Here is a 72,089-nt window from a genome sequence, read left to right on the forward strand (position 1 = left end):
TCATTTCATGCATTTTTTGTACTGGCCCCCCGTGGGAATCGAACCCACAACCCTGGCGTTGCACACACCATGCTGGCGTTGCAAACACCATGCTCTACCAACTGAGCCACAGGGATATGGTTACAAGTAAATGATAGGGGAGGTTCCCTAGTGGGCTAAGCTGATATGATGGCTTGGTGGTCAAAGGGAAGTGAGTGTGGACTGAGAAGGGCGGGAAAGACAAAAAGAGTCACTACACAGTTGATAATTATATTAATTGAAATGCTAATCCTTTGCACATGAACGCTCACTCATCTGGGAATAATTGCAATCAATATATATTTACGCCCAGTCTGTCGTTGTGATCTCTGTTGGAATCGTCTGTCTTTCTGTTGGAAAGTTCATCCGAGCGTCTCTCTGCTTCCCTGAAGTCTTTTGTGGTGAGAATGTACACTTCAGAGTACCATTCAGAAATATGCTTATAGAATAGATGTTTCGGCGGTTGTCGGTCTTCTCATCCCAGGTTGACATCATTTCTAGCTGCAGACAGATTTGCTCTTATTCTGTCAGGATCGATAGTCTCAGAGTTGAACCATTTCCCGCCGTCTAGCCAATGCTCCACGTGGTATGGTTAGGAATTCAACAACCATTACAACCTTAGCTTATACTGAGGTTTTTGTGGTCTGAACTCAACCTGTGCCCCCTCGGTGTCCATCGAGATACGCGTGGTCTGAAGAGGATTTCTTCAGGAGGGGGTTTTATTCGTAACAGTAGAAAAGGGCTGTTCCATGATGCCAGATCATGTCTGTGCTCATGGGGGCGGGCCAATGACTTAGTTAAACTTTAAAGGGAATATAATTCTCTCACATTAACGGTTTAACAACACATTACACCATTTCACAAATAGTTTCAACTTTACTCATTCATTTTATACAACAATTAGACGCAAACCTCATAACGGAGGCACCTGTATAAACAGAGGTCTGGTAATGTGGCTGTATTGTCTTTCATGGGGTCACAAACACGAAACGGACCGGGTCGTAGCTGGCTTCTTCGCTGACCGTTTACACATTCTCCAAAACATGGATATTGTTCAGTTCTCAAGTTCTGTGATGTAGAATAAGTTCCTTTGTTCTACTGTGAAACTCTCTCTCTATACTGCATGGCCAGGAGGAGAGAGTCTCCTCCAGGAATTTACGACCTGAGATAACAGAATCTGGGTTTAGGAGAGCGAGAGGGGGAAGCCACTAGCTATACCCAAAGAGGGCCACGCCATGACAATATGATGTCATGGTCTACTTCTCTGCCATGTAAATCTGAATTCAGATCAGCAATAGCTTGTACCAATCAATAGGTAGAGCTGTTTTAGTAACTACATAAGATGGCGCCGTACTGGATGGCTGTCGTTTTGCAAGCTCCAACCCAACTTTGTTATTTTGTAATTATTTTGGTGTTTTTTTACTTTATTTTCACAAAATGTCTCCGCTATCATTTCTTACAACCAACAAGAACTTTTGAACATCAGATCGGTAGTTACTTATCTCATTTCCGGCTTCAACTTCGGCTCATCTGCCCTGGGATCTTTCTGTAATTCCAAGACAATGGCGTCAGAGAAATCGAGAGGGGGAGGGGTTTCCCTCTTCATCAACAACAATTGGTGTGCTGACTCAAGCGGTGGAAGTGTCAACCCATTATTCACCAGTCTTGGAATACCTGATGGTCAAATGTCAACCCTTCTACCTCCTAAGGGAGTTTTCAGCTGGTATTGTAACTGTTGTATACATTCCACCTCAGGACAAGAAAAATAACAAGCTAGCACTTAACAATCTGTACAAACCAGCAGGAAAATGTACATCCAGAGGCTGCTTTTCTAGTTGCCGGCTATTTTAATTCCGCATCATTAAGGCACTTGATGCCCAACTTCCATCAGCACATCTCCTTTGCGACTTGATGCGATAAAGTCCTAGACAACTGTTATTCTATCCACAAGCAAGCATACAAGGCCGTCCCTCGTCCGCCATTCGGCAAATCAGATCATGACTCCGTACTCCTGCTTCCTGTTTAAAAGCAGAAGCTCAAACAGGAAGTATCCGTGACTCGTCCCGTTGAGAAATGGTCACCAGAATAAGAGATTATGCTACAGAACTGCTTTTGTAGCACTAATTGGAATATGTGTTGAGACTCTGCCGATAACACTGTCACTGGCTTCATTAGGAATTGCACCGCAACGTTGTCCCCACAGTGAAGGTTTGCTGCTTTCCCAATCAAAAACCCTGGATTAACACAGAGGTTGGCCCTAAACTAAAGGACAGTGCTACCGCACACAGGGCTATCTCAAACAACCCTGAGGCAACGGCTGAGGACAGGAACAAGTACAAGAAGTTCTACTATTATCTCTGCAGAGTCATCAAACGAGCAAAAGGACAATTTAGGAATGATGTGGAATGACATTACACAGGCTCCGACGTCCGCAGCATGTGGTAGGGGCTACAGTCCATTACGGATTACAAAGGAAGACCCAACCGTGATCTGCCCAACGATGCCTCTCTACCAGACGAACTCAATGCAATTTATTCACGCTTCGACAATAATAACATTGTGCCGGGTGTAAGGGCCATCACCAACCCAGAGGAGTGGGTGATCTCACTCTCCGAGGCCGACGTGAGAGAGGTCTTTAATCAGGTCAACACCCGCAAAGCCGCGGGCCCGACTGTATTCCAGAACGTGTTCTCAGAGCGCAGAACAGAGCGCAGGCATATTCACAGTCATTTCAACCTCTCCTTTCCTAGGCATCCTCATGTTTTTTTATTTTCTTTATTTTTATTTAACTAGGAAAGTCAGTTAAGAACAAATTCTTATTTAAAATGACGGCCTACCCCGGACGACGCTGGGCCAATTGTGTGCCGCCCTATGGGACTCCCAATCACGGCCAGATGTGATACAGCCTGGATTTGAACCAGGGACTGTAGCGATGCTTCTTGCACTGTTACATGTTACGTTTTTCTTGTTCCCCATTTTCCCCTGTCAGTGTGTTTGTGTCTTGGGCATTACAGGTGTACCGAGTTGCGCCTAACGATGGTGGGCGTGGCTGTAGCTGATTACAGAGAGGACATTGTTTAGAGAGAGAGAGAGAGAGAAAGAGAGAGAGATGTTTTGTTTGGTTATTTGTTTTAATTTATCTTTGTTTTTTATCTGGCCTGCTGAGGTACTCCACCCTACCTAGGTCCTGGAGAAGGGAAAAGGTAGATCTGCCCATGGGTGTACATTCCCACGTAGATAACCCATTGTTTTATACACTAGGTTAGCCAGGCGGGTGTCACCCTTGTATTTTCTTGGAACCAGGTAGGACAGTGGGTTAGGGTTTAGAGTGTGTTAGGAAGGATTAGGAACCAGGTAGGACAGTGGGTTAGGGTTTAGAGTGTGTTAGGAAGGATTAGGAACCAGGTAGGACAGTGGGTTAGGGTTTAGAGTGTGTTAGGAAGGATTAGGTGTGTAGAAGAGGAGGGACCTTTTGTTTATTTTCATTACTTGGACCCCGATCCCAAACATTCCCTTCTCTTACCTTCCCTTGTTGTGGTTGTTAGTTTTATTACTGATTCTTTATGGGTGTTTTTATATTGTTTATTTAATTACTTTACTAAACATCCCCTGAGGGCTAAAAATTAGTTCTGGTTGTGGTCTGATTTATTTTTGCTCATTACACCCCACATTTCTTCCCCTTTCATCTGGTTTACCTGGTGTGTTTAGGCCCAGGCATTTACGTCTCCTCCTCAGACGAGCTACACCCGAGGGGAGAACGTAATATGCACTGAGATGCAGTGCCTTAGACCGCTGTGCCACTCTGGAGCCCGGTCATTTTAAAATGACCACCATCATTCCTGTTCCCAAGAACTCTAAGGCGTCATGCCACAATGACTACCGCCCTGTAGCACTCACATCTGTAATCATTAAGTGCTTTGAGAGGCTGGTTATGGCACACATCAACTCCATCATCCCAGACACCCTAGACCCACTCCAATTTGCATACCACCCCAGCAGAGCCATAGACAGCACAATCTCAATTGCTCTCCACACTGCCCTCAACCACCTAGATAAGAGGAATACCTATGTGAGAATGCTGTTCATTGACTACAGCTCAGCATTCAACACCATTGTCCCCTCCAAGCTCATCACCAAACTTAGGACCCTGAGACAGAACACCTCCCTCTGCAACTGGATCCTGGACTTTGTGATGGCCGTCCCCAGATGGTGAGGGTAGGCAACATCACCTCCACTACACTGACCCTTATCACGAGGCCCCACACAGGTGTGTGCTTAGTCTTCTCTTGTACTCCTTGTTCACCCACAACTGCGTAGGCATGCACGACTCCAACACCAAGTTTGCTTACGACACAATGGTGGTAGGCCTGATCACCGGCGACGATGAGATAGCCTACAGGGAAGAGGTCAGTGACCTGGCAGTCTGGTGCCAGAACAACAACCTCTCCCAACAACCTCTTACTCAACGTCAGTAAGACCAAGGAAACGGGGGCCGATGCACAGTAGCGGTGCATCTGGCACCAACAGGCTCCTGAACAGATTCTATCCCCAAGCCATAAGACTGCTAAATAGCTATTTAGCTAACAAAATGGGTACACAGACTGAGTTGACCCTTATTTTTATTTCTGCACTGTCTCTATGCACGCTCACAGGGCCCTACAAACACATTAACACTGACACTCCAACACACACACAAACACTCATTTCATAATTTGCTCCTACACACATAATATGAACATACATTTATATTAACTCTACACACGGCCACTCACAAACAATCATAATATACGTTGCTGCTACTCTGTTTATCGTATATCCTGATGCCTAGTCACCTTATCCCTATACATATCTACCTCTATCACTCCAGTATCCCTGCACATTGTAATTATGTAACTGGAGCTGACTGACATTGTATATACAGTTGAAGTCGGAAGTTTACATACACCTTAGCCAAATACATTTTAACTCAGTTTCACAATTCCTGACATTTAATCCTAGTAAAAACTCCCTGTCCTAGGTCAGTTAAGATCACCACTTTATTTTAAGAATGTGAAATGTCAGAATAATAGTAGAGAGAATTATTTATTTCAGCTTTAATTTCTTTCATCACATTCCCAGTGGGTCAGAAGTTTACATACACTCAATTAGTATTTGGTAGCATTGCCTTGAAATTGTTTAACTTGGGTCAAACATTTCAGGTAGCCTTCCACAAGCTGCCCACAATAAATTGGGTGAATTTTGGCCCATTCCCCCTGACAGAGCTGGTGTAACTGAGTCAGGTTTGTAGGCCTCCTTGGTCGCACATGCTTTTTCAGTTCTGCCCACAAATGTTCTATAGAATTGAGGTCAGGGCTTTGTGATGGCCACTCCAATACCTTGACTTTGTTGTCCTTAAGCCATTTTGCCACAACTTTGGGAAGTATGCTTGCGGTCATTGTCCATTTGGAAGACCCATTTGCGACCAAGCATTAACTCCCTGACTGATGTCTTGAGATGTTGCTTCAATATATCCACATCATTTTCCTTCCTCATGATGCCATCTATTTTGTGAAGTGCACCAGTCCCTCCTGCAGCAAAGCACCCCCACAACAGGACGCTGCCACTCCCGTGCTTCACGGTTGGGATGGTGTTCTTCGGCTTGCCAGCCTCCCCCTTTATTCTCCAAACATAACGATGGTCATTATGGCCAAACAGTTCTATTTTTGTTTCGTCAGACCAGAGGACATTTCTCCAAAAAGTACAATCTTTGTCCACATGTGCAGTTGCAAACCATAGTCTGGCTTTTTTATGCCGGTTTTGGAGCAGTGGCTTCTTCCTTGCTCAGGTTATGTCGATATAGGACTCGTTTTACTGTGAATATAGATACTTTTGTACCCGTTTCCTCCAGCATCTTTACAAGGTCCTTTGGTGTTGTTCTGGGATTGATTTGCACTTTTCGCACCAAAGTACGTTCATCTCTAGGAGACAGAACGCGTCTCATTCCTGAGCGGTATGACCGCTGCGTGGTCCCATGGTGTTTATACTTGCGTACTATTGTTTGTACAGATGAACGTGGTACCTTCAGGCGTTTGGAAATTGCTCCCAAGGATGAACCAGACTTGTGGAGGTCTACAATTTTTTTTCTGAGGTCTTGGCTGATTTATTTTGATTTTCCCATGATGTCAAGCAAAGAGGCACTGAGTTTGAAGGTAGGCCTTGAAAAACATCCACAGGTACACCTCCAATTGACTCAAATGATGTCAATTAGCCTATCAGAAGCTTCTAAAGCCATGACATCATTTTCTGGCATTTTCCAAACTGTTTAAAGGCACAGTCAACTTAGTGTATGTAAACTTCTGACCCACTGGAATTGTGATACAGTGAATTGTAAGTGAAATAATCTGTCTGTAAACAATTGTTAGAAAAATTACTTCTTTAAAAATTACCTTCTAACCGACTTGCCAAAACTATAGTTTGTTAACAAGAAATTTGTGGAGTGGTTGAAAAATGAGTTTTAATGACTCCAACCTATGTGTATGTAAACTTCTGACTTCATATGTATATATACCGTTCACTGAACAAAAATATAAACGTACATGTAAAGTGTTGGTCCCATTTTCATGAGCTGAAATAAAAGATCCTAGAAATGTTCCATGCGCACAAAAAGCTTATTTCTCTCAAATTTGTTTGCATCCATGTTAGTGAGCACTTCTCCTTTGCCAAGATAATCCGTCCACCTGACAGGTGTACCATATCAAAAATCTGATTAAACAGCATGATCGTTACACAGGTGAACCTTGTGCTGGGGACAATAAATGGCCACTCTAAAACGTGCAGTTTTGTCACACAACACAATGCCACAGATGTCTCAAGTTTTGCGGGAGTGTGCATTTGGCATGCTGACGGCAGGAATGTCTACCAGAGCTGTTATCAGAGAATTGAATGTTAATTTATTTACCATAAGGCGCCTCCAACCTCGGATTGTCTGAGACCAGGCACCCAGACAGCTGATGAAACTGTGGGTTTGCACAAGTTAAGAATTTCTGCACAAACTGTCAGAAACCATCTCGGGGAAGCTCATCGTCCTCCCCAGGGTCTTTACTTGAATACAGTTTTGCATTGTAACTGACTTCAGTGGGAAAATGCTCACCTTCGATGGCCACTGGCACGCTGGAGAAGTGTGCTCTTCACGGATGAATCCCGGTTTCAACTGTACCGGGCAGATAACGCACATGGCGTTGTTTGGACGAGCTGTTTGCTGATGTCAGCGTTGTGAACAGAGTGCCCCATGGTGGCGATGGGGTCATGGTATGGGCAGGCATAAACTACAGACAATGAACACAATTGCATTTTATTGATGGCAATTTGAATGCACATAGATACCGGGACGAGATCCTGAGGCCCATTTTCGCAGAGGTGGGACCAAGTCTTTGTTTTACAAGTCACAAGTAAGTCTCAAGTCTTAGCACTCAAGTCCCAAGTCAAGTCCCAAGTCAAGACAGGCAAGTCCTAGTCAAGTCTCAAGTCAAGACCTTCAAGTATCAAATCAAGTCTCAAGTCCTAAACTTTGAGATTCGAGTCCTAAACAAGTCATAATGTGCTCTTCACCAAATGTAATATCATTTCATATTTTTAACAAGAGTAATAGTATATTACATTTACGCAAATCATGAATGCTTTTTAAAAAATCTATATATTTATTACTTTCCAAATAAACGTTATATTTCCATGGAAATACATGGGTAGCCATGAGAAAGACACCCCCCCAATAGTGATCGACTATTGAGGATTGCTATGGGGCGCAATCGGGCGATGTAGGCTTGTACACAATCGCCCAACCTTAACACACACACACACACACACTCTCTGTGTGGTTACAGTAGGCTAACGTATGCCAATGGTTTTAGGAACAGCAGTAACATCAGGCAGGATTTACCTTCTAAGTTGTAGCTCAATCTTGGGTGCAATGATCGTGTTCGCACACTGACTGAGTGTGTGGAGGCTCATTGATTTAACGTTACGTTAGCCTACATGATACACCATGACTTACCATTCTTTGTGCAGCTTCAAATGTCGAACAAAGTTGGAAATTGTTGCGCCTCATCTGTAATTTTCTTCCCGCATGTATTGCAAGTTGCAGTCCGTTTTTTGTTGATACAGCGTCGTCTTTATATCCGAAAATAATAATTTGGGGTATCATCTTTTCAAGAGCTCCATCTGAATTCACCCGCCGACGTTCCTCTGCACTTCCACCCACAAATTTCTCTCAGCTGGCACAATTTCATTGGCTGCTGTCCGATTCAAACTGTAATCCGTTAAATGAAGAGTTGATGTGCTGCATACTTTTTTAAATAGCATCATTTTTAATATTTGGGCTTGGGGAGGGTATCAAGTCAGGTCAAATCATAAGGCTCAAGTCCAAGTCAAGTCATGAGTTATTGGTGTTAAAGTCAAAGTCGAGTTGCAAGTCATCATATTTGTGACTCGAGTCCAAGTCATGTGACTCGAGTCCACACCTCTGATACACCTGGCATCTCTGCTGCCTATCAGCTATTCCTATTTGTTCTTGTCGATTCATATAAAAAATGTATGCGGCGTTGAATGTTTTTATGTGTGGTATTATTGTTAGTTAGCCTATTGCAGATCTGGAAAAACATCAGTAGAGTTGAAAATGCAATGGAAACCCATTTAACGTGTATATTTTATTTGGTACATGGGAATTTAAACACAACATTTATTTTTATGTGACTACGTCATCACACACAGCCTTTTATCTGCAACAAGTCAATTTGATGGAAACACATCTCTGGTGGGAGAATGCGGATATTGTTTTTATGCAGATTTTAGAATATTCGAATGAAAATCTGTCGCCAGTTGGATGGAAACCTAGCTACTGACATGCTTCTCTAAAAACATGTTTTTCAGGCTTTAAAGGTTGGACTAAATTTGTTTTCATGCAAACTGTCCAGTTTCTGAGAAAGCCTGATTTCTCTATACTGAGAGCCAGAGTTGAAGTGACCCGTCTATCTGAATGTTGTGGAACAAACACAATGGACGGGAGCTTCTTTTTCCTTCTGTATTCACCACCTGGACTGTGTGCACAACAGGTTGCACAACAGGGTGAACCCATGCTGAGCCACGACATTGATATGTAAATATGATCTCTGCCCTCTATATTTACAGTATGTGCTGCAGTATCTGGACTAATGTAAACATACATACAGAGGCTCTTTTGTTTTGCCAGCACATGTGTAGGCTATAACCTGTTTATGGGAAGGACACAGCCCCTGTTTGAACTGCATGTGAGGATGCTTCAGTTACAGTAGAAGTTGATCTTAGATACAGATCTAGGAACAGTTTAGCTTGCAAGAAATCCTTAATTTAATCATTGCAGTAAAAGCACAAAACTGACATTAGGTAAGTGTCCAGGAATAACTTCCTGGACAATCAATGTGCAGTAGAGAATTTCACTTTAAAAAATATATATATATTTCACCTTTATTTAACCAGGTAGGCTAGTTGAGAACAAGTTCTTATTTGCAACTGTGACCTGGCCAATATAAAGCAAAGCAGTTCGACACATACAACAACACTGTCACGACTTCTGCCGAAGTCGATGCCCCTCCTTGTTCGGGTGGTGCTCGGCGGTCGTCGTCACCAGTCTTCTAGCCATCACTGATCCATTTTTTATTTTCCATTGGTTTTGTCTTGTTTTCCTACACACCTGTTTCCTATCCCATTCATGACATGTTGTGTATTTAACCCTCTGTTTTCCCTCATGTCCTTGTCCGAGATTGTTTTGTTTGTTTTTGATTTCGGGTATTGGTGAGCTACGAGTATTTTTACCCATGTTATTTTTATGTATGTTGGTTTTGGAGTTTGTGTTTGTTTATTATTTATTAAACAACTCCAGTTATACCAAGTTGGTTTCTCCTGGGCCTGACTTCCTTGCCACCTACACATACGACGATGACAGAATCCTGGACCAAAATATGAAGTCAGCAGGAGAGGGTACCCCGGACATGGAGGTGGAGGAGCGCGTCCAGGAGAATGAGGAGAAGCTTCACCATCTATGCGCCGCCATGGATCGCGTTGTCCAGAATATGGACCGCTGGGAGAGACAGAGTTTTTCCAGTGCCTCCACCAGCCCAACCGGGGTCTATCCTGAACGCCCCTTCTTAACCTGAACTCAGTGGCATCCGTCTATCCATGCTCTCATGGGGTGGTCGCGAGAGTTCTCAGGTAGGTGTGTAGGGGTTTCCGTTGGTGCTACTACGGTGGAAAGTCCAGACCAGGTCTCCACCGTGCGCATTCCCCCCGACTATGCCGATTTGGCTCTCGCCTTCTGTAAAAAGAAGGCGACTCAATTACCACCCCATCGACAGGGGGATTGTGCGATAAATCTCATGGTAGACGCTGCACTTCCCAGGAGTCACGTGTATCCCCTATCGCAAGCGGAAACGGTGGCTATGGAGACATATGTTTCCGAATCCCTGCGTCAGGGGGTACATTCGGCCCTCCATTTCACCCCTCTCCTCGAGTTTCTTTTTTGTGAAGAAGAAGGATGGAGGTCTGCGCCCGTGCATTGATTATCGAGGTCTCAATAAAATTACGGTGGGGTACAGTTACCCGCTACCTCTGATCACCACGGCAATTGAGTTAATGCACGGGGCTTGCTTCTTCACTAAACTGGATCTCAGGAGTGCGTACAACCTGGTGTGTATCCGAGATGGAGACGAGTGGAAGACAGCATTAAGTACCACCTCAGGGCATTATGAGTACCTCGTCATGCCGTACGGTTTGAAGAATACTCCATCAGTCTAAGTCTAATCTTTTGTAGATGAGATTTTCAGGGACCTGCACGGGCAGGGTGTAATGGTGTATATCGATGACATTCTGATCTACTCCACTACATGCGCCGAGCATGTGTCCCTGGTGCGCAGAGTGCTTGGTCTCCTGTTGGAGCATGACCTGTATGTCAAGGCTGAGAAATGCCTGTTCTTTCAACAGTCCGTCTCCTTCTTAGGGTATCGTCTATCCACGTCAGGAGTGGAGATGGAGAGTGACCGCATTGCAGCCGTGCGTAATTGGCCCACTCCCACCACCCTAAAGGAGGTGCAGCGATTTGTTTTTGGGTTTGCCAATTACTACCGGAGGTTTATCCGGGGTTTTGGTCAGGTAGCTGCTCCCATTACCTCACTGCTGAAGGGGGGTCCGGTGCGCTTGCAGTGGTCAACTGGGGCGGACAGGGCTTTTAGGAAACTGAAGGCTCTGTTTACCTCGGTTCCTGTGTTGGCTCATCCGGATCCCTCTCTGCAATTCATAGTGGAGGTGGACTCATCTGAGGCTGGGATAGGAGCTGTGCTCTCTCAGCACTCGGGTACGCCACCTAAGCTCCGCCCCTGTGCCGCCTTCTCTAAGAAGCTCAGCCCGGCGGAGCGAAACTATGATGTGGGGGACCGGGAGCTGTTGGCTGTCGTCAAGGCTTTGAAGGTGTGGAGACATTGGCTTGAGGGGGCTAAACACCCTTTTCTCATCTGGACTGACCACCGCAATCTGGAGTACATCCGGGAGGCAAGGAGACTGAATCCTCGTCAGGCAAGGTGGGCCATGATTTTCACCCGTTTTGTGTTTACCCTCTCTTACAGACCAGGTTCCCAGAACGTTAAGGCAGATGCACTGTCCCGACTGTATGACACAGAGGAGCGGTCCATGGATCCCACTCCCATAATCCAAGCCTCTTGTTTGGTGGCACCGGTAGTGTGGGAGCTGGACTCGGACATTGAGCGGGCATCACGTGCAGAGCCCGTTCCCCCTCAGTGTCCAGCTGGGTGTATGTACATTCCGTCTGCTGTCCGCGACTGATTGATCTACTGGGCTCACACGTTACCCTCTGGTCATCCTGGGATTGGTCGGACGATGCGCTGTCTTAGTGGAAGGTACTGGTGGCCCACCTTAGCTAAGGACGTGAGGGTTTATGTTTCCTCCTGCTCGGTGTGCGCCCAGTGCAAGGCTCCTAGACACCTGCCCAGAGGTAAGTTACAACCCTTACCCGTTCCACAACGGCCGTGGTCGCACTTGTCGGTGGATTTCATAACCAATCTTCCACCTTCACAAGGTAACACCACGATCCTGGTCGTTGTGGATCGTTTTTCTAAGTCCTGTCGTCTCCTCCCTTTGCCCGGTCTCCCCACGGCCCTACAAACTGCAGAGGCTCTGTTTACACATGTCTTTCGGCACTACGGGGTGCCTGAGGATATAGTGTCTGATCGGGGTCCCCAGTTTACGTCAAGGGTCTGGAAGGCGTTCATGGAGCGTCTGGGGGTCTCGGTCAGCCTTACCTCGGGTTTTCACCCTGAGAGTAACGGGCAGGTTGTCACGTCTGTCGTGGAAAAGAGAATGGGACCAAGGGGCAGCGGGTTGCGTGCTCAACATATTTATTATAACAATGAGAACACCACGGAAAAACAATAAACAAACTAACGACAGGAACAGAGACGCAGGCTCAACAAAAGCAGTGCTATCAAACAACTACCCACGAAAAACAAAGACAAACACACCCTACTATATAGGACTCCCAATCAAAGGCAACTCAACACACCTGCCTTCAATTGAGAGTCCAACCCCAATCAACTAGACATAGAAACACAGACATAGACCAGTGACAAACCCCATAATACATACATCAACTACCCTCTGCCACGTCCTGACCAAACTACAATAACCAAATATACTCTATACTGGTCAGGACGTGACACAGGTGGAGAGAGTTAACCAGGATGTGTGTAGGTTTCTGAGGTCTTATTGCCAGGACCGGCCGGGGGAGTGGGCGGCGTTCGTGCCCTGGGCAGAGATGGCTCAGAACTCGCTCCACCACTCCTCCACTAACCTCTCTCCTTTTCAGTGCGTGTTGGGGGTATCAGCCGGTTCTGGCCCCTTGGCATCAGAGTCAGACCGAGGCTCCTGCGGTGGACCATTGGTTCCGGCGCGCGGAGGAGACCTGGGACGCCGCTCATGTCCACCTTCAGCGCGCCGTACGATGCCAGAAGGTTGGCGCAGACCGTTACCGCAGTGAGGCCCCGGTGTTCGCACCAGGGGACAGGGTCTGGCTCTCGACCAGAAACCTGCCCCTCCGCCTGCCCTGCCGGAAGCTGAGTCCGCAGTTTGTGGGGCCGTTTAAAGTCCTGAGGAAAGTGAACGAGGTATGTTATAGGTTAAAGCTTCCCCCACATTACCGCATTAACCCCTCGTTCCATGTGTCTCTCCTCAGGCCGGTGGTGGCTGGCCCGCTCCAGGAGGCTGAGGTGTGGGAGGTTCCTCCGCCCCCTCTGGACATTGAGGGGGCCCCGGCGTACTCCGTTCGATCCATCCTGGATTCGAGACGTCGGGCGAGGGGCCTTCAGTACCTCGTGGACCCGGAGGGGTACGGTCCAGAGGAGAGATGCTGGCTCCAGTGGAGGATGTGTTAGGTCCTTCCATGCTGAGAGAGTTCCATCGTCTCCATCTGTAGTTGGATGAGATGAGATGTGCAATTATTCACTTTAGTTCTGGGTGACATTTGGCTTTCTGAATGATGACATGACAGATACTGACTTGTGAGATATGATTCTGTAACTTGATCTTAGTGTGAAGCAGTGGAGGCTCCTCAGAGGAGGAAGGAGAGGACCATCATCCTCAGTGAATTTCAGAAAAATAAAATAATGAAACATTAACATTTTCGATAAAACTATGCTAAATATATTCATGTGACCAAATTATTGATTCAAACATACTGTTTTGCAATAAAAGTCTTCATTAGCCTCAACAGCATTCTCTGGGGTAGCACCATGGTAGCCAGAGGACAGTTAATTTCTGCCTCCTCTGGGTACATTGACATCAATACAAAACCTAGGAAGCTCATGGTTCTCCTTCCATAGACACAGTAATTATGACAACTTCCGGAGGACATCCTCCAACCTATCAGAGCTCTTACAGGATGAACTGACATGTTGTCCACCCAATCAAAAAATTAGATAATTAATCTAGTACTGAAAGCATATGCTCCAGCTAGCAAGCACTGTAGTGCATAACATTTGCTGAGTAGTTGAGTCAAATAGAAAGCGAAAGAAAATAGTTGAACAGTTTTGAACAAATTAATTTAATCAAACATGAAGGAGAAGCAATCGAGAGAGAGACAGAGAGCTAGCTATATTTTGTTGTATCTTTTTCACTTACTTAGCTAGCGAATGCAGCTAGGTAGTTTAGTCTACTGAAACACCTGGCTCAAACAGAGAGGGATGTTACGTCAGCTAGCTGGGTATGGCTATCCAACACTGGAACTCTTCCATGTCAATATAAGCTTTTAGTTTTATTAATTTATTGCCACCGGGGCTGGTCGTTTTAACAGCTAAACTGCTTTCTGTTCACCGTACTGCATGATTGTAGCGGTTTTACTCACTCGTTAGTTCTAGTAGCTGTATGGTGACAATGATGTAGGCTGTGTTAGCAGGTATGGAAGGTTTTACTTGGAAAGCTTTTGTCGCCTGGTCACAGACAACTATTGGGTTGTGCACTAAAAGTTTACAAGCAAAGGAAAAAGGTGTAAGGGGGAGAGTGTGTAAATGTGAGAAGGAATTACAGTATGCAACGAGCAAAATTATCATGCTGTTTGTATGTGGCTGCTGTGAAAGTTAACTGTGTTTGCAGGTGATAAGGGGTGTATTCATTCTGTTGAAAACATTTCTTAAACACAAGCAAACGGAACGAAACAGCGATAAACATATCTGTATTTGTCCAGTGGAAACTCTTGTTTGCAACTTTTTGGACTAATGATTACACCCTAGCAGGGGTGTGTATTCATGGATACCAAGGGAAGTCAGGCTTCCCCAAAAAATGTACAAAACAAAAACAAAAAACATATCTCTCTGTTTCATAATTTTCCTTCAATATCCAGTGAATATATCTCACTGGAGAAAACATCCAAGCGAGGATGGCCTCAGTGGACCTGCTCTCACTTGGGGCCAAGGCCAGGCCACTGGTACTTTTCAGTAGTCACTTACATTATTATTATTTTCTTTTAATTATTTATTTATTTTTTTATAAAAAAAAAAAAATCACCTTTATTTAATCAGGTAGGCAAGTTGAGAACAAATTCTCATTTACAATTGTGACCTGGCCAAGATAAAGCAAGCAGTTTGACACATACAACAACACAGAGTTACACATGGAGTAAAACAAACATACAGTCAATAATATAGTAGAAAAATAAGTCTATATACAAAGTGAGCAAATGAGGTGAGATAAGGGAGGTAAAGGCAAAAAAGGCCATGGTGGCGAAGTAAATACAATATAGCAAGTAAAACACTGGAATGGTAGATTTGTAGTGGAAGAAAGTGCAAAGTAGAAATATAAATAATGGGGTGCAAAGGAACAAAATAAATAAATACAGTAGAAGAAGAGGTAGTTGTTTGGGCTAAATTATAGATGTGCTATGTACAGGTGCAGTAATCTGTGAGCTGCTCTGACAGCTGGTGCTTAAAGCTAGTGAGGGAGATAAGTGTTTCCAGTTTTAACGGCCAACTGTGAACTTTAACACCTTCTCACAAGCAACTGTTTTGATTATGCAGAGGATGTTGATTCTGCTCTTCACAAGTCCTCACTACTAGGGAAACACAATTCCCCTAGTATAACATAAGGGTGTATGCACTTATACAATTTGACCCTGAACTCAATGTGAACTGTTATCAGGGACACACCTCTACAAATACTAACTTATCAGTCTTTCTATAGCAATGTTGTTTCCCTAAACTGCTTTGTCATTACTCACAATTGCATCACACCCTATTGTTGAAGCAAGAATTCCTTCTACCCTTCCCTCACAAAATAAAATCCCACTGGGCACAGAAGTCAATTCAATGTTTATTCCACGTTGGTTCTGACGTGGAAACAACGTTGTTTCAACCAGTGTGTGCACAGTGGGATGGTAATCTCAATCTTTGAAAAGAAAGCTAATGACAATGTAGCTGCAAATGTAGACGTAAATACTAAAGAAATAAATCATTAGAGAGGAAATTTGACAGAAAAATAGAGAGATCCAGAACAACACAACCCTATAGAATGGACTCAAGGTAATTGAAATTTGCAGTGACCAGTGAGAGCATGTCAAATACACTTTCCATGGTAGACCTTTACAAACTGCAAATGTTTGATTTACAGTTAAAATGTAAATCATTCTGCTCAGGTATTTAAAAAGTTTCAGGTGTTTGTTTTTTTACCTGTCACTGGGCAGAACTGGACTTATTGTGTTTATCTGCTGGTGATGAGCATGTTCGCCTAGTCTTGTGTCAGGGGCTCAGGGCTACTGCACTAAGGCTGCGTTTACACAGGCAGCTCAATTCTTTTGCCAATAATTGGGCAAAAGATCTGATATGATTAGTCAAAAGACCAATCATTGGGCAAAAGATTAGAATTTGGCGGCCTGTGTAAACGCAGTCTAATTGCTGTAGTTACTAGCTACCATATTAGAAGTGCATTAGGTCGAGGAAATATGATTGACATTACACAAGCTTTATGTTATGTATGGTACGACGTGCTGGCTAGATAAAACACTTTAGGCTGTAAGTGAATGGATAAACACTGCACCAAAGAGAATATATTTTCCTCAAGTTCCTCTGCGTGCACATCACTGATGACCTAAAATGGTCTCTTCACACAGACGGTGTGGTGAAGAAGGCACAACAGTGCCTCTTCAACCTCAGGGGGCTGAATACATTTGTTGTCCCCTTAGACACCCGAGACACTGCCTGTTCACCCTGCTACCATCTAGAAAGCGGAGACAGTACAGGTGCATCAAAGCTGGGAACAAGAGACTGATAAACAGCTTCTATCTCCAAACAAAGAAATGTAAGTTATGTCTATTAGGAAGTAATGAAGTTATGTCCGTCTCTACCAATGGGAATGGATACCTTTGTTTCCTGGTTGGAGCGCCACTGGTGTTTTTTCAAGCTGCAATAAATGATGCATCCTCCAGATGAGGCTGTTTTCATATAGTTTTACAATATTAGTCATTCTTTCAGTCTGTGACTGAGCCGCATTCGCCATAACGTGTTTGAAAATACAGGTAAATAGTGACCACTAGCGGCTGTTCAGGCTACTGCTGTGATTGTGTATTTCTCTCTGTTGTTTTTCACAAGGATCTCTATGGGAAACAACACGGAAAATAGCAACAGGCAGTGTAGTTAAGAGTTTTCAACAGATTGTGTAATACATTAATCATGTTTCGTTAGCGGATCAGTAGCAGCGGTTGCCGCGTTCAAAACAACTGGGAACTGGGAAGTCGGAGATTTCCGAGTTTCCAGTTCCCAGACAACTGAGAACTTCAAAAACATTCGATTGAGAAACGTCGTTTTGAACAGTCATCCAACTCGGAAACTCGGGCATCTTTCTAGAGCTCTGACTTTCCAACTTGAAGATCACTGACGTCATGTCACCTCGTTTTTTCCCAGAGTTCCTAGTTGTCTTGAAAGCATCAAATAGCCTGAACAGTGGCTAGAGGTCGACCTGTTTTTTGTTGTTGTTGTAAATAGTGACCACTAGCAGCTGTTCAGGCTATAGCAGCAGGTGCCGTTTTATAGCAGAGCAGCAGTAGCTTCCCACTTCATAACAACATTGTTCCAACAATGATTCACTTGACTTGCTTTAGAATGTTTTTAGTTTAATAAATAGGGTTTCTTCACAAAGTGTGTACATTCATGGGGCAGCAGATAGCCTAGTGGTTAGTGTGCTGGAATAGTAACCGAAAGGTTGCAAGTCCAAACCCCCTGCTGACAAGGTAGAAATCTGTCATTCTGCCCTTGAGCAAGGCAATTAACCCACTGTTCCTAGGCCTTCATTGAAAATAAGAATTTGTCTTAACTGACTTGTCAAGTTAAATAAAGGTTTTTAAAAAAGTATGCATGTGAATAGGCTACAAATGAGCATTTCTGAAATGGAGTACACAGAAATCTAAACTATGAACGAACAGAGTGAGGTTTACACTGTTGCGCGTGTTTCAATCGGTGACGTCACTCGCTCTGAGACCTTGAAGTAGTTGTTTCCCTTGCTCTGCAAGGGCTGTGGCTTTTGTGGAGCGATAGGTAACGATGCTTCGAGGGTGGTTGTTGTTTATGTGTGCAGAGGGTCCCTGGTTTGGGGCGAGGAGAGGGACAGAAGTTAAATTGTTACTCAAGCACAACACAAATGTTTGAATAATATCTGATATTAAGAGCAAGTAGACCTGGGGTGGTGTAACATAAAGACAGACTCATGGAGTATTATTTTCAAAACTTGTCACCTCAGGGCCTTGCTGTCTTTGTCACTGTCACAGGCTCTGACGATCACCTTGCCAGAAAACGTGGAAAGGATCAATACCATACAACAATTTGAGTTAGTAAATCCTTTGGTGGATGCTCTGCTCAACATAAGAAATGGTTGTTCAAAGTTGAGATTATATTTAGAAAAATAAAAAACGTAACATATACAGTATCTCACAAAAGTGAGACGGATTACTGGAACCATGTCTTGTGGTCTGATGAGAACAAGATACACTTATTTGGTTCAGATGGTGTCAAGCGTGTGTGGCGGCAACCAGGTGAGGAGTACAAAGACAAGTGTGTCTTGCCAACAGTCAAGCATGGTGGTGGGAGTGTCATGGTCTGGGGCTGCATGAGTGCTGCCAGCACTGAGGAGTTACAGTTCATTGAGGGAACCATGAATGCCAACATGTACTGTGACATACTGAAGCAGAGCATGATCCCCTCCCTTCGGAGACTGGGCCGCAGGGCAGTATTCCAACATGATAACGACCCCAAACACACCTCCAAGACGACCACTGCCTTGCTAAAGAAGCTGAGGGTAAAGGACTGGCCAAGCATGTCTCCAGACATAAACCCTATTGAGCATCTGTGGGGCATCCTCAAATGGAAGGTGGAGGAGTGCAAGGTCTCTAACATCCACCAGCTCCGTGATGTCGTCATGGAGAAGTGGAAGAGGACTCCAGTGGCAACCTGTGAAGCTCTGGTGAACTCCATGCCCAAGAGAGTTAAGGCAGTGCTGGAAAATGATGGTGGCCACACAAAATATTGACACTTTGGGCCCAATTTGGACATTTTCACTTAGGGGTGTACTGACTTTTGTTGCCAGCGGTTTAGACATTAATGGCTGTGTGTTGTGTTATTTTGAGGGGACAGCAAATTTACACTGTTATACAAGCTGTACACTCACTACTTTACATTGTAGCAAAGAGACATTTCTTCAGTTTCGTCACATGAAAAGATATACTCAAATATTTACTAAAATGTGAGGGGTGTACTCACTTTTGTGAGATACTGCATATATAAACTACCGTTCAAAGGTATGGGGTCACTTAGAAATGTCCTTGTTTTCCATGAAAACATACATGAAATGAGTTACAAAATTAATAGGAAATATAGTCAAGATGTTGACAAGGTTATAAATAATGTTTTTTTATTTTTATTGAAATAATAGTGTCCTTCAAACTTTGCTTATGTCAAAGAATCCTCCATTTGCAGCAATTACAGCCTTATAGACCTTTTGCATTCTAGTTATCAATTTGTTGAGGTAATCTGAAGAGATTTCACCCCATGCTTCCTGAAGCACCTGCCACAAGTTGGATTGGCTTGATGGGCACTTCTTACGTACCATACGGTCAAGCTGCTCCCACAACAGCTCAATAGGGTTGAGATCTGGTGACTGTGCTGGCCACTCCATTATAGACAGAATACCAGCTGACTGCTTCTTCCCTAAATAGTTCATGCATAGTTTGGAGCTGTGCTTTGGGTCATTGTCCTGTTGTAGGAGGAAATTGGCTCCAATTAAGCGCCATCCACAGGGTGCGTCATGGCGTTGCAAAGTGGAGTGTAAGCCTCCCTTTTACCCTGTACAAATCTCCCACTTTACCAACACCAAAGCACCCCCAGACCCTCACATTGCCTCCACCATGCTTGACAGATGGCATCAAGCACTCCTCCAGCATCTTTTCATTTTTTCTGCGTCTCACGAATGTTCTTCTTTGTGATCCGAACACCTCAAACTTAGATTAGTCTGTCCGTAACACCTTTTTCCAATCTTCCTCTGTCCAGTGTCTGTGTTCTTTTGCCCATATTTTATTTTTATTGGCCAGTCTGAGATATGGCTTTTTGCAACTGTGCCTAGAAGGACAGCATCCGGGAGTCGCCTCTTCACTGTTGACATTGAGACTGGTGTTTTGTGGGTACTATTTAATGAAGCTGCCAGTTGAGGACTTGTGAGGCAAATGTTTCTCAAACTAGACACTGTAATGTACTTGTCCTCTTGCTCAGTTGTGCACCGGGACCTCCCACTCTTCTTTCTATTTTGATTAGAGCCAGTTAGCGCTGTTCTGTGAAGGGAGTAGTACACAGCGTTGTACGAGATCTTCAGTTTCTTGGCAATTTCTCACATGGAATAGCCTTCATTTCTCAGAACAAGAATAGACTGACGAGTTTCAGAATAAAGTTATTTGTTTCTGGCCATTTTGAGCTTGTAATCAAACCCACAAATGCTGATGTTCCAGATGCTCAACTAGTGTTATTGCAGTTTTATTGCTTTTTTAATCAGAACAACAGTTTTCAGCTGTGCTAACATAATTACAAAAGGGTTTTCTAATGATCAATTAGCCTTTTAAGATGATAAACTTGGATTAGTTAACCCAATGTGCCATTGGAACACAGGAGTGATGGTTGCTGATAATGAGCCTCTGTACACCTATGTAGATATTCCCTAGAAAATCTTCCGTTTCCAGCTACAATAGTCATTTACAACATTAACAATGTCTACACTGTATGTGTGATCAATTTGATGTTATTTTAAATGGACAAAAAATGTCATTTTCTTTCAAAAACAAGGACATTTCTAAGTGACCCCAAACTTTTGAACAGTGGAGTTTTGGAACCCTTGGGGACTTATTTATATTGTATGTAGTGGGCAAAATTACTACTGTAGTTTCTTCCAACTGAAAGTGGTAACATAAGGTTATTAGCTATAATTGCTAAGAAACTTGTAACTGATAAGACTCTCACACCAAGTAATAGGTTAATTGACTCTTAGTTTGTTCCTTGTCAATGATGATTCATAAGTATTCTTTACAGTAAGCCTCCCAACTGTACATTTTAGTCATTTAGCAGACTCTCTTATAAAGAGCGATTTACAGGAGCAAGTAGGGTTAAGTTTCTTACTCATAGACACATCGACAGATTTTTTTTTCCAAGTCAGCTCAGGAATTCGAACCAGCGACCTTTCGGTTACTGGCCCACCGCCGTTAACTGCTAGGCAACCTGTACAAATGCCGCCATACAATTCAGTCATAAACTCGAGGGGACTGTAGCCTATTGAAGAGCTAATGAATAGCTATTAATATGTTTGTTTTCTTACCTAAAAAACACAAGAAGTCATAGGAGTAGGGAGGAGAGAGGGGCATATATGGAGCACATTGAAGCTGTATACCGTAAGATTTCTGAGTGTGTGACGTGATGGACGTTGGGGCTTGCATGTATGTATATTAGGAGCAGAGCTGTGTAATTTAACCATTTCTATCTCTTCCTAAAACACACATTATTTTACACACACACACGTCATAGCCCTATGGTAGACCAGACCCGTACAGAGCCAGAGCGGAAACCCCTCCCGAATCCCAGCTCCGGCAGCCGAGCAAAAGAAAAGAGGAATACCAAGAAATCAGGAGACAAGGAGAAATAATAGGAGAAAAGAAACTATCATAATAAAGTGAGTGCAGTCTGTCATTGATTGTATCAACTGTCTATTTGAATGGGATCATGTAGATTTGATATATTTGCTAGAGAACAAACACTTTCGAGCAATGGTTAAGGATTTTTTTCCTGGAGAAAAAAAAATGTCCAGACAACCGAAATTAGCATGAATAGCTAACTTTACCTAGCGGGTTAGCCAGCAAGGTAATAGCTAATAAAAACACCGATTCATTAATTTCCCATGATATTGTTATAGGAACATTTTATAATAATGCAGACACTATTTATTAAACTTTTGTTGTCACATAGTTAAGGTTTCACCCTAAACGTTTTACAATGGCGATGTCAATGTGGGTAGCGTTAGCTAGCTAGCAAGCTAACTGCTAATGCTAAGATAGTTTGCTAGTTAGTCAGCTTGACAATGTGAATCAAATTATGTTCAGATATTTAGCTGCTTAGTTTACTCTTGCTAGCTAGCTACTGGACCGTGTTTGGTAAGAAGAGGCACATCCACATTAGGAGCTTTGGCGCATGTTCTGTTCTAATGCCTTTGATGCACAAAAACTTTCCTCAGGATGGGAAACATGTAGGCATGTATTCAATGGCCATTTTAGGTGAAAGTGCAACTTATGTTGTCAGTTTGCAAACAGTTCATTGTGATTGTTATTGTATTCCATCAATGGTTTTGACATCTATGACAACTTGTTGACATTATAGCCAGTATTATTGAGAAACAGTTGCTGTGCTGTAAAGTACTGTATCATGGATTGCCACGAAATGGGCGGATGAAACGGATGCAGCTCCAGAAAACCTTGTCACAGCCAGCCAACTGGACTTTACAAAACCCCTTGTCACACTCAGCCAGCTGTGTCCAATATGCTCTCTCCCATCATAGCTAACAGATTGCATTTTTCTAACAAACAGCGTAGCCTAACAGTGTTTGTATACACTTACTGCCTACATTAAGCTACAAACATACGCTAGATATGAAATAAAGTCTAGAAAATAATGTATCACCAGGTGGAGTCAGGACACTGTTTATGTCTGTCAGCCTTGTATTCCATGACCCTTTCATGTCACAGCAGTGAACCGAATGCGGAGGACATTCCTTTGCTAGACTGCTCACTCAGATGGGGTATTCAAGCAGCAGTACCACCACTGCTGTTCTATAGCGCGCAGCAAATCCTTGTTGAGTTTAGCTAACTCCCACTGATGGTCCCCTCCGCCAGCCCATCACCCACCCACCCTAATGGTGTTATTGCTGGTGAGAAAGAGGATTATAGCAACCTCACATTAAGAAGACATTTCACTGTCATACTCCTGTGTACAACTTCAACTACACGGTTTGACTCACAATTTGTGGCACACGTTAGAGAGGAAGGAGACCCAGATGTAAAGAATGGCATTGTGGCCACCGATTTACTGAAATTGAGATAGCTGTTCATCTTCAAGTCATTGACTTGTTGTTTGACAAGTTTCCTACAGCTGTGGGCTTATAAAATGTAGGCTACTGGCTGAATGTCTTTATTGTACACAAGGTTGGTTGTTGTGTCACGAGATACTGTCAGGTCAAAGCAGTGTTTTCCACTAGCTCCGTCTGTCGGCTAATCAGCCGGTTACAGACTAATTTTCAGCCAGATACATTTTCCATTTCATATTAAAGCAACTTTTTGGGCGACCCAACCGAATTCACATAGAAATGTGAGTTATAGATATGTCATTCTCGTTGAAGCAAGTCTAAAATAATTGGTAGATCTATTCTATATACGCTATTTCTATGCGTCCCATTCTTTAGTTTAGTTTTTGCATCTTTTACTTTTGCTTTTGTACACAAGGTGAAAACACAATATTTTTGTTTATTGAAAAGATATTTAAGAGCGATTTAGATGGTACAATGCCGCTCTACATTATACATTGCTCGTTTTTGTCACAAATTGAAATTAGGCAAACTATTAGAATTTGAACAACCAGAAAATGGAGGAGCGGTTTCTGCATATTGCAACTTTAACTAGGCAACTTTTGAAGTTTCGATTCGCTAGTCCGTCGAGCCCTCTCCCGCTAGAATGAACGATATGAATGTTTTAGCAATCTATTGATAGGATAGGTGCCTGTAAGTCACAAAGCAAGCGATTTACAGGGAAACGCAGCAGAGAGGGAGAGGCAAAGCGAGAAGTTTCACTCTTTACAAAATCTGTCCAATTTCTGCCAAATTTGTTTCTATGGACTTATTTTGGACCTAAGCATGTCACCTACCTTCCCGCCTTTGGGACAATGACTCCTATTGTTAGGTCAGAGACAAGAGTATTCTGTTATTATATAGAGTGCCTTAGGAAAGTATTCAGACCCCTTGACTTTTTTCGCATTTTGTTATGTTACAGCCTTATTATAAAATGGATTACATTTTTTTTAAAGTCCACAACAATCTAAACACAATACCCCATAATGACAAAGCGAAAACATGTTTGTTGAAATGTTAGAACATTTATTAAAATTTGTAAACTGAAATACCCTATTTACATAAGTATTCAGACCCTTTGCTCTGAGACTTGAAATTGAGGATAGGTGCATCCTGTTTCCATTGATCATCGTTGAGATGTTTCTACAACTTGATTGTGGAGTCCACCTGTGGTAAATTAAATTGATTGGACATGATTTGGAAAGGCACAGACCTGTGTATGTAAGGTCCCAAAGTTGACAGTGCATGTCAGAATGCCAAGCATCACGCCTGGAGGAAACCTGGCACCGTCCCTACGATGAAGCATGGTGGTGGCAGCATCATGCTGTGGGGATGTCTTTCAGCGGCAGGGACTGGGAGACTAGTCAGGATCAAGGCAAAGATGAACGGAGCGAAGTACAGATGGATCCCTGATGAAAACCTGCTCCAGAGCTCACAGGACCTCAGACTGGGGTGAAGGTTCACCTTCCAGCAGGACAACGATCCTAAGCACACAGCCAAGACAATGCAGGAGTGGCTTCGGGACAAGTCTCTGAATGTCCTTGAGTGGCCCAGCCAGAGCCCGGACTTGAACCCGATCGAACATCTCTGGAGAGATGAAAATAGCTGTGCAGCATCGCTCCCCGTCCAACCTGACAGAGCTTGAGAGGATCTGCAGAGAAGAATAGGAGACACTCCCCAAATACACGTGTGCCAAGCTTTTAACATCATACCCATGAAGACTCAAGGCTGTAATCGCTGGCAAAGGTGCTTCAACAAATTACTGAGTAAAGGGTCTGAATACTTATGTAAATGTTTTTTACTTTTTTTATGCATTAGCAAACTTTTCTAAACCAGTTTTTGCTTTGTCATTATGGGGTATTGTGTGTAGATTGATGAGGAAAAAAACAATTTAATCAATTTTAGAATAAGGCTGTAACCTAACAAAATGTGGAAAAACTCAAAGGGTCTGAATACTTTCCGAAGGTACTGTACATATCTCTGGTTGCAGTTGTATTTCTTTACACGGAGGAGGGAGAGTGCCCAGAAACCTGCGCCTTTTACTCTCTGTTCCGAACGTGCTAGACGGCCAGTTCGTATAGCCTTTAGCTGTACCCTTATCCTACTTCTCCTCTGTTCCTTTGGTGATGTGGAGGTTAATCCAGGTCCTGCAGGGGTTAATCCAGGTCCTGCAGTGCCTAGCTCCACTCCCCAGGTGCTCTCATTTGTTGACTTCTGTATCCGTAAAAGCCTTGGTTTCATGCATGTTAACATTAGAAGCCTACTCCCCGAGTTTGTTTTACTCACTGCTTTAGCACACTCTGCCAACCCGGATGTCTTAGCCGTGTCTGAATCCTGGCTTTGGAAAACCACCAAAAACCCTGAAATCTCCATCGATAACTATAACATTTTCCTCCAAGATAGAACTGCCAAAGGGGGCGGTGTTGCAATCTACTGCAAAGATAGCCTGCAGAGTTCTGTATTACTATCCAAGTCTGTACCCAAACAATTCGAGCTTTACTTCTAAAAATGCACATTTCCAGAAACAAGTCTCTCACTGTTGCCGCTTGCTATAGACCTCCCTCTGCCCCCAGCTGTGCCCTCGATGCCATATGTGAATTGATTGCCCCCCATCTATCTTCTGAGCTCGTGCTACTAGGTGACCTAAACTGGGACATGCTTAACACCCCAGCCATCCTACAATCTAAGCTTGATGCCCTCAATCTCACACAAATGATCAATGAACCTACAAGGTACAACCCCAAATTCATAAACACGGGCACCCTCATAGATGTCATCCTAACTAACTTGCCCTCCAAATACACCTCTGCTGTTTTCAATCAAGATCTCAGCGATCATTGCCTGCATCCGTAATCGGTCTGCGACCAAACGACCACCCCTCATCACTGTCAAACGCTCCCTAAAACACTTCTGCGAGCAGGCCTTTCTAATCAACCTGGCCGGGGTATCCTGGAATGACATTGACCTCATCCCGTCAGTAGATGATGCCTGGCTATTCTTTAAAAGTGCCTTCCTCACCATCTTAAATAAGCATGCCCCACTCAAAAAATGTAGAACTAGGGATAGAAATAGTCCTTGGTTCACTCCAGACCTGTCTGCCCTTGACCAGCACAAAAACATCCTGTGGCGTTCTGCATTAGTATCGAATAGCACATCATCTTCTGCACATCTACCATTCCAGTGTTTAATTGCTATATTGTAATTACTTCGCCACCATGGCCTATTTATTGCCTTAACGTACCTCATTTGCACTCACTGTATATAGACTTTCTGTTTTCTTTTGTTCTACTATATTATTGACTATGTTTTGTTTATTCCATGTGTAACTCTGTGTTGTTGTATGTGTCGAATTGCTATGCTTTATCTTGGCCAGGTCGCAGTTGTAAATGAGAACTTGTTCTCAACTAGCCTACCTGGTTAAATAAAGGTGAAATAAATAAAAAATAAGCATGATGCTTGTGAATTTGCATGTCCCATGTAATGTAAGTGTTAACAATGTGTCAATCTACGACTTAGCCTAATTATTGTTTTCTGACACATTAATTTGTTTTTTGCGTGTTTCACATAGCCAGGCACATGGAGTCGTGGCGCATAGTAGGCTATTTACTGTGAGTTGATTGACAATTGAACAGCAAGTGTTGATTAGTTTATAAAAGTTGTCGAACTTACTGAATAAAGTCGATATCCTATATCCCTTTGACATTCATGCAATGTGATTATATGTCTATGGTATCGCATCGAGACAAGTAAACCAAAGGATTTCCTAGGTGTACTTTCCTAGAGTGCCAGACAGTGGCGCTTAAGTGAATGACTCATCTCGTCAATCAGTGTAGCCTTCCGAATCGCATCGTTGAGAGAGTTGTTTATTTGGCTCCCTAATTTGCGTTTGCTACTGGTAGGCTTTTTGGTGATTATCTGCAGATGAATTCTGAAAACCATTTGATGAAGATGTTGAATCATCACTGCATGAATAGTAGGTAGTGGAGAACCTCATTCTGGTCCAAATATGACAATTAGTGCCCTCGTGGAATCCAGGCATTAAAATGGAATTCAACAATATTCAAACATTTATTGACCTTAGCAGGGAATCAACTAAATGTATAGAAAAATTTGGCAAATTATTTATCATAAGACATGAACAGAGTGCCTCAGGGATTTGTATTTCCTGCAACTTTCTGAAGAAGCAACGAGTGTGCGTGTGTGCAGTGCACATGTCTACCACTTTGTGTAGCCATTAGCGATGATGCTAATGAAAACAGTCTTCTGATAGATGGAAAGGCTTTCCCAAAAACATTCTCAATTAAATGTTAATACGAAGTAGCCTATGCTTACCTGGCAGAATAATATCATGATTATTTTCATCAATCCAGTGGGTATTTGTTTGGCAAACTCTACCATCAAAACACTGCTATACAACAGCCTCTTGCTAATTGCACACTTAAATTAAGGGTGATTTACACCCCAAAATCTAAATTGATCAGATTTTTTTTCTTTCTCCCAGACCTCAAAAGTGGTCTCCTGATGTGGTTTACGCATTGTTGTGGACTTAGAACATCCAATTTTGTTTTTGTATTAAAAAAGTGTGGGGGGGTTTCTGGAGTGAAAAACTGAGGAAACGGAAACCAGGAAAATCAAAACCATAAATGTATTTTTAAAGATAATGTGGGTTATTTACTTCATTTTTCTGTTTTAATAAAATACATAATTTCAAGAACAAACATCATTGTGGCAATTCATATCTTGTAGTAAAACTGTAAATCAAACTTTAATATCAAGAGAAGACAGGTTTAATGTTCTCTTATTTCGAAAATAGTCCTGATCATATAGACCTAGACAGTATCCAAAACAAAAATAAACAATACCACAACACATTTTTCCAATCTAGGAGGTAAACTCGACAAAATATTCACTCATTTAGCTGTGCGTTTCAGATGAAATCAAGGCATTAGAATGTACCAGAGGCCCCCAAAATAGCTTCTTCTGCAAACAATTTGGGCCCTGAGGGTGGCTGGCTACTTTTTCTATTTGACTGACTACTATATGTACTTTTAGAAAACACGGGTTAAAAGTAAGACTTGTGTCAGACTCATGACACAACAAGTCTGATCAAAAACAACTCTCTCTTCTTGAACTTTCACTAGGCGGCCAGTCAGAGGCTATTTCTTTATTGTGGGTGACTCACTATGTTATGCAAGCCTGTGATCTTACTTTTCAATGTTGTCTTTCTAGGCCTTATAGGTTAAGTATTGATCCGTACCTGCCTGATAGTGGAGGAACCCCTTCCATGTGAAATGTTTGAGGGTCCACCATCCCTTCAACCATTTTGTGTCAGTGAAAAGTTGCTGCCATGCTATGTTGTCTTAGGTCTCTCTTTATGTAGTGTTGTGATGTGTGTTTTTGTCCTATATTTAAAAAATGTATTTGTATTTTTAATTCCAGCCCCCGTCCCCACAGGAGGCCTTTTGGTAGGCCATCATTGGAAATAAGAATTTGTTCTTAACTGACTTGCTTAGTTAATTAAAGGTCAAATAAAAAAGGTGAAGGCTTTAATAGCTCAGACACACCAACTGGGCCACAGGTGGTTTTATTCCCCCCATATATATATATATATGTGTGTGTGTGTGTGTGTGTGTGTGTGTGTGTGTACAAGTCACAAGTTTGGACACACCTAGTCATACAAGGGTTTTTCTTTATTTTTACTATTTTCTACATTGTAGAATAATAGTGGAGACATCAAAACTAAGAAATAACACACATGGAATCATGTAGTAACCAAAAAAGTGTTGAACAAATATTTGAGATTCTTCAAAGTAGCCACCCTTTGCATTGATGACAGTTTTGCACACTCTTGGTATTCTGTCAAGCAGCTTCATGAGGTAGTCACCTGGGATGCATTTCAATTAACAGGTATTTTTTTATTTAACTAGGCAAGTCAGTTAAGAACAAATTTGTATTTAACATTGACGGCCTACCAGGGAACAGTGGGTTAACTGCCTTGTTCAGGGGCAGAATGACAGATTTTTACCTTGTCAACTCAGGGATTCAATCCAGCAACCTTTCAGTTACTGGCCCAACACTCTAACCACTATGCTACCTGCCGCCCCAAAGTTAATTTGTGGAATTTCTTTCTTTCTTAATGCGTTTGAGCCAATTAGTTGTGTAGTGACAAGGTAGGGGTGGTATACAGAAGGTAGCCCTATTTGGTAAAACACCAAGTCCATATTATGGCAAGAATAGCAAAAGTAAGCAAAGAGAAACGACAGTCCATCATTACTTTATGACATGAAGGTCAGTCAATCTGGAAATGTTCAATAACTTTGAACGTTTCTTCAACTGCAGTCGCAAAAACCATCAAGCGCTGTGATGAAACTGGCTCTCATGAGGGCCGCCACAGGAAAGGAAGACCCAGAGTTACCTCTGCTGCAGAGGATAAGTTCATTAGTTACCAGTCTCAGAAATTGAAGCCCAAATAAATGCTTCACAGAGTTCAAGTAACAGACACATCTCAACATCAACTGTTCAGAGGAGACTGTGTGAATCAGGCCTTCATGGATCAAATTGCTGCAAAGAAACCACTACTAAAGGACACCAATAATAAGAAGAGACTTGCTTGGGCCAAGAAACACGAGCAATGGACATTAGACCGGTAGAAATCTGTTCTTTGGTTTGATGAGTCCAAATTTGAGATGTCTTTGTGAAACACAGAGTAGGTGAACGGATGAACTCTGCATGTGTGGTTCCCACCGTGAAGCATTGAGTAAGAGGTGTGATGGTGTGGGGGTGCTTTGCTGGTGACACTGTCAGTGATTTATTTAGAATTCAAGGCACACTTATCCTCTCTGGGCTAGGTGGGACGAAATCGTTCCACCTACGCAACAGCCAGTGTAATCCCGTGGCGCGATTTTCAAATACCTTAGAAATGCTATTACTTCAATTTCTCAAACATATGACTATTTTACACCATTTTAAAGACAAGACTCTCGTTAATCTAACCACACTGTCTGATTTCAAAAAGGCTTTACAACGAAAGCAAAACATTAGATTATGTCAGCAGAGTACCCAGCCAGAAATAATCAGACACCCATTTTTCAAGCTAGCATATAATGTCACATAAATCCAAACCACAGCTAAATGCAGCACTAACCTTTGATGATCTTCATCAGATGACACACCTAGGACATTATGTTATACAATACATGCATGTTTTGTTCAATCAAGTTCATATTTATATAAAAAAACAGCTTTTTACATTAGCATGTGACGTTCAGAACTAGCATACCCCCCGCAAACCTCCGGTGAATTTACTAAATTACTCAGGATAAACGTTCACAAAAAACATAACAATTTATTTTAAGAATTATAGATACAGAACTCCTTTGTGCAATCGAGGTGTCCGATTTTAAAATAGCTTTTCGGTGAAAGCACATTTTGCAATATTCTGAGTACATAGCCCAGCCATCACGGCTAGCTATTTAGACACCCACCAAGTTTAGCCCTGACCAAACTCCGATTTACTATTACAAAAGTTTGATTACCTTTGGTGTTCTTCGTCAGAATGCACTCCCAGGACTGCTACTTCAATAACAAATGTTGGTTTGGTCCAAAATAATCCATCGTTATATCCAAATAGCGGCGTTTTGTTCGTGCGTTCAAGACACTATCCGAAGTGTAAATAAGGGTCACGAGCATGGCGCAATTTGTGACAAAAAAATTCTAAATATTCCATTACCGTACTTCGAAGCATGTCAACCGCTGTTTAAAATCCATTTTTATGCCATTTTTCTCGTAAAAAAACGATAATATTCCGACCGGGAATCTGCGTTTAGGTAAACAGACGAAAGAAAACAAAGCATGAGGTCGACTCGGGCACGCGCCTGAGTCTCACAGTACTGTAACCAGCCACTACCCAAACGCGCTACTTTTTTTCAGCCAGTAACTGCAGAGTCATGATTCAACGTTCTGGCGCCTTCTGAGAGCCTATGGGAGCCTTAGAAAATGTCACGTTACAGCAGAGATCCTTTGTTTTGGATAGAGATGACAAAGAAGGCCAAGAAATGGTCAGAGAGGGCGCTTCCTGTTTGGAATCTTCTCAGGTTTTGGCCTGCCATATGAGTTCTGTTATACTCACAGACACCATTCAAACAGTTTTAGAAACTTTAGGGTGTTTTCTATCCAAAGCAAACAATTATATGCATATTCTAGTTACTGGGCAGGAGTAGTAACCAGATTAAATCGGGTACGTTTTTTATCCGGCCGTGCAAATACTGCCCCCTATCCCCAACAGGTTAACTGCCTTGTTCAGGGGCAGAACGACAGATTTTTACCTTGTCAGCTCGGGGATTCAATCTTGCAACCTTACGGTTAACTAGTCCAACGCTCTAACCACCTGCTTTACATTGCACTCCACGTGGAGCCTGCCTGTTACGCGAATGCAGTAAGAAGCCAAGGTAAGTTGCTAGCTAGCATTAAACCTATATTATAAAAAACAATCAATCATAATTACTAGTTAACTACACATGGTTGATGATATTACTAGTTTATCTAGCCTGTCCTGCGTTGCATATAATCGTTTAGGTACATGTTTCTCCAACCATATACATCAATGCCTCTCTTAAAATCAATACACAAGTATATATTTTTTAACCTGCATATTTAGTTAATATTGCCTGCTAACATGAATTTATTTTAACTAGGGAAAATGTGTCACTTCTCTTGCAAACAGGGTCAAGGTATATGCAGCAGTTTGGGCCGCCTGGATCGTTGCGAACTGTGAAGACTATTTCTTCCTAACAAAGACAGCCGACTTCGCCAAACGGGGGATGATTTAACAAAAGCGCATTTGCGAAAAAAGTACAATCGTTGCACGACTGTACCTAACCGTAAACATCAATGCCTTTCTTAAAATCAATACACAGAAGTACCGTAATTTCCGGACTATTGAGCGCACCTGAATATAAGCCGCACCCACTGAATTTAAAAAAAATTATTATTTTGAACATAAATAAGCCGCACATGTCTATAAGCCGCAGGTGCCTACCGGTACATTGAAACAAATGAACTTTACATAGGCTTTAACGAAACACGGCTTGTAACAAAAATAAATAGGCTTTAACGAAACACGGCTTGTAACAAAAATAAATAGGCTTTAACGAAACACGGCTTGTAACAAAAATAAATAGGCTTTAACGTAAAATGACTACCGTAATCAGAATGATGGGAAGTTTGAGAGCGCTCAATTTAATCTAAACAGTAAACAAAAAAGTTGCTTGACCTTAACCCGTTCGGCAATTTCATTGGTCTAATGAAAGCTTCATGCCGCCAAAAAACTGAGCACGTCACAGAATGTGTTTTAAAAATAAATAAATTGAAAGCGGGAAAAATCCATATATTAGCCGCGTCATTGTTTAAGCCGCGAGGTTCAAAGCGTGGGACAAAAGTTGCGGCTTATAGTCCGGAAATTACGGTATATATTTTTAAACCTGCATATTTACCTAAAAGAAATCCAGGTTAGCAGGCAATATTAACCAGGTGAAATTGTGTCATTTTGCGTTCATTGCACGCAGAGTCAGGGTATATGCAACAGTTTGGGCTGCCTGGCTCGTTGCGAACTAATTTGCCAGAATTTTACGTAATTATGACATAACATTAAAGGTTGTGCAATGTAACAGGAATATTTAGACTTAGGGATGCCACCCGTTAGAAAAAATACGGAACGGTTCCGTATTTCACTGAAAGAATAAACATTTTGTTTTCGAGATGATAGTTTCCGGATTCGACCATATTTATGACCTAAGGTTCGTATTTCTGTGTGTTATTATGTTATAATTAAGTCTGATTTGATAGAGCAGTCTGACTGAGCGATGGTAGGCAGCAGCAGGCTCGTAAGCGTTCATTCAAACAGCACTTTCGTGCATTTGCCAGCAGCCCTTCGCAATGCATTGCGCTGTTTATGACTTCAAGCCTGTCAACTCCCAAGATTAGGCTGGTGTAACCGATGTGAAATAGCTAGCTAGTTAGCCGGGTGCGCGCTAATAGCGTTTCAAACATCACTTGCTCTGAGACTTGGAGTAGTTTTCCCCCTTGCTCTACATGGGTAACGCTGCTTCGAGGGTGGCTGTTGTCGATGTGTTCCTGGTTCGAGCCCAAATCGTATAAAGAGAAATAGTCCTATAATTCCTAAAACTTCTTACCTGGGAATATTGAAGACTAGTGTTAAAAGGAACCACCAGCTTTCATATGTTCTGAGCAAGGAACTTAAACGTTAGCTTTTTTACATGGCACATATTGCACTTTTACTTTCTTCTCCAACACTTTGTTTTTGCATTATTTAAACCAAATTGAACATGTTTCATTATTTATTTGAGGCTAAATTGATTTTGATGTATTATATTAAGTTAAAATAAGTGTTCATTCAGTATTGTTGTAATTGTCATTGTTTTATTTGTAATAATCGGCCGATTAATCGGTATCGGCTTTTTCGGCCCGCCAATAATTGGTATCGGCGTTGAAAAATCATAATCGGTCAACCTCTAGTTTTGATGTCTTCACTATTATTCTACAATGTAGAAAATAGTAAAAATAAAGAATCTCTTGAATGACTAGGTGTGTCCAACATTTTGAGTTTTTATATGGCCATCTATATATATATTAGTCCAAATCAGATGTTAGGTACAACAATTCTTGAATATTATATGAATCCTATAAATTAAAATGGCCAAATTGGTGCAATCAATTAGGTTAATTTCTCAGAGAACAAATTATATTTCAACAAAATACTGTTGCAGTAATACTGATCTGTTTCTAACTACAGAAACGGTTTCTGAACAATCTGAGATGGTCGGTGTCAAAATCCTCTTTTTTGTGCTTTTTGAAGTGCAATGACCCACTATCCAGTTTTTCATTTTTGTCATATAGGCCTAGCCTAAGATGTTTGAGAATAGGTAGCCGCCCCACAACATTTCCATATTGTAGGCTACTCAATGTGTCTCATGACTTGAATAGGCCTACATCTTTCTGCATTATAATCACATTGTGGTTTCCTTTCAGCCTTCTTCTCATGATGCTTGTTGGTGGCAGTTACGTGGGCCGCTGATCACTTGAACACTAGCCTGGTGTGCTACTGAAGATGCTCCCTGTATCTTAAAGTAGGTGTTCTAGAAAACACTCTGTGTGTGGTGATGTTTTTGGCTACAAGTAAGTGTTCAAAGCCACCATTAAAGGGAATGTAAGTGTTCACAGTAATGTGAGGGACAGGTGATCAAGTTTTGCAAAATTGCTATTGTTACAAAAGCTTTTCTAAAATGGCCCTGTCCCTGTTTAGCTAGTAGACTTTTAGTAGCCTACTGTGTCAGTTTAATAGGGTTTGCTATCATTTTTGAGGTTATGTTTATGTTTATTCTTTCAACTGTGAAAGATTTGCTTCTGATCCAGCTTCTGTAATTGCATTTTGAACTTTGAACTGGTTTTGGAATAAACCAGAGACATTAGCTAATAACTCTGTATAGTCTCAGTGCTCACACTGTACAGTGGAGTCATTTCCTTCATCTTCTTTTATAGCCTGCGACTCGTGCATGGTAAAATTACATATATTTTTAATTCCTTTGGCAGTGAATTAATAAGTTCATGTTTTACTGTGACCACATCTGCCATGTCACTGACACTTATTCCACTTGATTTTGCACGGACAGCCTAAATACAATTCACATGGTCTTCTGTATTGTTATAATTTTGAGAATGCATAACTTAAAATGTTTTCTGAATGTGGAGGATGTTTTGTGTTGGCTTAGTAGCCTCTATTGTTGTACTTGTCCTAGTGTTCATGCTATGACCCATTTATGGCACAAGTTTGTCTACTTGCCGAATAAGGCTGTTTCAGATTAGGTTATAGGCTGTTCTTGTTTAGGTTATACTACTTTGAATTCCAGCCGCTCCATTCTCATAAGGGTTTCTCTTAAGAGTTTTCACATATTAGATCAAGGCAGACTATTTGAAGACGTTACCTTCCAATTAGGCAATGGCATATGTGATCTGACTGGGATATACACAACAACATTCCCAATAGAAAGGCACATTTTTCTAGTCTCTGGCGCGCTTGGTGCATCTTTGACAAATGGTGTTTGCCCCACTATTTAACTTCCAAAACTGGTAGTTGAAGTTTTCAAGATGTTCTTGGAGCCTACGTTATTTATCAGCACGTTAAAAGTCTTCAGTGTGAGACACTGGAGCAGAACAGAAGGCATCTGACTTGGAGATAATAAGCTTTCCCCCCCTGAGGTTTAAAGCCAGATTAAATAGGCAGTCTAGTAGTAGTAGAGGTAGAGTGATTGTCTGTTTTATAATCTGCCTCGTCTCTGAAGGTTTACCTCCCTATCTGACATTAGACTAGCCTACATCCTGTTGTTGTACTGTAACTACCGTTTCTGGTCTCTATTGACTCTGTTTCAATGTCTTACTGTGGTAGGCCTATAAATAGTTACATGAGAGCAGAGATGAGGGATGGTGAGGTTAGGTAGCCTACATGAATTTGTTACCATTTTGTTTTGGCCGCTTCACTGTTCGCCCACCCACTTCCTAAACTAAGCTGGTCGCCCTCCCCTTCCTTCATTGTGGGTCTTTATTTCAGAAAACTCTGCCTCTTGCATCAGAAGGTTGTTGCAGTCTATAAAGGGTTAGGCTAATCAAAGGAGTACCTTTTATTTAGGCTAATTCATAGAAAACCTTCCAACTGTCTGCAACTAGTGACTAACCAACATTCAACAAGCAGTTTGCCTTTGTCGACCAGGACAGGTGCTATCAATTTGCTGTAATTTGTGCAAAATGTTTTACACATTTATTATAGTTTCTGTATGTGCCTCACAGGAGGTTGATGCCATTCCATTGACTCCGTTCCAGACATTGTTATGAGCCCGTCCTCCCCTCAGCAGCCTCCACTGATTTGCCTCAATCCTCCTTCCAGGAAAGATGCAGAACTGAGGGTGACTATCCATCCTCCCGGCTTGTTGAAGTGTGAGACTAAATAGCGTGTCGTGAGGAAGAGGGACGATGGGGTTCGGACGGGACCTGGGGAACTCCCACGACGGGCTGTTGAAGCTGCAGGACTGGGAGCTGAAGCTGCTGGAGACGGTGAAGCGCTTCATGACGCTACGGGTGAAGAGCGACAAGGAGTACGCCTCTCTCCTCCTCAACATCAGCCAGCAGGTGGACAAGCACGACAACTCCTCCCAGATGGACTACATCAGCAATGTCTCCAAGGTAAACACAAACACATCAATTCAGAAATACAGATATATTCATGTATACAGTACAGACACAAGTGTCAACACAGACTACATCTGTAATGTCTTTAAGGTGAGATAGAACATGGTGCTTTGCTGAACCTCTTTCTTTCGCTCCCTCCATCTCTACCCCTCTCGCGCTCCCCGACTCTCACGTTCCTCCCTCTCTCTCGCTCCCTCTCTCGCTCCCTCTCTCGCTCCCTCTCTCGCTCCCTCTCTCTCGCTCGCTCCCTCCCTCCCCCCTCTCTCTCTCCCTCTCTCTCTCCCTCCCCCTCTCTCTCTCCCTCTCTCTCTCCCTCTCTCGCTCCCTCTCTCGCTCCCTCTCTCGCTCCCTCCCCCTCTCTCTCCCTCCCTCCCCCTCTCTCTCCCTCCCTCCCCCTCTCTCTCGCTCCCTCCCCCTCTCTCCCCCCCTCCCTCCCTCCTCCCTCCCCTCTCTCTCGCTCCCTCCCCCTCTCTCACACTCCCTCCCTCCCCCTCTCTCACACTCCCTCCCTCCCCCTCTCTCCCACCCCCTCTCCCGCTCCCTCCCCCCTCTCCACCGCTCGCTCGCTCCTCCTCTCCACCGCTCGCTCCCCCCCCTCTCCACCGCTCGCTCGCTCCCTCCTCTCCACCGCTCGCTCCTCCCCTCTCCACCGCTCGCTCGCTTCCTCCCTCTCCACCGCTCGCTCGCTCCTCCTCTCCACCGCTCGCTCGCTCCTCCTCTCCACCGCTCGCTCGCTTCCTCTCCACCGCTCGCTCCACCGCTCGCCGCTTCCTCTCCACCGCTCGCTCGCTCCTCTCCACCGCTCGCTCGCTTCCTCTCCACCGCTGCTCGCTTCCTCTCCACCGCTCGCTCGCTCCTCTCCACCGCTCGCTGCTCCCTCTCCACCGCTCGCTGCTCCCTCTCCACCGCTCGCTCGCTCCTCTCCACCGCTGCTCGCTCCCTCTCCACCGCTCGCTCGCTCCCTCTCCACCGCTCGCTCGCTCCCTCTCCACCGCTCGCTCGCTCCTCTCCACCGCTGCTCGCTTTCTCTCCTCTCCACCGCTCGCCTTCTCCCTCCCTCTCCACCGCTCGCTTTCTCCCTCCTTCTCCACCGCTCGCTCGCTCCTCCTCTCCACCGCTCGCTCGCCGCTTCCCCGACCGCTCGCTTCCTCCACCGCTGCTCGCTTCCTCTCCACCGCTCGCTGCCTCTCCACCGCTGCTCGCTTCCTCTCCACCGCTCGCTCGCTCCTCTCCACCGCTGCTCGCTCCTCTCCACCGCTCGCTCGCTTTCCTCTCCACCGCTCGCTCGCTCCTCTCCACCGCTCGCTCGCTTCTCCACCGCCGCCGCTTTCTCTCCGCTCGCTGCTTCCTCTGTCCCGCTCGCTCGCTTCCTCTGTCCCGCTCGCTCGCTTCCTCTGTCCCGCTCGCTCGCTTCTCTGTCCCGCTCGCTCGCTTCCTCTGTCCCGCTGCCGCTTCCTCTGTCCCGCTCGCCGCTTCCATCTATCCCGCTCGCTCGCTCCCTCTGTCCCGCTCGCTCGCTCTCTCTCTCTCTCGCTCCCCTCTCTCTTTCTCGCTCCCCTCTCTCTTTCTCGCTCCCCTCTCTCTTTCTCGCTCCCCTCTCTCTCTCTCGCTCCCCTCCCTCTCTCTCTCTCGCTCCCCCTCTCTCTCGCTCTCTCTCGCTCCCTCCTTTTTCTCTCTCGCTCTCTCTCGCTCCCGCTCGCTCCCCCTCTCTCTCTCGCTCCCTCTCTCTCTTGCTCCCTCCCTCTTGCTCCCTCCCGCTCTCCCTCTCTCGCTCTCCCTCTCTCGCTCTCCCTCTCTCGCTCTCCCTCTCTCCCTCCCTCTCTCCCTCTCTCTCTCCCTCTCTCTCTCCCTCTCTCCCTCTCTCTCTCTCTCTCTCTCCCTCTCCCTCTCTCTCCCTCTCTCTCCCTCTCTCTCGCTCTCTCGCTCTCTCGCTCTCGCTCTCTCGCTCTCCCTCTCTCGCTCTCTCCCTCGCTCTCTCCCTCCCTCCCTTGCTCGCTCTCTCCCTCCCTCCCTCGCTCTCCCTCGCTCTCTCCCTCCCTCGCTCTCCCTCCTCGCTCGCTCTCTCCCTCCCTCTCTCGCTCTCTCCCTCCCTCTCTCGCTCTCTCCCTCCCTCTCTCGCGCTCTCCCTCCCTCTCTCGCTCTCTCCCTCCCTCTCTCGCTCTCCCTCGCTCTCTCTCGCTCTCCCTCGCTCGCTCGCTCCCTCCCTCTCTCGCTCGCTCTCTTTCCCTCTCTCGCTCGCTCTCTTTCCCTCTCTCGCTCGCTCTCTCTCCCTCTCTCTCTCGCTCTCTTTCCCTCTCTCGCTCGCTCTCTTTCCCTCGCTCGCTCTCTCTCCCTCGCTCGCTCGCTCTCTCTCCCTCTCTCGCTCGCTCTCTCTCCCTCTCTCCCCTCTCTCTCCCCCTCTCTCTCTCTCCCTCTCTCTCCCCCTCGCTCTCCCCCTCGCTCTCCCCTCGCTCTCCCCCTCGCTCTCCCCCTCGCTCTCTCCCTCGCTCTCTCCCTCCCTCTCTCGCTCGCTCTCTTTCCCTCTCTCGCTCGCTCTCTCTCTCGCTCTCTCGCGCTCTCTCACGCTATCCCTCGCTCCCTCTCTCGCTCCGTCTCCCTCTCGCTCTCCCTCTCGCTCTCTCTCTCCCTCTCTCTCGCGCTCTCTCTCTCCCTCCCTCTCGCTCTCTCCCTCCTCTCGCGCTCTCTCAATCCGCTCCCTCTCTCTCTCGCTCCCTCCCCCTCTTTCTCTCAATCCCCTCTCTCGATCCGCTCCCTCTCTCTTGATCCGCTCCCTCCCTCCCTCCCTCTCAATCCGCTTCCTCTCTCCCTCTCTCAATCCGCTTCCTCTCTCAATCCGCTTCCTCTCTACCTCTCCCTCTCTCAATCCGCTTCCTCTCTACCTCTCCCTCTCTCTCTCCCTCTGTCTCCCTCTTCTATCTTTCTCTTTTCTTCCTCTCCCATCTCTCCAGTCTTGGGCCCACATGGTCCAGCAGACAGAACAGCTGAGTCAGATCATGAAGTGTCACGCGGAGGAGCTGAACTCGGGCCCTCTGCACAGACTCACCATGATGATCAAAGACAAGCAGCAGGTTAAGAAGAGCTACCAGAGCATCCACACACAGATCGAGTCCGAGATGAACAAGGTACTGTATACCCACAAACACACACATTTATCCTACTCCTGCTTCATTGTCTTTCCTGTGTAGTGACTTTATTTGTGGTGATATGGGGCATTGTTGACAGGGTGTTTCATATGTTGTCGCTAAAATGCTAATCTTGCAGTTAGATCAGGACAGGTTTTTCTTTGACTAGAGCAGGTATTCCCAAACTGGGGTACGCCAAATAAAAATGTGATTCACATATATACACACAAAGTGTGTGTGTGTGTGTATATATTTATACACACACACACTACCGGTCAAAAGTTTGGGGTCACTTAGAAATGTCCTTGTTTTTGGAAGAAAAGCAAAACATTTTGTCCATTGAAATAACCACTGCAAACCAGGACATCAGGAGAGGATATTTTTTAAAGTACTGGACAGCTTTGTGACATCAAATGGACTTGGTCCAGATGTGTCGGTATCTGTACTGATGGCGCAAAAGCCATGACAGGGAGACATAGTGGAGTGGTAAGCAAGCAATTGCTCCCGACGCCACTTGAGTACACGGCAGCATCCACCGAGAGGCTCTTGCTGCCAAGGGAATGCCTGACAGCTTGAAAGACGTTTTGGACACTACAGTGAAAATGGTTAACTTTGTTAAAGCAAGGCAACTGAGTTCTCATATATTTTCTGCATTATGCAATGATATGGGCAGTGACCATGTAACGCTTTTACAACATACAGAAGTGCGCTGGTTATCAAGACACGTTTTTTTGAATTGATACAAGCTTAAAGTTTTCTTTACTGACCATAATTTTCACTTGTTTCACACGACTGGCCTATCTGGGTGATGTTTTTTCTCGCCTGAATAATCTGAATCAAGGATTACAGGGACTCTCCACAACTATATTCAATGTGCGGGACAAAATTTAGGCTATGATTAAGAAGTTGGAGCTCTTTGTTTGCATTAACAAGGACAACACACAGGTCTTTCCATCATTGTATGATTTTTTTGTGCAAATGAACTCAAGCTTACGGACAATGTCAAATGTGATATAGCGAAGCACCTGAGTCAGCTGGGGACGCAATTACGCAGGTACTTTCCCAAAACGGACGACACAAACAACTGGATTCATTATCCCTTTCTCCAGTCCACTTACCGATATCTGTACAAGAGAGCCTCATCAAAATTGCAACAAGCGGTTCTGTGAAAATGTAATTTAATCAGAAGCCACTGCCAGGTTTCTGGATTGGGCTGTGGTCAGAGAATCCTGCCTGGGCAAATCATGCTAAGACACTGATGCCCTTTGCAACCACGTACCTATGTGAGAGTGGATTCTCGGCACTCACTAATATGATAACTAAATACAGACACAGACTGTGTGTGGAAAATGATTTAAGACTGAGACTCTCTCCAATACAACCCAACATTGCAGAGTTATGTGCATCCTTTCAAGCACACCCTTCTCATTAACCTGTGGTGAGTTATTCACCATTTCTGATGAACAATTAAGGTTTTATATGTAAGATGGCTAAATAAAGAGTAAAATGATTGATAATTATTATATTATTATTTGTGCCCTGGTACTATAAGAGCTCTTTGTCACTTCCCACGAGCTGGGTTGTGACAAAAACTCACACTCATTCTTATGTTTAATAAATGTATCGTATAGTGTGTGTGTGGCAGGCTTACAATGATGGCAAAAAACAACATTGTAGAGTGCACTGACCCTGGTGCTAGAGGGGTACGCAGCTGGAGGTTGAATGTTTGAAGGGGTACGGGACTATAACAAGTTTGGGAACCACTGTACTAGAGGATGTGATGTTTCCGATATGATCTCCTAGGTGACGAAAAGCGACCTAGAAAAGTTAAAAGGCACCTACAGACAATTAACAAAGGATGCCCACAGTGCCAAAGAAAAATACAGAGACGCAATGGTGAAAGGTAAGAATTTCTCCTGATTATTTACAGAAAAATATTAGTTTAATGTAATGATTCATAGTAGTGCAGTTTATCTTGGAGGAAATGTATGAAGTCTTATTAGAGACCAGCTGAAGTGCATTAATGCATGAATCACCAAACCCTGCAGAGGGAGATCATATGACTGACATGTCTTGGGAGGCGGATGATGAGGCACAACCATATTAAACCTCCTCCAGACAAACCAGCAGCACAGCACTTGTTGGGTTTGTTTTCAGGCAAGGAGCCGGAGAAGGCGAGGGAGCGTTACGACAAGGCCACTATGAAGCTTCACAACCTCCACAACCAGTACGTGCTGGCGGTGCGGAGTGCCCAGCTCCACCAGGAGCACTACCACGACACCACGCTGCCCCTCCTGCTCGACTCCCTGCAGAAGATGCAGGAGGAGATGATCAGTGCACTGTGAGTGTGTGTGGCTCCGGCAGAGATTAACAAGGGATACACTCCGTAAAGATGAATTCAATGAGTTTGAGAATATCTTGAAGGTTAAAGTAGATGAACAAGTAGAATGTGCTTTGCTTCGTTACGTCTCGACCCTTAGGTTGAACCCTGATGATGGTCTAAGGGTCGAAATGTTGAACTCACTTGGGTGCATATGCCACTGTGTGCAGAGTGTTCCTTTTCTGCAGTGTCCATCCTAGACGTCCAGCAGCACACTGCAGGTTATGAGTCATCAGATCTGTGACGCCCTAACAAGTCAGGCGACATAAACATTCTTTGGAAATTGTAATACGTAAATGAATAACTATTTGCAAGGGTTCTTCTTGTTGTCGCATGGGATTAGATCCCAGATGAGGCTTAATCCAATAATTTCATAGCGATCGTAGGATTACTAGGAGGCGGAGGCACCCTCTTGTTCAGAATGTCCTGCTTAAGCTGTGTTTTTAATCACAATGTTTTTTAAGTCTTAGACATGTTAATAACAGGAGAACAATTCAGAGTTCCTCCACTGAAATTATATTTCTGAACTGAGTGAGAAATACAATGGGTTTTAGAATGACAACGTGTCTATCCCTGTTCATAAACCCGCAGAGCTGTCCATCTGTGTGTTACAGCTGTCGAAAGGAGAGGACCAAAGTGCAGCGTGCGTGTAGTTCCACATTTTATTTAATCTGTGAAACTTTGCAATACATAAATAAACTGAATTGACAAAACAAACCGTGACGCAGAGGAGAAACAAACACCACTCAAAAATAATCACCCACAAAACCCAGGAAGAAAAAACACTACTTAAGTATGATCTCCAATTATAGACAACGAGGACCAGCTGCCTCCAATTGGAGGTCATCCCAAACAAACCAACATAGAAGTACAAAAACTAGAACCTAAGAACATAGAAATAGAAAACATAGAAAAACACAAAACACCCCCGTCACGCCCTGACCTACTCTACCATAGAAAATAACATCTTACTATGGTCTGGACGTGACACTGTGTGATCCTCGAGTCACGCAAATGTGTGTTTTTAAACCTTTCATATACTGAGCATACGCTTACCTCAATTTTAACCTTGATTTATGTATTTAAAAAAAATAAAAGATTTTCTGACTGTTCCGTCATTTTCAGGAAGGGGATTTTGGAGGAATACAGTGAAATAACCAGTCTCTTAACTGATGAAATAGTGAAAGTCCACAAAGAAATCCACACCTCCATCGACCAAATTGATCCTGTGTCAGAGTATGAACACTTCATTGAGGTTCACAGGTAGGCTTTTAGTTTAAGGCCGTTGAAATGTTAATAACAGTACTTTATTTCAATTTCTAATTTTGGTTAACATGAAGTATCATCATCTTCCAGGTCTCCAGAAACCAAAGAACCAAATGTAGAATTTGACGTTTCACTGTTGGAGGAAACCGAGAATCTTCAAGCAAACGAGATCCTATGGAACAATTTGACTGCAGACAGTTTACAAGCGATGTGAGTAGAACATGTATGAAGGGAGGAGAGTATTGCCCTCATTAACCTTATCTCATTCTCTGACGTTTTGAAAAGGTGAGAGGAGGGTGCGAGGAATCAAGCCGTACAGCATCTGCTATTGACTGGCTGACTGATTGTGTCAAAGGTCAGATACACTTTAATCCACTGTATCTCCTTCCGCAGGCTGAAATCCACATCAGATGAGCTGGGCCTCACTCAGCAGAGTCTACGCACCAAGGAGGATCTCATGCAAGACTTGGAAAACAAGCTCGATGAGTCCACCAAAACATGTGAAAAGAAGTCTGAGTACGTTGCTACCATAACAATACAGCTCTAATGATTCTTGCATTCTGGATAAGATGATCTCCCATAGCATGTGTTAGATGTTTTCCTCAATCTCATGGCTTTCAGTTGTACACATGCCATTAAACAATAACAACAGAGACCATTAGCGACTAGCTTAATAGATTCCAAGTTTGTCGTTGTTTCTAAGAAGCCCGATTGGCCATGATCTAACTCTAGGAGCATGAATGATGTGAAGGTTCATTGAGGCGGACAGGGTACAATAGACAGAGCTATGTCTGTAGCACAGGGCTCAGCACATATTTCAGGGTCTGCTGGATAATCCCCTGTAAGATACGATGATATTATCAGGCCTGTCCAGTCATCCCCATGTGAAGTCTCAGCTACATGTGTGATTAAGGATGAGGACTGGTTGTATGGCCTAGGCTAGTTTTTATCCTGTCTGAAGTTCTCTTTTTGAAAACATTAATGAAGTGATGGTCATTTGATTAGGACAGTTGTGAAGTTGTTTTTTGTGAAGAATTGTGCCTATAGGTTTTATCCCTTCTGTGGCAAGCGTCACTTTTAAAAACGGACCTCCGCTTCCACAGCAATGTTTGTTGGGTGTTTGACTAAATTGTTTTGCGTGAAATGTCTTCACACCCATTAATCAGAGCACAGAAGCAGCTCAGCGGTTACACTGTAGGCTATATATCCCTCTGGTGGAACGCAAACTAGAAAATAATTTTCCACATCCTTGTTCCGAGAGGTGGATTAAGTAGTTGTAATACTGTTTGATTTCAGACTAGCGTCAGAGCCTGACCTCTTTCTCTCTGTCTCAATCTCTCTCTCTTTCTCTATCTCTCTCTCTTTCTGTCTCAATCTCTCTCTTTCTCTCTCTGTCTCAATCTCTCTCTTTCTGTCTCTGTCTCAATCTCTTTCTTTCTCTCTCTGTCTCAATCTCTCTCTGTCTCAATCTCTCTCTTTCTCTCTCTGTCTCAATCTCTCTCTCTCTTTCTCTCTCTGTCTCAATCTCTCTCTCTCTTTCTCTCTCTGTCTCAATCTCTCTCTCTCTTTCTCTCTCTGTCTCAATCTCTCTCTCTCTTTCTCTCTCTGTCTCAATCTCTGTCTTTCTCTCTCGGTCTCAATCTCTCTCTCTCTGTCTCTGTCTCAATCTCTCTCTCTCTTTCTCTCTGTCTCAATCTCTCTTTCTCTCTCTGTCTCAATCTCTCTCTTTGTCTCAATCTCTCTCTCTCTCTGTCTCAATCTCTCTCTCTTTCTCTCTCTGTCTCAATCTCTCTCTCTCTTTCTCTCTCTGTCTCAATCTCTCTCTCTCTTTCTCTCTCTGTCTCAATCTCTCCGCTTCTCTCTTTCCATCTCTCCCTCCCTCCATCAGTGCGGTGCTGCTGCTCAGTCAGAAGCAGTCTTTGGAGGAGCTGAGGCAAACGGTCCAGTTGTTACGCTGCACAGAAGCCAAGCTGGGCGCCCAGAAGGACCTGCTTGACCACAAGATGCAGGAGAACGAGGGCAAGGAGCCTCCCCCCATGGTCAACTACGAGGACGACGCGCGCTCCGTCAACTCCATGGTGAGTGAGTGGTTATTGTTGTGGAGTTGACCGTTGTTGGTTTTTGAATAGGAAGGACTTACTTGTCAAGTCGGAATCCAATCTGTTATGTGATTGTGAACCATGGTGAAACGGAGAACATCAGTGTGGATTCCGGGATATTACTTCCTTTGTAATCAGAAGGAATGCAGCACTTTCCACTCAGACTGTCCTACTATGAACTCCTCTGTCTCTGACCTTTTCAGAGATACTGTATAGGGTCTGTTGATTAAATGTGTTTGCTTGATGATTTTGTTAGCCCTAGATACTTTTTCGGCTAAAATGTACTTCTATACACTTACACATACTGGTACTGTGTCAGTTTACTGCTTTCTATTCATTGTATAGTAGTAGGCCAGAATGTTTCTTTGTCTTCTGCTGTCTCCATGAACATACTCATTCAGGCAAATCAGTTGTTTTTTTTTAAATCTAAAGGACTCTGTTGTGCTGAATCTTTGAACTTTCATGAAAACTATTTTTTACTTTTCTCATCAAATGTCACTGAAATGTCGATCTAAAAATAGATGTATCTCCGTGTCAATCATTTTCCTGTTTAAAAGCAGATGGTGTCGTTATAAACCAGCTCAGAAGAAAAACACTGATACACGTTGCATACCAATTTTCCACTGGTTCAGTCATTTCAGTGAAATGGGAAACATGTTTCACCAACGTTGAGATATTTGGCTTTGAATGGGGCAGTGTATGAGTGCAAGATAAAAAGCATTTTGTTGACTGCAGTATGTGCTAGATGCTATGGTGTTGCTGTTGAGCCTCCTTTCAACTCTAGCTCTCTCTGCAGAGAGTTGGATGAGCAGAGGAGGGCAGTGTAAGCACATTGTTATAGCTAGAAACCTCTATACGCTATAGTATACTGTATTCGGCTTGCTCAACTGTTTATTCTCAACAGATTTTCAACCATATGTCTGTATTTTCAGGACAAAGGCAAAGACAGGACATCAAAGTTTGACACCTTGCGTCATTCCTTAGCCGGCATCCTCCGCTCTCCCAAATCAGTCCTTGGCTCATCATCGGTAAGTTCTGAAGTATGTTAAAAAAACAGGTTTTAAAAGTATTGTGTTCTTGTGTAGTGAGTGTGGAAACTATCCTGTGTGTTAGCAATTGATGTTCTTCAATAACACAGACCCCAAAACAAATCAGAGGGAGAAAAATGTGTTTATTTGAGAAGGACAAATCAAGATGTTATGCTGGTAGGTAGATGTTCAGTCTCCTCTGTCCTCAGCATTTCTCCACTGAACAAAAGAACAGGATGCCATTTATAACCCCCCACCCTAGCCTGGGGTATACTAATCAGAAGTCCTTGCAGTACCACTGGGCCAATGGCCAAATAACCAGTATCCTGCTCCCGACTCAATGTACAGACCAATGACAACGTGGTACACACAGCTCTGAGTTCAGGAATGACATTCCACAGATTCTAAACAGCTGTTGAACTGAAACCCAACTCCTATTGACCATTAATTCTAGTACTCTCGTCCTCTCATCCTCTGCGTTGTGTATTTATCTTCAAAATATTCTTATATGTGTATCATACATATTGCATCCAAATTGTGCCTGTTTGATCTGAGTGGAGTGACAGGTCTTATAGCTCTCTTGACTGGCAGTTGAACAGGAATTGATGATTGATCCCTAACTTTCATTATCAAATCATCATATCATTATATATCATCATGTCATATCATTCCATTGTGCGTATCCAGCAGTTTTTCGACGTGATCCCAACTAGTGAGAAGCCCCTGGGGGACCAGGAGTGGTACCATGGGGCCATCCCCAGGACCGAGGCCCAGGAGCTGCTCAAAGAGCAGGGAGACTTCCTGGTCCGGGAGAGCCACGGCAAGCCTGGCGAGTACGTCCTGTCTGTCTTCTCAGAGGGACAGCGGAGACACTTCATCATCCAGTTTGCAGACGTGAGTTCTACTTGTTCTGAATAAACTAAAGGCGTTTCTTAGCCTGGTCCAAGATCTGTTTGAGTCATGTTTGGCATGACAAGGAGTTGACATGATGGCACAAACTGATCTGAGACCAGGCTAGGTGTTTGTCTCACTGCAGAGCCACTAGGTTTCAGCAGTAAAAGAGACTAAATATAAAGGTGTAGTCAGGTATATTTGATGTGATGTGCGTCAGCCAATGGTTGCTTTGTGTCTGTTAAGAAGACACAGAGACGAGAGATCACAGGCACCTTGGTGGAAACGGAAATTAATTGGCAAGGAATTCTATGGTTGATGTGTTTTTAATTTAATTTGTTCAGATGACAGCTACTAGTAATTGCTTGTAAAGTTGTTTCCGTAACACAAAAGATGATGATTCGAAAAGCTTCCAACTTAACTTTGTAATGAATCAATCCCATGCTCTCTGCCTCCTCTTTGTCCACAGAACCAGTATCGTTTTGAAGGCACTGGCTTCCCAACCATTCCTCAGTTAATTGAACACCATTACACTTCAAAGCAAGTTATTACCAAGAAGTCTGGGGTGGTGCTTTTAAACCCAGTCGTCAAGGTAAAACATATTTGCTCTCCTATCTTTGTTCATACACCCTGTGATTCAGATCTAAAGTCAATGAGTGGTCTCACAACAGGGGTGGGAATGTAATTATTGCTAAAGCCATCAAGCTGTCATGGAGGCCTTTAATCACACTGTGAAACTCATCAATATGCTTAGGTTGTTCATTATCTTGTGGTGTTTGTGGCAGGAGGCTAATAGATGGTCAGGAATAAGCCCTTCTGACATCAACTAAATATTTTAGTTTGAATCAGTAAAGTGCTGTGATCACTGTTGAACAACTTTTTGTTGGAAGTTTTAACTACACCATTTTTTTTAATCAAACATTTTAAAAACATAAAAAATGTATTAGAGCTTCTCAGACAGTTACAATACCAGTTACAATACCAGGTTGTTCTCTTTTGAATGACAGTGATCATACTGTGCTCCAGAAGACGCCTTGCCCATTGACAATGGTAGTGATGGGAAAAATACGTACAGGAAAATATCAGGTTATTATTTTTGACAACCTGTATCGTTTTGACACTATTACAATATAAGTTTTGCGCTAGTTGGCTGTATCTGCACCAGAACTCCAGTATGTTCTCAATCTTCTTTTTAAATAAGGATCCAATTTGCTTTCAGAACTTTTATTTCCCTGACTGATCAAAACTTGTTTTCTCATGGCTCTCATCCCTCGAATCGCATTAAAATCACAGTATTGTATCGCAATACATATAGAATCGTGAGAATCGCAATACATATCGTATCATGATAATATCGTATCGTGAGGTCCCTGGAAATTCCCTGCCCTAATTGACAGTATTAACTCCTGGTTTCCAGATCTGTATGATGTTTTTCAGGACACATTTCTCATGTATAATAGTGCAAATGTCTTTTTAATATCTGCTCTGTGTTGCAAAAATAGGCCAACACTGTCAATAGCCAGGTTTAATCATAGAGAAGACCTCGAGTCCTGTTCAGCTAGCCTGCTGGTGATGAACATAATGGTGTTTTAATTGCCTCAGCCATCACCAACACAGGGCTAATGGTTGTTGTCATTACTACTGTAATGGATCTGCTGAAGCCTAGGAATAATAAGTGTTTTTAAATGGTCTTTCTTCAAGCACTTCATAGCAAAGCGGTGAAATTTGACCATTAGGCACTACCTCGCTCTTGGAAGAATGCGATTTGGATTTGATCATTGTGTTATTCGATGAGACTGGCCATTGGAATGTGTTATGTTGAGCTGGGCCAAAGATGGAAAGACTTTTCAATTATTTTCCCTTTTCTGATGTTTTTGAGGCATCAAGGTTTTTTGTGGTTGATTTTGAAAAATTTTTTTGTAATTGTACCTCAGATTATAGTAATTCTGAATATAAAGTAGTCGGTCAGTGCTCCAATGTTACACAGTAGCTTTTGTATGTTTTTCATTGTACTGCTTGGATGTTCTGTGTCTTGTGTTTACAATTGCCTATGTTTTCTTTTGTAGGATAAAAAATGGATACTCAACCATGAGGATGTTACTCTTGGAGAGCTCCTTGGCAAAGTGAGTGATTTTAGATATCCTTTTCATTTTCACCACATCTGTAGGACAGATATTATCTTGGATTAGTTTTGACATTCATCATCATTCATGTCAATATATGTTTGATTAAACCAACTTCTGTTACTGTATCTCTGTTTTTCTTTGTTCTTAGGGCAACTTTGGTGAGGTATTCAAAGGAACATTGCGGGACAAGACTCCTGTGGCAGTCAAAACATGTAAAGAGGATCTTCCACAGGAGCTGAAGATTAAGTTCCTATCAGAAGCCAGGTTAGACAACAAAATCACATTTTTATTTGCCACATGCGCTGAATGTCCTAGTTCCTATCAGAAGCCAGGTTAGAGGACCACATGTCCTTCAATATAGTGGATGAAAATGTCTGCTGTCAATCAATTGCAGGTCCCATCAAGTACCTTGAAATGTCCGTTCACTCATCTAACACTATTTCACTTCACACGCTTTTAATCTGGTGTTTAGAGATTTGACAGTTATGTAATTATCTCATACTGGTACTTTCTTGTTTCTTCAGGATCCTCAAGCAATATGACCACGCAAACATTGTGAAGCTGATAGGCGTTTGCACACAACGACAGCCTATTTACATTGTGATGGAGCTAGTGTCAGGTAAGTCCAGTAGCATAACTTTTTAGGACTCCGTTGTAGTGTGCAATTTCCAAAGTAATTGTGTTTACAACACTGTGTTACAAATGTGAATATACATTTTATGTCCTATTTGAAGGAGGGGACTTCTTGTCGTTTCTACGGAAGAAGAAGGAAGACCTGAAGACCAAACAGCTGGTGAAGTTTTCTTTAGATGCTGCTGCAGGAATGGCTTACCTCGAGCTCAAAAACTGCATCCACAGGTATGGAGATCTTCGCCTTGTTTTAGCGTTGTCAACATCAATCTGGAATATTGTATGTTTATTATTCTCTATAGAGTATTCCAACTAGGGCTAGGCGACATTGCCAAAATATCATATCACAGTATTTGTTCAAATTTGTGATGGTATTTTATGTTTTTGAATATTACAAGTTGTAAATATACTTGGAGTAGTTTATAACCCTAGGGTGGCAACACAGCAATTGTAAGTGATTTCAATGGGGCTTTCTCCATTCTCCATATATGGTTCAATCCAACTTCAAACAAAAATAATTTTCAGTGTTTTCATCAATTTCTGCATTTCCTGCACTTTTTTTTATCATTTCCACACGTTGCCACGCAGGGCTGCATGAAATGGGCAAAAATCTAGGCCTAGTTAATTTGTGAACTGTTGGAATCGTGGAAATATAATGATTATTCTAATTTTATAGTTGGAATATAGTGGGCAGCACCTTGAATACATTGTTGTTGTTTGACATAAGAACTAATTAATAAACCAGGGATGAATTATTGAGAGGGAAGGAACCAAAGTGTTTCCAGGGGACTCTAATTAGATATTACATTACATGTTTTCTGTCCTCGTGTAGCTAGCTAACATATTCGTGCTTCGCTTATAGAGAGAAATAGTAATGGCAACTTTTTGTAGGCCCTAACTCAACCATGGCTCGTTGGTCAAAGCCTATGGGGAAATTAATGGGGTTTTTGGAAGGTTTTTGAATAAATAGGGGTGTGAACGCTAAAACGTTTAAACAAAGTTGGGGTCCTTAGTGTTAAGAAAAATCCCTAACCGAAAACAATGTTTTTTTTCTTCACTTAATTAAAATCACAGTTCAGTTATCACAAAACATTATTTTCTTGTTATAGCCAATAGGCTATAAAGGCCTGGGGAAGTTGTGTAATTCAAATAAAACCAGAGAGGAAGAGGCTACTTGGTGTATTTGCAAGGCATGTAAAACAAGACATTGCAAGATGCAGATTACCAAAACATATGAGCACACTTCTGCCTTCTTCTGCCTCTCTCTCCTTCATTCTGGCTTGCCTGCTCTGTCTCTTCGCTAATGCTGCAAGTGTGTGTTCAGTCTAGCAGTCATACATATTTAATAGGGCTGTTATTCTGCATTGTAAATTGATGTGGAATTTTTTCGAAGTGTCAGCTAAATTTTTGTTGTCGTGTTAAAGGAAAACCGATGTTAAAAAATTGCAATTGAAACGTTAAGCAAAATTGTCCCTTTGTCACATCTCTAGTGGTAAACACAGGCTTAGGAGATATACGTTTTGTTCTATGAGTTCATCAGCTAACGTCACTTTTTGTGAATTTTGAAGAATTTATGTTATTAAAAAAGCACAAAGCACACCAATGCTTCATCATTTCTAAAGGTCATGTTAACTGACTGATATTATCTCATAGAACAAAACGTATAAGATCTCCTAGGATCTCAGACCTTATTTTGGGGGTTTATCCCAAAACCCTATTATTTGCCCATAGGGATGGCTGAATGAACCAGAGGTAACTCATTTCCGGGTTTTAGGACTACAAGCTGGCGAACTCTATTCTTCTCTGATTTAGACGATGCCGTTGCACAAACAGCATGCTTGTCTAGACCTACACCAGCACTGGTACTAAAGTTTGATAAGATAGACCACAGCCCATTGTTTCAAATGGGAACAAAGAGTCATAGTGGGCAGAACAAGCAAGGAGCTGGGCTCGAGCTTGCGAGATCCTATTGGTTCATTGTAGCCTACATTTGCATACTTTTGTTAGGAAACGCCTACTCTGATGTGCGCGTGTGCAATAACTCAATTAGCCATGCACTCCTTCTAAACATCGCCATTTTTTTTTTTTACTTTAGCAAAGGGTAAAGTTGACAACTTCATCCACTCTGCTCGTAATAGATTCTAGTTTTGGGAACAGAACTGTGTTGAGATCAAATGTTTAATCGAAATCCATCTTGTTCCAGCTTCTCCCACTGCCTGACACTTGGCTTCGTCGAAACGCTAAGCGGATACATATACTTCCGGTGAAATATCTGTCTACCATGCTATATTAGCTAGCTACGTTTGCTGACTAAGTACATTTAGCAAGCAAGCTAGCTAGCAAGCCAGCTAATGAGCAATTAGCATTAGTGGCTAACATAATTAATTTTATCCACAAGGCACAACTTGCTAAGAAAAGACAAACTAGCAGACGGTAGTTTGCAGACAGTAAGGTACACAAACTAATAGTGTAACTATAGAAAGCTTGTGGAAATCAGCATTCTTGTCACGTCTATCTGACCATGCAGAGTAAATGGTAAGAAAGTGCTCTGACTCCGTGGTTGAGCAACCACGTGCTCTCCTTGAGTGACAGGGGGCAGGGCTTGGTGTGGGAAGCAGCATGCAGGAGGACAGGTAGAAAAGACTCAAGTAGCAAACGGAGTAAAAGATAAAAACGGACATTACACATGGCAGAGTTGAGTATCACATTTAACAAACCAAACGTTGAAATACCATTATAGATGGTAAAGTAAAAGCCCAAACCAGTCCATGCAGTAATACCGGTATGTAGTAAAATACAGTATACAGCCCTAATTCCAACAAATAGCCCTATCTGTCTAATGTTCAAAAGATTGCTCATGCTTTGAATAGAATTTCAGTTAAGTTCTTATTTTTACTTCTATATATGACACACGACTTCATACATTAAACTATTCTTAACATAGCATGAAGCCTACTAGGCTGGTCATGGCTCACGTCAACACCATTATCCCAGAATCCCTAGACCCACAACAGATCCACAGATGATGAAATCTCTATTGCACTCCACATTGCCCTTTCCCACCTGGACCAAAGGAAGACCTACGTGAGAATGCTATTAATTAAATACAGTTCAGCGTTCAACACCATAGTGCCCTCAAAGCTCATCACTAACTAAGGACCCTGGGACTAAATACCTCCCTCTGCAACTGGATCCTGGACTTCCTGACAGGCCGCCCCCAGGTGGTAAGGGTAGGCAACAACACGTCTGCCACGCTGATCCTCAACACGGGGGCCCCTTAAGGGTGCGTGCTCAGTCCTCTCCTGTTCACCCATGACTGCATGGCCAAGCACGACTCCAACACCATCATTAAGTTTACCGATGACACAACAGTGGTTGGCCTGAACACCGACAACGATGAGACAGCTTGTAGGGAGGCAGTCAGAGACCTGGCAGTGTGGTGCCAGGATAACAACCTCTCCCTCAACGTGATCAAGACAAAGGAGATGATTGTGGACTACAGGAAAAGGAGGACCGAGCATACCCCCATTCTCATTGACAGGGCTATAGTGGAGCAGGTTGAGAGCTTCAAGTTCCTTGGTGTCCACATCAACAACAAACTAGAATGGTCCAAACACACCAAGACAGTTGTGAAGAGGGCACGACAACTCCTATTCCCCCTCAGGAGACTGAAAAGATTTGGCATGGGTCCTCAGATCCACAAAAGGTTCTACAGCTGCACCATCGAGAGCATCCTGACTGGTTGCATCACTGCCTGGTATGGCAACTGCTCGGCCTCTGATCGCAAGGCACTACAGAGGGTAGTGCCTTCGGCCCAGTACATCACTGGGGCCAAGCTTCCTGCCATCCAGGACCTTTATACCAGGCGGTGTCAGAGGAAGGCCCTAGAAATTGTCAAAAACTCCAGCCACCCAAGTCAGACTGTTCTCTTTGCTACCGCACCGCAAGCGGTACCGGAGCGCCAAGTCTCTAGGTCCAAAAGGCTTAACAGCTTCTACCACCAAGCCATAAGACTCCTGAACATCTAATCAAATGGCTACCCGGACTATTTGCATTGTCCCCCCCACCCCCATTTTATGCTGCTGCTACTCTCTGTTTATTATCCATGCATATAGTCACTTTACCTCTACCTACATGTACATATTACCTCAATTACCTTGACTAACCTGTGCCCCCGCACATTGACTCTGTACCGGTACCCCCTATATATAGCCTCGCTACTGTTATTTTTTTGTTGCTCCTTAATAATTTTTTTATTTTATTTATTTATGATTCAGTTTATTTTAGTAAATCATTAACACTTTTTTTTTTCTTAACTGCATTGTTGGTTAGGGGCTTGTAAGCATTTCACTGTAAGGTCTACACCTTTGTATTCGGCGCATGTGACAAATAAAATTTGATTTTGATTTACAAATCTAACTGAATTTAAACCCCATGAAATGTCTTCACCTCTGTAATGCCAGGAGGCCCCCTAAAGTAAGATATGTGAGAGGTCAACATGTATCTCTCTCTGCTTAATGCAGTTTACAACACTGTCACCTTTGATGGTAACACACGAAGCCCTGAGCCATATCTCTCTATCCAGGCCAATTTGAGATTGTGTTTTCAGGTGAAAACTACTATTTCCAGCAAGCCAGACAGTCGCAAGAAGAGAGAGAGAGGTGCTGCAGCTGCTGCTGCAATCAGTCTTACATTTATCTCAGCACAGCGGGGCTATCAAATCATCTCCGGTGCATTGCTCTTACTTATCTCACCGGGGCCAGTCTCCCTGAGTGACAGCCTAATTTAGCCCAACTCTGTGGCTCGGTGCCGGCAGTCAGCAGAAATGACAGGAGAAGCGCTTTGACAAATACCGGTGTAGCTGTAGGCCTCTTCTCACAGAGGGGCTGCAGATGAGGGCTATGAAATTGAAATGGGAGGGATGCAGGGCGCAATCTGTCCTGCGAGTGTGTACGCATGGACGTCGCACCCACGCATATACGGGGCATACACACTTTCACATACTTACACACAACCCTGTAGTGTACACACACACACACGGGTCATCCCAGCCACCTGCAGCAGGGCCAACCAAATCTGGTGGATGACTTTTCTCTCTGCAAAGTAGAAATGTTCACATGATCAGATTAAAGACAGTATGGTGACCTTAACTTGGACAGTGGTAGTGGGGCTCCCCATCTGTTACAAATCGGGTTGGTTTTAGGTGTCCTGATTGCCTACTATTTCAGTCATTTATTTCATGGCATATTGTTAATATGAAAATGTTAATGTCCATGATGAGTATTCCTGTCGGCCAATATGGCTAGCATCTGTCATAAACTCACTCACTCACTCACTCACTAAATTTAACTCTACCTACATGTACATATTACCTCGACTAACCGGTGCCCCCGCACATTGACCCCCTGTACATAGCCTCGCTATTGTTATTTTACTGCTGCTCTTCAATTATTTGTAACTTTTTTTTTTACTTCTATTTTTTATTTAACACTTATTTTTCTCAACTGCATTGTTGGTTAAAGGCATGTAAGTAAGCATTTCACTGTAAGGTCTACACCTTTGTATTCGGCGCATGTGACAAATAAACATTTGTCGGAGGAGGATGGAGGGAGAGTGGAAGTGAAATTATATTATTATCCCTCCCCCCGTCCATCTCCCTTTAGGGATCTGGCGGCTAGGAATTGTCTGGTGGGAGAGAGCAACCTGCTGAAGATCAGCGACTTTGGGATGTCAAGACAAGAGGACGATGGGATCTACTCGTCGTCTGGCCTCAAACAGATCCCCATCAAGTGGACAGCTCCAGAGGCTTTGAATTATGGTAAACTGGAGGGCCTTTCTTTTTCACCAATTTCTTTATCAAAGCCCCAAATAGATGTATAGGTTAACAGCAGCATAGGCCTTACCCCTCAAAGGGTAACTACTGTAGAAATAACTCTCAATAGCAATGTTCCTTTGGGAGAATATGATTTGTAGCTCTGCAGGAGGTAGTATAGTTTGATCAATTCTTCTTGATGACACAGCATTTCTTCAATACTTGATGGCTGAGACAGTGGGGTTGTGTTTGGTCATTGTTCCAGGGAGATACAGCTCGGAGAGTGATGTGTGGAGTTTTGGCATCCTCCTATGGGAAACGTTTAGTCTAGGAGTGTGTCCTTACCCAGGGATGACCAACCAGCAGGCCAGAGAGCAAGTGGAGAAAGGTAAGAAGACCTCCAAGGGTTCAGAGTGTTGTGTTGATCTCCCTTATTTGCCAGCATATCTCTATTAGCCTGGTAGCTGGATCTGTTTGTGCTTTAGCCAACTCCTCTGTTGCTTATTGTCAGGCCAGTAGACAGAGGTGTCTGTTCTCCAGTATTTTTTTCACCTCTTGACAAGATGATTCATAAGTGAACCCTCCCTCAGTCGTCAACAGATTGTACCTTACGATTTTTCCTGTTGTGAGGTCTTGCTAATGATAAAAGACGGCACAACACTACATGGCCAAAATTATGTGGATAGCCCTTAAAATTTGTGGATTATGCTATTTCAGCCACACCCGTTGCTGACAGGTGTATCAAATTGAGCATACAGCCATGCAATCTCCATAGACAAACATTGACAATAGAATGGCCTTACTGAAGAGCTCACCTTTCCAACAAGTCAGTTCGTCAAATTTCTGCCCTGCTAGAGCTGCCCTGGTCAACTGTAAGTGCTGCTATTGTGAAGTGGAAACAGAACGGGATCACCTAGCGCGTAAAAATCGTCTGTCCTCGGTTGCAACACTCACTACCGAGTTCCAAACTGCCTCTGGAAGTAACGTCAGCACAAGAAGTGTTCGTCTGGATGAGGGAACTCAAAGGATTACTTTAAGGGGGTTGTCTGTCTGTTCTTTTGCATTGGAGTTGGCCCTATAGAGACAACTACTTGAACTACAAGAAGTCATGAAGAGAACTGCGTTGGATGGTCATTTGTTCTCTAAACTTATACCCCCGATTTATACTGCCTCAATCCATCCTAGGAAATTAAATGACATTTTCCCTCTGTGTCTGTCTTTCCCCCCCATCTTAGATTACAGAATGTCCTGTCCAACAAAGTGCCCTGAGGAGATTTACAAAGTCATGCAGAAGTGCTGGGAGTACAAACCTGAAAATCGGCCAAAGTTCGCCGACCTTCAGAAAGAACTGGCCTCGATCAAGAAGAAATAGCAACCTGTTAGGGGAAGGTGGACCAGGTCATGTCATCACATCCAGGGGATCACCCCCTTACAACCTGAGAGAAACACCACAGAACGTTACAGCCTTGATGCTACTTGTCGTGATTGTACTCACGGTGTATACCTTGTCACAAAATCACTGTGTTATTTGCCTAGGCATCTGTTTTGAGCCATTATCAAGGAGAGAGATCTCTGCTTAGCTTGGATCATTGTCAAAATGACAGTATTATTTTTTTTAAACCTGGTGTTCCTTTATTTCTGTTCCTTTGTCTTACTGAACCTCTGCAACTAAAAGTGTTTTGAGACATAACCACGCAAACGTGTACAATAGATACAATTCATCATGCTCCATTGCACATATGACTTCTGTCATTTTGCTATTGGTCATCACTCGGGCATAGCCACGATAATGAGAAATGTCACAATTTCTTTTTTTTTGGGGCCCTGAGTTTGGTCCTGTTAAGGTTAGATGAGTAATATGATGCAAAGGAGTCTGGTGCTCCGTGTAGCCATGCAACGTCTAAAAAAGACTGTCTAGATGCACTCTGTAGCTCATTTCAGTCTTCAGAGACAGATGGGGTTTGAGAACCAGTTCCTACCCAAGGACGTAACAGTTTATACCTAAGGGTATAGTGTCTTGTTTTTGACATTCAGCAAGAAGTATTTTCTTCTTCCTGTAAAGTCTTATTGTGATGTGACAGTTTGATTTGAGACCTGTGAATCATTTCTGTCCAAAGATTTCGTAAAGTATTCTCTTCACGCCCACTATTTAATGTAGAAAACCTTTGAGTTTAACATACAAGGATAAGTGCAATTTGTGACACCCTTTTCCTATAATTGTTTGGGCTTTGTAATGTAGAAATATTGCAATAAGGCCATTTATTTAGAATTAATATAATTTTACTTAGAATTATTCAATGTTTCAGACCCTCCAGAATGCTGACTATTTTCTATGTTTTGGTCTCTGTTGTTACAAGCTCAATACTCATAATTTGAAAATTGGAATGTACCATCTGACTTGAAATGTGAATTTAGCATTTTGTGTCAAAAACAGTCCACTTTTACATAGCTACGAGAGTTTTGAGGAGCTCCATTTTTCATGCATTCATTTTTGTGGTATTATTTACTTCCATTTTTTTTTAAATAAACTACTGTTCTAAATTGTTGATAGACATGCATTCAGCAATGAACAATGAACTTGTTTTCATTAAGTATACTTAGCGCCAGGAGTTGTATCTGACCATGCAACATGACCAAGAGAGAACTCTGGGGCCTAGTCTATACCTATGGTCTACAGTTTTACTGCACGGTAATTCTCCGGTCCCTAATATAGTATATTCGCTATTCCAGCCAATCCTGTATGATGTAATTTCTCTGAGGGTGCCATGTTGTTTCTATGTCAACCAAGCTCCTTGCCATTTGTGCTGACAGCCCAAGCGTGTCTTCAAAAGCATCTTCTGTGAAGTAACACGTCACATCCATCCATCAGTTTCACTCCTATTAGATTGATGGAACTCTTGTCTTTCAAAAAACATTCCTCCTGTATTTTGTAAATACTTGTAGATGCTATAACTTTTATTTTATGCAAATGTAGGTCACGTTTTATGTGTGTATCTCTATTGGAATTGTTTCTTCCAATGATGTATTTGATAAAGAGAACATTGTCTATGTTTTGCGTCTGAATCTGCATGATTGTAAATTTTTAGTATATGTATAAAAGAGTTTTGGAAAAACCCTCTTTCCTATCCATTATACAATGTCTCTTGCTCATCTATCCTGTATCTTCATCTTACTGTGTCACAAATTACACCCTATTCCCGATTATAGTGCACTAATATGCCAAAGGTAGTACATTATATGGCGAATAGGGTGTCATTTGAGACACAGGCTTTGGTTCGTTGACAGCAGTAACAGTTATTTTCTAAATTTCTCCAGTCAAATTACCTCCTGATATTTAAATAAATAAATGCATTCCAGACAATCTAGTAAGAAAAAGGTGTAGAATGAATAGGTGAAGGGAGCTTACATCTTAACTACTGGTTGATGAGCACAAGATATTTCTGTTTAACACATTTGAAAGGCATATACCTTTTTCAGTAACTCTTATTTATTTGACACACTTATAGTATCATGAGTATTTTATTAGTTTGTCTCCTGTTGTTAGAGTATTAAAATATTTGCCAGTATTTTGATTGTTTTTATAGAATTTGTTCTATGGTTAAAAAATAATTATATTTGTATTCTTCTCATGCAAAGTGACCAAGTCTAGATGTCCCCATGAGTAGTTGAAAAATCTGCTCTACATTACTGGCCAATACATGATACAGACCATTATTACACTTGTGTTGAATGGAATTCTCTTTCAGTTTGTCACTCATTTGTTTTTGAGTGAAAGTGTATTTAAGCTTCACAATTCAATGTGAAAGTATTGTGCTGCATTAACGTTAGCATTCCAGTATGTACTCCAAGGCCAACTTTACAGCATTTGAAGATGCAGTGCCTTCGAAAAGTATTCAGACCCCTTGACTTTTGACATTACAGCCTTATTGTATAATGGATTAAATAAATCATCTCAGCAATCTACACACAATAACCCATACTATCAAAGCGAAAACAGGTTTTTACATTTTTTTGCCAATTATAAATAAACCTTATTTACATAAGTATTCAGATCCTTTGTTATGAGACTTGAAATTGAGCTCAGGTGCATCCTGTTTCCATTGATGATCCTTGATTACTCTACAACTTGGAGTCCACCTGTGGTCAATTCAATTGATTGGACATGATTTGGAAAGGCACACAACCGTATATAAGGTCCCACAGTTGACAGGACACGTCAGAGCAAAAACCAAGCCATGAAGTCGAAGGAGTTGTCCGTAGAGCTCAGAGACAGGATTGTTTCGAGGCACAGATCTGGGGAAGGGTACCAAAAATGTATGCAGCATTGAAGTTCCCCAAGAACACAGTGCCATGCATCGATCTCAAATGGAAGAAGTTTGGAACCACCACCACTCTTCCTAGAGCTGGCTGCCCGGACATACTGAGCAATCGGAGAAGGGATTTGGTCAGGGAGGTGATAAAGAACCCGATGGTCACTCTGACAGAGCTCCAGAGTTCCTCTGTGGAGATGGGAGAACCTTCCAGAAGTACAACTATCGCTGTAGCACTCCACAAATCAAGCCTTCATGGTAGAGGCCAGATGGAAGCCACTCCTCAGTAAAAAGCACATGAGAGCCCGCTTGGAGTTTGCCAAAAGGCACCTAAAATACTCTTAGACCATGAGAAACACAATTCTCTGGTCTGATGAAACCAAGATTGAACCTTTTGGCCTGAATGCCACGTCTGGAGGAAACCTGGCACCATCCCTACGGTGAAGCATGGTGGTGGCAGTATCATGCTGTGGGGATGTTTTTCACCCGGCAGGGACTGGGAGACTAGTCAGGATCGAGGGAAAGGTGAACTGAGAGATCCTTGATGAAAACCTGCTCCAGAGTGCTCAGGACCTCAGACTGGGCCGAAGGTTCACACAGCCAAGACAACGCAGGAGTGGCTTGAACCTGATCAAACATCTCTCTCGAGACCTGAAAATAGCTGTGCAGCAATGCTCCCCATCCAACCTGACAGAGCTTGAAGAATGGGAGAAACTCCCCAAATACAGGTGTGCCAAGCTTGTCGCGACACCCAAGACTAGTCGCTGCTAAAGGTGCTTCAACAAATTACTGAACACTTATGTAAAGTTTATAAATTTGCAAATATTTCTAAAAACCTGTTTTTGACTTGTCATTATGGGGTATTGTGTGTGTAGATTGAGGATTTTTTTTTACATTTAAAAAGCTGTAACGAAACAAAACGTGGGAAAAGTCAAGGGGTCTGAATACTTTCCAAATGCACTATGTGCATTACTGAGCTCTTTTCCTAAAGCATATTGTTATTTGATGTGTGTCAGACTAATTTAAAGAGCTGGGATATTTATTGCCACAACAGACCTTGTTTTGATTGCACTTTTGGCCATGTTAAAAAGACACAATGGTACTGTTGTTTAGCCCAACATGCTTCCCTATGAATAAACACCAGATCTAAAGTAACAAGTGAACAATGCACTGGATTTGAATTAGTATCACATTGTTATAGTTAGCCCATATTATGTAGTAAGAATTACTGTAGCTAGTGTGGTTGTAATTTACAAATGTCCTTACATTTGTTTGCTATTACACACCTGTATGCCCCCTTGTTAGATTTAGCTTTCACAATCATGTCCTGTCATTGTTTATACTGTGTACTTGCAATAAACATTTTTGGCTCTTTGAATTCAACAGATCACGTGATTTGGGAAGGTGGAGAAATTAATGAACACCATTATCTTTGAAATCCTTATTCAGAATACAAATATTTGATGATCTGCTTACATTGTGAGAAATAAAGGTGGTGTGCTAAATCTCTTCCTTGTATAAACAACTCTCTGAATGGCTTCTACAGTGGATGTATACAAACTCTTCGTAAGGAAGTTATTGGTTTTGATAGTTCAAGACTTACCCACACTACAGCCTTTATTAAACACGGGAACCAAAATTATTTTGAAATTAGTACAATGTGAGGTACAATAGCAATGCTTTCATCTGTATTAAAAAAATGCAAGTAAAATCTGAAATGCTTTAATGAAAATCTAGAATAAACAAAAATTGCAATTTCCTATCCTTCATTAAAACATACATTCATAACAAAGACTTGACATTATACAGATAATATTTTCTCAGAAAATAAGCCTGAACTGTCTCTCGGACATAGATCTTGAACTTGTTTACATGTGCAGAACTAATTCAACAATCTCATTCATAGAGTTACATTGCAGAGAGCGACAATGAAAGAAAAAGTAATAAGAACTATTTTTCATTGAAGCGTTACAGGCCTCTTTTCTGGCTGTTGATTGGTAACCAGTGGATTCACCGCATTCCGGCTGCGCTGTGATTGGACGGTGGGATGTCCTGATCCGACACAAACGAGGTGTTAGCAGTGGTCTCCGTGACAACAGGCGACAGTATGTGACGACAGACAGGGCAAGTCCCAGACTACAGAGAAAAGATATCATAACAGTCAGTATAAACATTTCCATATCATCACTCAAAATATATTGACACAGACCAGGAGCTAGACTGAATATAGGCTAAAGTTATTCTCCACACAGAGGCCCTCAGTCAGTCACACATACCTTTTGGAGCCAGAGAGTCACACAGATCTTGTGGAACATGTGGTGGCACGGCAGCTGGGTTGCAATCTCGTCTTTGACGTACTCACCGCAGCAGATGGCACAGCAATGTTCCTGACCTAGAGAGAGAAAGGAAAGAGAAAGGCGAGGGAGAGAAAGACGAGGATAAAGAGAGGCGCACAAAAAGAACTAATCATAAGTGTCCGAGAGTGGCGTTGGGCCATTTGTCACTTCATGTTCTGCAGCCCCGGCCTCATCCACTCTGTTCTGTATTCACAGCCCCACACGTTTACATTCCATCAGGCTCCATTCACAAGCACACAGATGGAACCGCTCGCTCCGACATGGCATGACAAATGGCGGCCATCTCAACACCTGCTTACCGCAATTTATTCCTGGGGACACACGGCGTGTCAAACTTGACGAGACACCGGTGCATTCATTTTCTCTTGCCCCTCACATTTACATTAGTTGCCCATCATTCATATAATGCATTGCTTTACGCACGGCGAGTTATTTCTTATCTTGACACCACATCGCCTTAATCAACATTGGATCAGTAACAGCAGAATATTTCCATATGGAATGCGTCGATGTGTTGAAACAAACAGCCTGCTGAAGTCTTTATTATCCATTTCATACAGACTAATGAGCACAGTGCTTTGCGTCTATATGTTAGAGTCTATATATTAGCAGCTGGTTTCTTTCAGTGTCAGTCTGGACTGGATTGCTGGTCCAGCCAGCTAATAGTAAAAATGAGCGCAAGACTGAGGGTGGGGATTTACAGAGTGGACAGTCCCACTAATTACATGTCTTTTGATCCTGATACAAAAGGCACTCCATGTTGGTATTAACCACTGCATTAGCTAGGCCATTTACACTAGTTAGCGCATGTCAACATTAAAATAACTAATCTTATTCCTTCCACCACTGGAAATATGGTTTGCTTGATCTTTTTCAAAGAGCATTGTGAATTATGACATTGATGGAATCCTTGAAGGTATTGCACATTTAGCAGTATTTCACTTCTTACACCCAGAATGACTGAGTCTCTTGTTGCCAATGCTAAAATGGGAAATTGCACACAGCCAATTCAAAGGAAGCAGAGGGAAGGGCTAGTCTTTTTGGTCCTACCACTGTGGTCTTCTAGCAATGTGAACTTACCAATGGGGTCCTCCAATATGGTGATCTGAGGCAGACACTCTATAATCTGTTCTGTAGCCGGAGGGTGGGCCTGCTCCACATCAATGGCCAGGGACTCCAGGTGGGCTAGAGCTGCCTGTGAACCACAACAACAAAAACATCAGGTGCCAATGTCCCTATGTATTTACATGGATGCGTTCAATGTAATTAAAGTGTAGGTAGGTAAACATTGTTAAGAATGGGTCTTCATGTTGCACAAGACAGCAACAAGTTAGTAGTCGTATGTATGGGATATGCATCGGTCCAACGAAATGCTCACTTGCAGGTTCCTTCTGGACAATGTTACAACAATAAGAAAAATTAAGTGTATTATACAGGAAGGCACAATTTATAGTACAATATTTACACGAGCAGTATAATAAGTCTGGTAGCAGCAGTTGTGATGTGTGCTAAGGTGGGGAGAATCAGAGCAGGTGGTGAGTCCAGTTCATGTGTTCAGCAGTCACATGGCTTGTAGATAGAAACAGTTCTTGAGCCCATTGGTATCAGGCCTCATGCTCCGATACCGTCTGCCTGACGGTAAAGGAGTGAACAGCTCATGGCTGGGGTGTGTGGGGTCCTTGATGCTGTGTGCTTTCCTCAGCCACCGTTTCGAGTAGATGTCCTGGAGGGGTGGGAGCATGGTCCCACCCATCCATGTATTGGGCAGTCTTCACCCTCCGCTCATGGATGGAGCGATTCCTGTACCAGGCAATGATGCAACCGGTCAGGACGCTCTCGATGGTGCAGCGGTAGTATTTGGAAAGGAACACCTTAGGAAGTAGAGACGCTGTTGTTGGTCCATGACAAGTCCTTGTGATGTGGACGCCGACGAATTTAAAACGTGTATCTATCTACTACAGTTCCATTGATGTGGACGCCGAGGAATTTAAAACGTGCATCTCTCTACTACAGTTCCATTGATGTGGACGCCGAGGAATTTAAAACGTGCATCTCTCCACTACAGTTCCATTGATGTGGACACCGAGGAATTTAAAACGTGCATCTCTCTACTACAGTCCCATTGATGTGGATTGGGCAATGTTCCCTCTGTTTCCTTAAGTCATCAATAAATTATTTTGTTTTTCCTGACGTTGAGGGAGAGGGTGTTCTAATGACGCCATAATGCCAGTTCACTTACCACCTCCCTACAGGCTGACTCATCGTTGTTGGTTATCAGGCCTACAACCGTGGTGTCGTCAGCAAACATGAGAGTTGGTGAGGGGCAAAGTTCACGCAGTCATAGGTGAACAGGGAGTGCAGCAGAGGGCTGAGGAGGAGTTGTTGCCAATTCTCACAGCCTGTGGTCTGAATTTTAGCGAGCTCAATGTGTCAACATAGGATGGCACAATCTTGAAAAGCACACTTGAAGCAAAACGTTTAGAGATGGAATGGTGGTGAACAAATATGATCCTAAGACCTTTCTGTCATGTGGACTTGATTAGAGTAACTCGTGTCATAGTAAGAGTCTAGGGTTTTAGCCTTACCTCCATAGCTTGGGCCAGACGCTCTTCAAGAGCCATGTATGTGAGGAGCTGAGGATCCACATAGGAAATAGCCTGGGCCATCCCAAAGCCCTCTCCAAAGTCATCTAGCAACCTAAGATGAAGCAAAAAAATTATTATATTTTTCATATAACGTTATTCCTGGTCAGGAAACCTCCTGGCCCTGCATACATCTACCACGTTGCAAATGTCAACGCGTCAAAGTACATTACAGGAGTAAAACGCCAAACATTCTACACACCTCCAGAAAATGATCACAAAATCATGAATTATATATATCTATCTCTCACAATTTGGAGTTAACCTCTATGGGACCCCTTCCTGTTCTTATCCCGTTAACGGGATTGATTGAGACAACAGCCAGTGGAAAATCAGAGCGCCAAATTCAAAACAGCTAAAATCTCATAATTCCATTTTCTCAAACAATCATCTATTTTACAGAATTTTAAAGATAAACTTCTCGTAAATCCAACCACATTGTCCGATTTCAAAAAGGCTTTACGGCGAAAGCATAAAATTAGATTATGTTAGGAGAGTACATAGACAAAAATAATCACAGCCATTTTCCAAGCAACTAGATGCATCACAAAAACCCAAAACACAGCTAAATGATGCACTAACCTTTGACGATCTTCATCAGATGACACTCCTAGGACATTATGTTACACAATACATGTATATTTTGTTCGATAAAGTTCATATTTATATCCAAAAACAGCATTTTACATTGGCGTGTAATGTTGAGAAATGTTTTCCCTCCAAACCCGCCGGTGAATCAGCACAATGAGCACACATATTACAGAAATACTCATCAAAATGTTTGATCAATATAGAAGTGTTATGCACAGAATTATAGATACACTTCTCCTAAATGTAATCACTTTGTCAGATTTCAAAAAAGGTTCACGGCGAAAGCACAATTTGCAATAATCTGAGTACAGCCCAGAAGACACCAATAACAAGCAAACAGAAACCCGCCATCTTGGAGTCAATAAAACTAAGAAATTACATTATAAATATTCACTTACCTTTGATTATCTTCATCAGAAGGCACTCCCAGGAACCCCAGCTCCACAATAAATGTTCGATAAAGTTCATATACATGTCCAAATAATCAATTTTGTTCGCGCGTTAGGTTCACTATCCAAATCCTCAACGCGCATGCTTACTTAGTCCAGACGAAAAGTCAAAAAAGTTATACTACAGTTTGTAGAAACATGTCAAACGATGTATAGAATCAATCTTTAGGTTTCTTTTATCATACATCTTGAATAAAATTCCAACCGGACCTATACGTTCTCTTTAGCAGTGAATATAAACTCAGCTCGCTCCCAAGTCATTGCGTGTAACTGAGCCCATGCCTTATAATGGGACACCTACTTCCTTGTGCTGTAATTCCCATCAAATTCACCATAGAATCTTCAAACACCGTTCTAAAGACTGCTGACATCTAGTGGAAGCTTTAGGAAGTGCAAAATGAACCCTAAGTCACTGTATACAGTCAAGGCAATCACTTGAAAAAACTACACCCTCAGATTTTCAACTTCCTGCTTGACTTTTTCTCAGGTTTTTGCCTGCCATATGAGTTCTGTTATACTCACGGGCACCATTCAAACAGTTTTAGAAACTTCAGAGTTTTTTCTATCCAAATAAAATGCATATTCTAGTTTCTGGGCCTGTTCAAATTGGCTACGTTTTTCATCCGGCCGTGAAAATACCTAGCCCCAAGAGGTAACTCCAAATTGTTCCCCACCTCCACTCAGCGTCCAGGTCCTCGCTCAAGCTGGAGTCATCCTCCAGGTTGTTGTTCCCATCCAGGATGAAGAGGCCTGGGTGGACAAAGTGACTCATGCCATCTGGGTCTTCGTCACTACTGCTGCCCGTCTCCTCGTTGTACATCAACCACGGTATCTCCCCCTCCTCCAGAGGGGTCGGCTCCCTGCAGTGCACACACACACACACACACACACACACACACACACACACACACACACACACACACACACACACGCTGATTTCATTGGGCAGACTGAAGAAAACTGACAAACAGGGAGAGACTTGTCCAATAAGAAACAATCATTTACATTTTGTGCCCTAAATGGACATGACCAACTTTTCACCTTGCAAATGAGAATCAAAAATAGTATGCACTGGAAATGTAGGCTATGCAGACAGGTATTTATTTCTGTGTATTGTTGTGAATTGTTAGATATTACTGCACTCCTGGAGTTAAGAACAAGCATTTCGCTACACCCGCAATAACATCTGCTAAATATGTGTATTTGATTTGATCAAATGATATACATGTACAGTAGTTTGCATATCTTAGCTAGTTAATCATCAAGTCATTATCCATGGGAATGATTCAGTCTACCTCAACTGATTTAATTTATTAATTTAAGACCTTGCTTGGAGACTGTGCTGCTGTGGCACTTAATCGTTATTCCAGCCCACACCTTGGTTCCACATCACAGCATTAACACATGGAGGTGTCTGTCTGAGGGTTGGCTGTGCTTACCAATGACATTATACACTATAGAATATATAGTATACATTAGATATACATACAGTTAAATGCACTGGTCCCCTAGTCCTAATTTCAATACTTCCCCATTTAACTACTCATATCTGTATTACTCTAGATTAGTACATGCATTTAGGCCAATCCCAAGCCATTGATAGCATTTATCATAAGTGACCGTATAAGGCTGTATTATGTTGCAGTTATCAGGAGTGACCCGTATAAGGCCAGTATTTTGGTACTTACTCAGGGGGCAGGCTGAGCTCGGGAACGTCCTCAAGACTGCTGCTGTGCAGTTCGTCCAGGCCGGGCAGCGTCACCCAGCTCTCCTGACTGGAGCCACGCTCCTTCTCCAGGCCAGAGTCCGACGTCCACAAGGCTGACCACTCCCCCTCGCTGCACTCCGAGCTGCAGACACAGACAACACACACATGCGTCAGTCCACCTAGTAAGCACCCCAACCTAATCTGCTTAGCAGAGAGGTCTCAGCAGGAAAAACACAAGAGCTTCGTTAGCAACCTCCGCTTCCTCAATCCTCAGTTGACACTATCAGGACAACAGACAGCTTCGTGTTCAAACTTTCACAGAAATCCGATTTCTGTCAAAGTTTGAACATGAAGCTGTCTGTTGTCCTGATAGTTATCCTGATAGTGTCACACACACACACTAATATATACACACATGGTTTTGTACTATTTTACTACAATCTAAGAGCAATAAAAGGGTGATATGTAAAAATGACAATATAAAGGTATATTAAACCTTTCCTCAGCCTTCATGAAAGGAACACCCGTCTCATTGAAGTCCTCCAGTTCTTCCCAGATGTCCTTTTCATCATCAGAAATAATTTTGCTACAAGCTTCTCCATATTCACCCCTCCTCTTGATAGGGCTAATCCCATATGAATCAGTCTGAGGGTAATCAAAGAGAAACTCCTGGTTTGGCCTTTCCGTTTGTGTCAGGAAGAATGGCGGTGCGGACACACACTTGGTCTTGCTGGCCTGTTTGGCTGAGCCACAGTGTGCCTCCTCGCCATGAGAACTCTTCCACTTCTCCAGGTGTGTTTCACTAGTCTGCTTACGAATTTTGGGCCTAACCACCATCTCTGACTGGGTCCCCCTCTGGTCGTCGTTCCCCAGCTCAGCAGGACCTTTGGGGCCAACAGTTGCTAGGTCCTCTGGTGTTCGGAACTCAGTGCTGATTTCCGGGTGATCTGTTCTGTTGTGTTCTGATATATTCCACTCAGGAGGGATTTCTTCTGTGTTAGAATCTGATCTAGGATCTGTTCTAGAATCTTTCACTGACTCAGTGTCTCTGAGGGAACAGTCTGTCGTCCCTTCACTAGATTGTGTGTACAAATACGAGTGCAAACCGCTGAGATAGTCAAACTCTTTACCCAGCTCGAAGATCATGTCATCCAGTATTTTCTGGAGACCGTGAGACGTGTCGGAACCATGTCCCCCCTCCTCCTCGCCGCCACTGCTGTCCGGCTCGTAAGCATCAATATTTACAATGCTCAATATGCTGGAATTGGAAGGGTTGCTGTCCTCGTCCTCGGGGATAGGCCATGCACTAGCTTCTGCACTTTTCTTCGAGCCACCATTTTGGTCCTGGTCTGAGGCTACAGGTTGGTCACTCTTTTTGTAGTGGATGGAGTGGGCTTCCGATGACTGCCTAGAAGTTGACTGTTTCTTGTGGGGAGGATCTTTGCCAGATTTGATTTTCACCTCTGGGTGAACCGAATTCGATGAGACAGGAAAGATGGCGTGAAGCATCGAGGAGATGTTTCCTTTTGAAGCTAGAAAGGAGAAAGGCATTTAGTTCCAGCTAAAACATCTACTATTACCATGACTTGCCAATACACAACTATCATACTTGCTAAATACTGACATAGCATGCAGCAGCTCCAGCCAACCACCATTTATGGAGCAGATTGGGGTTTATAGGCTTAGCTGCTCACACTGAATTCCATGTCACAGGATAAATGGATCCAAACCTGCCCCGGTGCAGTGGGTGCAGCACTTACTCACATGCTGCTGCTCACTACAGGAGTTGCTTAGTGGTCTGCCATGATGTCAAAGAAATAATAAACATAACTTTAATTGATTTGTTGACCTTGATATCATGTAGAAATATAGGCCTGACTCAAATAGCCTACAAGCTTGTCCCTCAGCTATTCAATACACTGCAAATGGGACTTAGTCGTATTTATCTATTGCACCGTGAACGTACACATGGAATGCACTCTACGGACACCGTCCATTTCCGTATCGGGCCAATCCTCCACGCTGGCTGGGTTCCTGTGCTTGGCAGAGGTTGGACGGAAGCTAACGTACGCATGCCTCCTGCCGTAACGCCTTCCTGTGATTGTCTGATGTCCACCAGGTGGTTTGGGCCAGGCTGGCTTGCCAGCTTCCTGACCCATCACTACAGAGAGAAAATAACAACATTGAAACACAAGGCGCCAAATTAAAAGTTGCAAAGAGTGACCGATGGTTTAATCAAACCTGAAAGTAGACCTACTGGGTGATTCCATGCCAGCAAAGCTCAAATATTTTTGGTATCTCAGATTGTTCTGGCCATTCTCACATAGAAACTTAATTGAAAGGAAGAATGTTTGACATACTTTCTACATTTGCATTGCAAACATATTTTTTTAGATCCTGATGAAAGTGACTTCAGCCCTAGAGTACAGTCGCTAAGTATTAACAACCCTTCCCTTTTCTCACATTGTTATGTTACAGCCTTATTCGAAAATTGATCAAATATTTTATCCCCCCCTTCAATCTTCACACAATACCACATAATGACAAAGTGAAAATAAACAGAAATACCATATTTACATAAATATTCAGACCCTTTGTTATGAAACTCGAAATTGAGCATCCTTGAGATGTTTATACAACTTGATTGGAGTCCACCTGTGGTAAATTCAATTGATTGGACATGATTTGGGAAGGCTCATGCCTGTCTATATAAAAAGGTCCCATAGTTGACAGTGCATGTCAGAGAAAAAACCAAGCCATGAGGTCGAAGGAATTGTCGGTAGAGCTCCAAGACAGGAGGCACAGATCTGTGTTGAGGCACAGATCTGGGGAAGGGTACCAAAACATTTCTGCAGCATTGAAGAACACAGTGGCCTCCATCATTCTTAAATGGAAGAAGTTTGGGACCACCAAGACTCTTCCTAGAGCTGGCCACCCGGCCAAACTGAGCAATCGGGGGAGAAGGGCCTTGGTCAAGGAAGTGACCAAGTGCCCAATGGTCACTGACAGTAGTGATGCACCGATATTTTCCTTGACAAAAAACCTGTTACCGATATTTACAATTTTAGCGTCCTTTTAAGCATTCTAGTACAGTTAAATAGTTAAGACACACACGGACACAGAGGTCTAAGGCACTGCATCTCAGTGCAAGAGGCTTCACTACAGTCCCTGGTTCGAATCCAGGCTGTATCACATCCGGCCGTGATTGGGAGTCCCATAGGGCGGCGGCACACAATTGGCCGAGCGTCGTCTGCGTTTGGCCGGGGTAGGCCGTCATTGTAAATAAGAATTTGTTCTTAACGGACTTCCCTAGTTAAATAAAGGTTACACACACAGAGATCAAAAAGTTATTGTTGGCATTTATGTAAGTCCCCATTACCAGTAAAACATAATCAAAACCTATTTATTTCACTTACTTGCTGTGCTGTTTCATTGTTCATTTGTTCAGTCGTTTCATTCTCAACCAGGATTTCATCATACATGTCAAGCAGTGACGTTTCAGCTCTGTCTGTCCGTGGCCCCTCTTTCTCGGTGTGCACTGTCAATGTGTCCGTTTCCATCTTGTCCAGCTGTGTATGTAACATTTCACGTAAACCCTGTTTCTTGTCTGCATCGAAGTAGCGGTCCTTGTACATAGCGTCGAACATGGTGGCGACAGAGTAAAGAGAGAATGCCACCGAACCGCTTGTTCACAGCCTGTGTCGGCAGTTTGTTGTGCAGGCGTTTCAATGACAGTGGGTATCACGTCTGCTGCAGGCTTATTTCTCCAGTCAGTTGTTCAGCTAGCTAGTGTGTTCATGTTTCCAAGTTTCAAACATGTACAGATACATCCTTGATGAAAACCTCATCCAGAGAGCTCAGGACCTCAGACTGAGGCAAAGGTTCACCTTCCAACAGGACAACGCCACTAGGCACACAGCCAAGACAACGCAGGAGTGGCTTCGGGACAAGTCTCTGAATGTCCTTGAGTGGCCCAGCCAGAGCCCGGACTTGAACCTGATCGAACATCTCTGGAGAGACCTGAAAATAGCTGTGCAACAACGCTCCCCATCCAACCTGACGGAGCTTGAGAGGATTTGCAGAGAACAATGGGAGAAACTCCCCAAATACAGGTGTGCCAAGCTGATAGCGTCATACCCAAGAAGACTTAAGGCTGTAATCGCTGCCAAAGGTGCTTCAACAAATTACTGAGTAAAGGGTCTGAATA

The 72,089-nt window shown here is 43.1% G+C and overlaps 2 protein-coding genes across 6 annotated transcripts in view; one reads left to right on the forward strand and one right to left on the reverse strand.

Annotated features, from left to right (window-relative positions):
- Positions 1-21,479: 21,479 nt before the first annotated feature.
- On the forward strand, positions 21,480-58,959 carry LOC106568339 (tyrosine-protein kinase Fer). 5 transcript variants are annotated; one of them, XM_014138597.2, is made up of 20 exons: positions 21,480-21,774; positions 34,261-34,358; positions 36,170-36,465; positions 39,420-39,593; positions 41,397-41,496; positions 41,751-41,934; positions 43,099-43,236; positions 43,330-43,449; positions 43,633-43,755; positions 45,128-45,317; positions 46,271-46,378; positions 47,054-47,260; positions 47,727-47,849; positions 49,324-49,380; positions 49,532-49,647; positions 49,908-50,002; positions 50,118-50,241; positions 55,677-55,831; positions 56,091-56,213; positions 57,061-58,959. In XM_014138597.2, the coding sequence occupies exons 3-20, from the start codon at positions 36,256-36,258 to the stop codon at positions 57,195-57,197; spliced, it is 2,484 nt and encodes an 827-aa protein (XP_013994072.1). In that variant the 5' UTR covers positions 21,480-21,774; positions 34,261-34,358; positions 36,170-36,255; the 3' UTR covers positions 57,198-58,959. The 5 variants fall into 5 exon arrangements, with proteins under 5 accessions (XP_013994072.1, XP_013994077.1, XP_013994075.1 ...); XM_014138602.2 differs by having other exon boundaries at positions 46,271-46,366; positions 47,057-47,260; XM_014138600.2 differs by having other exon boundaries at positions 21,481-21,774; positions 46,271-46,366.
- A 2,882-nt stretch (positions 58,960-61,841) lies between these two features.
- LOC106568340 (E3 ubiquitin-protein ligase Praja-2) overlaps positions 61,842-72,089 on the reverse strand; it is a 12,966-nt gene continuing 2,718 nt past the window's right edge. The window contains exons 2-9 of the mRNA XM_014138603.1: positions 69,849-70,043; positions 68,379-69,414; positions 67,863-68,024; positions 66,849-67,034; positions 65,078-65,189; positions 63,573-63,687; positions 62,412-62,527; positions 61,842-62,271 (exon numbers count right to left, since the gene is read on the reverse strand). Of these exons, the coding sequence (XP_013994078.1) occupies positions 62,146-62,271; positions 62,412-62,527; positions 63,573-63,687; positions 65,078-65,189; positions 66,849-67,034; positions 67,863-68,024; positions 68,379-69,414; positions 69,849-70,041 (2,046 nt within the window). The 5' untranslated portion in view covers positions 70,042-70,043 and the 3' untranslated portion in view covers positions 61,842-62,145. The remainder of the gene's footprint in view (positions 62,272-62,411; positions 62,528-63,572; positions 63,688-65,077; positions 65,190-66,848; positions 67,035-67,862; positions 68,025-68,378; positions 69,415-69,848; positions 70,044-72,089) is intronic.

The sequence above is a fragment of the Salmo salar genome, chromosome ssa13 (genome assembly GCF_905237065.1).
Source record: "Salmo salar chromosome ssa13, Ssal_v3.1, whole genome shotgun sequence".
NCBI classification, from domain to species: Eukaryota; Metazoa; Chordata; class Actinopteri; order Salmoniformes; family Salmonidae; genus Salmo; species Salmo salar.

What these genes read in the sequence shown, in the direction of transcription:
- LOC106568339 (XM_014138597.2), top strand. Translation starts at nt 36,256, where the DNA reads ATGGGGTTCGGACGGGACCTGGGGAACTCCCACGACGGGCTGTTGAAG. An exon ending in CATCATCGGTAAGTTCTGAA is followed by an intron (nt 46,379 to 47,053) that starts GTATGTTAAAAA and finishes GTGCGTATCCAG; the next exon opens with CAGTTTTTCGACGTGATCCC. An exon ending in AAGTTCCTATCAGAAGCCAG is followed by an intron (nt 49,648 to 49,907) that starts GTTAGACAACAA and finishes TTGTTTCTTCAG; the next exon opens with GATCCTCAAGCAATATGACC.